The sequence below is a fragment of the Vigna umbellata genome, chromosome 4 (assembly GCF_029865625.1).
Source record: "Vigna umbellata cultivar VRB3 chromosome 4, Vumbellata_1.0, whole genome shotgun sequence".
In the NCBI taxonomy this organism is placed as follows: Eukaryota; Viridiplantae; Streptophyta; class Magnoliopsida; order Fabales; family Fabaceae; genus Vigna; species Vigna umbellata.
The window spans coordinates 64997808-65069896 of NC_142168.1; the positions used below are offsets into that span (position 1 = coordinate 64997808).

Genomic DNA, 72089 nt, shown 5'->3' on the forward strand with positions numbered 1-72089 from the left:
CCCAGAACGTCGTTCTTTGCCATGTGACCCGCCACCTAGTGCTCCCACACCTTCAACATTTTCACAATTCCGAAACGGAGAAGAGAGGTATGAGGAAGAAAACACCCACCACAATACAACAAATCAACAAAACCAATTATACTGTCTGGGGAAGTAGAAAAAGGTTGGAGGAGGAGAAGTAGAAACATTAATCAGTTCGGTCTGCCTGGGGAAGAAACAAAATTGGATTGATGTGTGGAGGGGTTCGTGTTTAAATGGAGCAAGACGTGAGAGAAGTACTGGGAATAGGTTTGGCTTTCGGATAGAAAAAGAAATTTAATTAGAAAGAAGGAGAGTTGGAGAGAGGTGCAGGCCGTAAATTGACTAGAATGCTAAAATTCTTTGTGGAGAAGAGAAATAGGAAATGATTATCTAGTATTGGGTGGGCCCCATGTGTAGATAAAGTAATTTAGGTTTTAGAAGGGTAGGATACTAGGTTGCAGTAGAAAAAGGATGGAATAATAATATTTTATAGCTTTCATATTTTTTAATACAAAATTTCTTTTTAATTCCACGTGTTATTAGCAAAAACACTTTTTGTGCCCACGTAATGCATAATTAAACGGCCGTTTGTTGAATTTGTTGGCATGTCTCTAATTGCTCCAATTTTACAAAAATAAGGATCCAATTGAGACGTCAAAAAGAAATGGGACTTAATTAAGATTCCGGACCAAAATAAGGACCTATAGAGACATTAAACCTTTAATAATTATTAAAATATAAAATTATATTAAATAATATTTAAATTTGAAATTTAATTATTATTATGGTAATGTAGAGTGTTTTTAACAAGAAATAGACGAAAATGAAACACTAGTACAATAAGAGGAAATGACACCGGTTGCTTTTGCTTATAGACACCGGTTCTACAACCGAGGCATATACAGACGAGGTAAAAAAGGTAGATTTTATGCCTCGGTTATGAACCGAGTCAAAAAGAATAGGATTATGTCTCGGTTTTGTTCGTAACCGAGGCAGTAACCCCTTTTTTTTTATTTTTTTCAGTCTGGCCAACAGCCCCTCTAGCGTCCCTCTCCATGATGGCTTCACAGTTCTTACCAATCCCTCCCTCCACATAAGGTAAGCAATCACCAGAGATGTAGACCGAGACACCCCTTGACAACAGTGCACAAACACCCTCCCACCTTGTTCCCTAAGGTCCTCAAAGTAGTCAAACACATCATACAAGATACTAGTAATGTCCTCAAAGGGACTATCTTGCAGCCACAAAGTCCTGTACACAAAATCAACCTTAAATTATACAGGACACACAAACCCCACACAATTCAACACATGAGTGAAACCATTATGGAAGACAAATCAAGTTTCAACCTTTCACCATTGCTATCATTACCTCTCCCTCCTGGGGTGGTGGCCGGTTGCGGCCACTCACCGATGTCGTCGGAGCCCGCCTTCAGCAACTCATCAAGACTCCGTCAAGCGATAGACAGCGATTGCAGCGGCAACAAGCAAGAGCGCGCCTTACAATTCTGCTGCGACCGAGGCGTAAGTGGCGGCGGAGGGAATCGCCGATTCTCTCTGAGAGGACCTTCTGCGTTGCCAGAATCCGCAAAACCCTTACCCGGTTCTCTCTATGAGGACCTTCGTCAGTCCGGGAAGATGACCACGACGCCGACCGCCAGAACATTTTTCGGGAGGCGGAGAGGTGAGCCGCGTCGTCATTCCCCACCATGCCCACTTCGTAGAGAATAAAAAAAATCGAATTTTGTGCAAAACCCACGAAAGATTGGAAGACCCCTAGGGTTACTATTTGAGAAAGAGAGATGAACCCACGAGGAGGAAAAGAGAGAGTGACGCAACGAAAGCTCGTCTGAGTCTTGAAGTGAAAAAAGGCGAGGCTTGGCGGCGAGGCAGTGACGCTGTTGCGGGAGGCAGCGACGCTGTTGCAGGAGGCAGTGACGCTATTGCGGGAATGAGAGGCTTCTTCTTGCGCGAGAACACCGGAGGCGTGGTGGCGACTGAACGGCATAGTACTGGTGACGGTGACGACCATGTTTCGAAAGGGTTGGAGAACACAGTGAGAGACGAGAGTTTGCGCGAGAAGAGAGATGGAAAGTTTTGGAAGGTTTAGTGCTGATATGAGGCTATGCTCCCTCGCTTCAAAGAATAACCGATGCCTATACTATCAAAAAATAATAAAAAATTAAAAATACAGAGGCAATTTTGAATTTATAGGACTCGGTTGACGCCAACCCGAGGCGAAGGCCTGATCTTTCTGCCTCGGTTCTGCAGATGCCCGAGGCAATATCTTTGTCAATCTGGATTTCAGCTTGTTTGCAAGGCGGCAAGAGGATACGTGGTATACGTTATGTTTCGGTTTCTGAGCCAACCGAGGTAGTAAACATATTCTGCTTCGGGCGCTTTAAAACCGAGGCATATAACTTCTCTTAAACTACGAAAATGCCATTGCGCTTTTATACGCTTCGGTTACAGTAAAACCGAAGCATATATAGCGCGTTAAAAAGATGTTTTTTTACTAGTGAAAAGATATTTATTAAAGTTAAAAATAAATTTTTTGAAAAAGTTAGAGATGTAAGATAAGGATGTGATCTTAGAAACTTAAAAATGAGATTTTTGAAGGTGCATGATGAGACATTGGAGGTGTAGGATGAAACACCTAAAATGCTTTGTGAAAGAATTGATAACTAATGATATAATACAACAAGTTGAAAAGGCTTTGGTAAACTATTTATCATATCATTCCTCTCAAGTGATTTATGGTTTTATTAAAGCCAATTAACTTTGACAAGGGTTGTAAGGACCATTAAATTCAGTAGGGAGTGGAAGCCAGGTATAGGTGTAAGGATTCAGAAATTCAGAAAGTAGAAGTCAGGTGTGTGTAGCTAAGTGACTGATCAGTTTTGACGGTAGTATATAATGAAACTTTTCAAAATTTCGTGCCACTTTACTCTTCATGCACTTCTTCTCTCTAAGTTTCTGAGTTCATATTCTCCTCCTTCTCTCTACAATTCTCTTCCTTCTTTCTACAAATTCTCACTTTCTTTTTATTTCGATCATCAATCAGGTAACGCCTAAGTCTTCCTAGTGTCAAGGGCTTCACTTTGCACCGATCAAGTTGTTGTTTTGAGCTGGTAAGTTCATCCTCTTCTTAGAAAGTTTGTTTTCCGGTACATGCAAACCAAGTTTCTGGTTGTATGCGTTTATCATATTCTTATCTTACAATTCTGATCACATTTATGGTCTTGTGGTTGGTCTATTTTCACAAATTAGTGAACCTTAGGTTTCTAAGACTTTTGGTGGTGAGCAAGTTTCTACACTGAAAGTTCTCTATCCAGTTAAGAGGTAAGGGAAGCTAGTAACTTAATTATGTTTTTCTGTGTTTGTGTTTGGAACCTCTGTTTGAACGTTTGCATGAATGAACAATTGTATGTTTGATTGAATTGTATGCAATATTCTGTGTTTGGACGAAACCTGTGAAGTGGTTGAGAAGTTCTGCAAGTTTTGTAGAAAATCGAGCGATCGGTATAGAACGACCCAGTCTGGTCATGTAATCGGGCTTAGCGGTATTCGGTTTCGTAGTGATAATCTAATTAAGTGTTGTTCGGTTTAATATTGACATTCAGTTTTAAAAGTATTCGTTTTCAATCTCGGTAGTCTTAGGGTAGGTATTATCGTTTGTTATTAGTCGTAATAGGTTTAGCGTTCGTTATTACTAGTACTATGTGTTAGCACTCGTTCTTGGTAGTACTCGGTTTGCATTGGTGCTCGGTCTTAACTGAGTTCTACTTTTGTGGATCCTTAGTTAATGACCGATCGGTCTTGTATTGATATTCAAGTGAATATAGTAGTCGGTCTAGACATAACATTTGATCGTAAATAGCGTTCGGTCTATCATAGGCTTTAATTGTTATTGACCGCTCGATCATGTACTGTCTTAGTAGTGCTCGATTCGTTACTAGCACTAGGTCTCAGAATTAGTACTCAGTCTTGTTCTTGTATCTTATTTCAATAGTGTTCGGCTTGAGCCAATAGTGTTCGGCCTAAGCCAATGACGTTTAGTCTACGAAAATAGTGTTCGTTCTAAATTTCAAGTGTTCGGTTTTAGCTTTAGAATTCGGTTGTTCTGGCGTTCAACTTCAAAGACGTTCGGCTCATGCCTGAATTTTACTCTTTACATGACCGTTCGGTCATGTTCACATATGGGGAGTGTTCTTCCGTCCGGTCTTGTTCATAGGTTATGTTTATCTTTTTCGTTCGGTCGTACTCGGAGTTGTGTTGTTGACGTTCAATTTTCTTCTATGAATGAATATTTAGTCTTTAAATGCTATTGTCGTTGTTTGACTTTGATGGGTTGAGATAGTTGTATTGATCTACTGCGTATGGGAAAATTATATTGATATTTCAACAAGGCATATGTTTCAAGTAATGTGGAAGAGAATTCCAAGGAAGAATGTCTCAGTGAAAAGTGTATTGAAGTGGTTAATGTCTTAGTGAAAAGTGTATCAAAATGGTGTTATAGTATGAATATGGATAGTGAAATTCGCGGAGTTCATCCTGATATTCTGATGATTACCAATTCTCAAGTAGAGATGGGTAAGACATTGTGTGAGAATGGCAGGAAGTCCTAGCCCATAGGTTCTTGGGTGAGTTATAACGGACTAACCTTAGGTGGCAGCTGATGGTTTTCCAGTTACTACACCACCCGAGTGCATGAACGACCTCAAGCTACATATTCATACAATCTGGATGGTCAAGTCATGTGTTCAGTTCATGCATAAAGTATAGTTTTCAGTTGTATATGCTTACCTATATTTGTTGTGGTATGTTGTAGTGTTTGGTTCTACATTGGTTATAATTGTACGAAATGTATGTATGTTTGCACAATTAAATTATATTAGCTTACCCTTATTTCCTGTTTTGTCCATTTTCCCGTTCGATTTTTCTCTTGCGATGATCGCCTTTTGGGTGTGAGCAGAGGATGTGGAGTGTTCATTGGAGCAGGAGTTGGAAGGCGAGAATCCTGCAGTTAAAATATGACCGTTCGATCATATTACTGTTTTTAGTTTTTGGATTGGACCGTTCGATTAAATTTGTAATCCTGAATTACCGATCGGTTAAGTTTATGGTTTTGAGATTGTGTAGAACTTTGGTAAAGTTTTAAATTTTATGGTTATTTTAAGATAACAATAATCTTATTATAACATTTTTAACTGTCTTACAATATTATTATATGATAACTCTTTTATATGGTTTATATGCTATATATTCTGGGATATTACAAGGGTAACTTATTACAAGGGTAACAATAACAGTGAATATCTTAATAAGTATAAGACGAAAATAAATACTTTTATAAATTAAAATTAGTTTGTGATAAAAAAAAATTCAATATAACTACTAAAAAATAATAGGCTTGTATATAAATTACTTTTAACTGACTTTTTTTTTCTTATTTTTCTATTCTATAAGTATTCTTAAAAAAGTTTCTCCTCATAAATCTCAAAAAAATCTACAGAACGAAGAAAAAAAAAGTTGCATGACAGCTTTGAAATTCATTATGGAGCCCTAAAGAACACATACCATGATACCAACTCAAATTACAGCAAGAAAATACTCATTATTTCCTATTGAATAGTCACATTTGAATAGACTAGAAAGGGAATAACACTCCCTGAGAATCAAAAACTGAATACAGGGAAACAAATCATGCTAATTATTAGGGGAACAAATCATGCTAATTATTGGCAGCAAGTCCTAGGAATTCAAATCAGAAATAATTCCCAAAATTTTGATTCTAACTCTAAACAGATTCTTTGACAAAAACAACAGCCAAAATTTCAGTACATCTATGATATATTAGGTTGGTATAACTAAGAAACAATTCAACTTTTCCTCATTTCTTGTTTTTCTTTCTTCTTTTCACTTGTTTCTCTAAACGATTTAGTCTCTGATTGACATCAGAAGATGTGTTTGTAATATGTTTTGATGGTTCAACAGGCAATGACTTTGGTGCAATTCTTGCTGCTGTAGCTTGTTTCAGGGCTGGAAATATAGAAGAGGGAGATTGTGCACCACTGGTGGCTGCTGCTTCCGGTATTATGGGGATACCCAAAGCTTTCTTTACACCAGGAGCTTTAAGAACTAGAAAACATTAAAAATAAAAAAGATAAATCAAAGGAGTTTATGGGTATTAAAAAATAAAGACTGTACATTTAACAGAAGTTCACTTTATGTTTTGTATCATAAAGTTAAAAATGGAAACCAAGACTTTTGACACAGAATAAGAAACTTAGACAGAGAGAAACAAATTTTTTATATATAAGAAATATAATATATATATATTAGCAAGAAGATATTTTACAGAGAGACCAATGACTTAGATGCAGACTGAATAATGAAGGCAATGCATTCTCAATGCAAACCAACAAAAACACGGAATGCATATTGATTTTGATGTTATGGATCATCATACATACACTTGTATGATAATATTAAATACCAAACTGCTTAGTGCACTATCCATCATCCTAGGCAAATACCATTATTAATCTCGTGTAGGAATCAAATAATTGCTGCACCTCTGAAAAAAAATCCATTTTTTGCTTGTTGAAATGGAAAATGGTGAAAAAAGACAGTAATACTAATATTGCATATGAAAAACTTAAAAATGAAATGCCTTACCGAGTCCATATCCAAGTGAAAACAAATTTGATGTAATCCAGTAACAAAATATAGCCTGTACAGTTATAAAAATACAAAAAGTTAAAACTGTATAGAATGAAAAAACAAAAGTACATAGGCCAATCCACTTTTCCATTCACAATATATATATATATATATATATATATATATATATATATATATATTTATGTATATATGTATGTGTGTATGTATATATGTATGTGTGTATGTATATATGTATGTGTGTATGTATATATGTATGTATGTATACATATATACACACATATATATACATATATACACACACACATATATATATATATATATATATATATATATATATATACACACACATATATGTATATATTGTATACGTATACGTCCTATATCAATGATTTAGGATACTTCATCAATCAATACTTTAGGATACATGGGGTCTCATTAACAGAATTAGTTTGTAAAATTTATAAACCATTTATATCCAATAAAACTACAAAAAAAAAAGAAACACATTGTTAGGTCTAAGTCTAACAGAAATGTCTCTTCATAAACCAAAGATGAAGATTTTTGTTTTAAAGTTCGACATTTCTCATATTACTAAAACAAGAAAATAAAACAAAGCCAGCAACGGGGAGGACCAAACCAAAGCCCATGTAAATCAACAAAATCTAAACTCTAGGAAACCAAACCGATTCCAAAACAATTCCTCCCTAACACCAAGCAAGACCCAACCCGACCCGAAAACAACATTCAACACTCCGTATCACTCTTTTGTTCCTCTAGGTTCCCCAACCATTGCAGAAATCAGAAACGAAGGAGACTCACTGACAACAAACTTTACTAGAACTATTAGATATCATTCTAAGTTTATAAATAAATTATTTTAAATGCTGACAAGATGAAAAGCAATGAGAACTTGTTTGTCGTCAAACAAGATAAGGAAAATCTTACCTTCGGAAATCCCATGGTAAAAGGAACTGTAAGGACAGCAAGAACCCTCGAGACTTTTTTCATGGTGCCAGCAGCTGGATTTCCTTCCATGCCTTCTTGCATGTTGCACTGGAAATAATGTGAAATCAATGAATATAAATTGGGTAAAAAAACTAACATATAACACCACTCATTCCTCTTCAATTGAGACTAGGCTTTCAGGTATTATAAGCAGCTCATTCTTTTTAGTTCTTTGGCAGGATAAATTCATAACAGAAAACTGAGGACGCACAAACATTCAGGTAAGAAACTCAGACTGTCAATAATACAAAGTGAACTGAAATGAAAGGTTCTGAAAAGATAATGGTCACCTCTACTGTTATTAAGAACGTCAATGCAGTCAGAACTGGCAAAATGTACAATGCATCTGGAGTGGTAAGATCAACAAACCAGTAGGCTCCGCCATCCTTGAATGATGGCATCTTTTCAGCCATGTTTCTTATCTATTGTTAAACAAAAAAATTATAATGAATTGAAACAATAGATAGGTTCCTCAGACTCCTAAAGTTAGAGAAAATACAAAATTAAAAGCCAGCTTACCGCAAGGAAGAAACTAATAAAGACAGGACCTTGAATAAAGAGCCCCTTCAATGGAGTAAATGGACTTGCACCATATCTAGATTATCAAACAAGTGAGGAAATTAACAGCTAGTGAAAGAAAAGATCCAAGAAGTTTAAATTAGTATCTAAAACACTGTAGTTCGTGAGACATCCAGGCCAGTTATGTCAGTTTTCAAATATTAGCAATAACTAGTCTTCTAACATATATACAATGGTTACACAGCTAAGCAATAGAAGAAATTTAAATATTTAATTTATTTGCATGTAGCTTTAGATAAAACATTCATAGATTCAATTGGATGGAAGAGAAGAGAGAAGATTGACCAAACTATGTAACAAGGATTTTTATGATACCCGTGTGAGTGTAACCTGAAGAAAATATACTCATCATCCACTCCTTCTATTTTTAGTTGTTATAATTATAGAAATAAGAAACAAATCCTATATAATCAAGAATATCTAGATTACAAATGTATTATTTAGAACATTTTTATTCATTCCCTATCATATCCCTAAAACATCTCATAAACACCGTTTCATTTCAAAGTTTCTCTCTTTCCTATAGTTTAACTTACTATTTAAAGTCTTTTTTCTAACTATGTTGGCCCAGTAGATCCACTGTCACCATAGGATTTTTTCTGTCAAAACTTTATCCCAGTTTTCGTAATTGTTCCAGCATCACTTCAGTAGTGATCATGGTCACATGGCCGAGACGATCAAAACCGTATGATCATCGGTCGAAACCAGAACTTCAGTAGTGATAGCGATAGATGACGCCGGTAGACAATGGTGCCGCTGACAACAGTAGATGGCGCTGCCACCAACAACAGCGGGTGTAGTGGCAGAGGCAACAAAAAAAAATTTCCTCAAAAGAACTTTAGGCTCTGATATGATGTTGAATATAGTGAAAATCTATGTATGAAATTAATCTCCCTTATTTTGAATATGCACATAGGGTCCTCTATTTATAATAGAAGAAATATGGGCTAAGCCCAAAATACAAATAAGAAATAATAACAAACTAACTAAATATAAAAGATAAAGATAAGATAAAGACCATATATCTAACAAAGATCAAGTTCAAAAGGATAATATTAGTGGAATGACATTATTCATTTGTGAACTCATGACTAAAACAACTTCTAAAATAGCTTAAATTTGATGGAAGTTCTCAAATGCACCTTATATATGACAAGCAAGCAACATTACACATTGCCTTTAATCCTATCTTTCATGAGAGGACCAAACATATTAAGGTTGATTGTCATGTCATAAGAGAAAAACTAGGGTTTGGAGACATCACCACAACATTTGTCAACATTAGTGAACATTTTATTGACATATTCACCAAGTCCTTAAGAGGACCAAGGATGGTTATATTTGCAACAAGTGAGAAATATATGATTTGTATGCTCCAGCATGCGAGAGAATATTATAGTTATAGAAACAAGGAGAAAATACTAAATAATCAATAATATATTGATTATATATGTATTATTGGGAACATTTATATTTATTGTCGTATCATATATTCAATAGTAGAGGAAATTTAAAATCCCACTATTTATTGTAAGATTTCTTTTTCCCAATATAAATAAAGAATTTGTGTTGTCTCCAAAACACAGTTTCAACATAATGTCTCTCTCTTTCCTACAGTCTAACAATAGTGTTGTAGTCCCTGACAACCTCTAAGCAATTATATAAGTTGGTTATTAACATTTAACTACTTTCCAGCTCTTGTGCAATGCCATCCCCTTTTTATTACTCCTAACGTATACCTATCTAACAAGTGGCATGATATAAAAAAAAAAATTCCATTTAATAAGAAAAGGGCCATTATGCTCCATATAACAAAGGGCAATTTTACTGATTTCAGTTAAGTATATCACAAGTCAAATAAAAGATTGCTCCTCTAATACATCATATCACGCCAAACAAAGTAATTACATCAATAGGAGGATCAAACATGACTAGTACCAGCTAAAGCCTGAAAAGGCCAAGAAAATTGAAAAATAACTTACTCCTTAAATAGCATCTTCATTTTTTTCTGACCTTCAGCAACAGCAATGGGATCCATAGCCTGAAAGATGAATCAATGATGTGATTATAGAAAATGTGGTTTCTGGTAGAACAATCTATAACATACACGTAAGAAAATCCAAAACTTCAAATTTCAATAAATTGGGAAAATACCAACAATATCTCAACAGGCACAACGAATTCACATCCAGCAACCAAAGTCATTGTTTTGTACAAATACAAGTAGTGTATAATTATTGAATGATAAAGTCAACCATATATTTATGCAGAACAGAAGATAATACCACACTGAAAAAAAAAATGGAAGTTAAGTTTAGGTATTAGTTTATGTAGCACAAATCATGTCATAATCTTGATGAAACCACAATTATAAAATATCTTTCAAGAATATGGTACTTAGGGGCAACAGAACCATGCATACACCATATGTAAGGAAATTTTAGGCTTAATTATATTTTCTGCCTTGATAAATTAGTCTATTTGGCTATTAGTCCATACAAAAAAAATTCCATTTGATATCCAATTTTGTTAAAATACATGGTTGTAATTTCTATCATTATTTTTTTCTCCATTAAGAGGTGACTTGGTAACCATATCAACAATGTCTAGCAGAATCTGATTCTGACACTATTACCAATTGCACATCATATATCCACTATTCCATTAGTTAAAACTGTCTTAACAAGAAAAAACAATTGACTGGAAAATGTATATCTGTATTACCTTATCTTCCATCTCTTCCTTTATTTTTTCCATGTGAGGCCTCATCAGCTGCAACACACATGAAATAGAACATAGAAAAAGTTATAATTTATTGATAACTACAAGCTTGAGGACCTTCACAAGTAAATGGGAAAGAGAGATAGGGAGAGTACAGCTGAGAACTAATTAACTAACTTGTATTAAGAATATCTTAAGTCAATGAGAGGAGAGGGGATAGAGAAGAAACAGTTCCATCCGAATGTTTAACATTTATCCCCTCCAACCAAGATATATGTGAAAGAAAGGCAAAAGGAACACACAAAAAAGTGATCGCAAATACATTAATTTAGCAAGAAAAGGTGATGAAGCTACAAGCCGCAAACATACCGTAAGCTTAGAAGTGGCCTTAAGTTGATTTATTAAGAGTGGAACTGTTGCACTTCGAATCAAGAGAGTTGTTATAACTATGGCTGCCCACCTGAAACAATCAAGTAATAGAGTGATGAGCTTTCTTGGATTTGTACCATGTGCCACCTATCTTTGTTGAAATGTGAAGACACAGATCACCAGAATTAGGCCCAGAACATGAATCCTGAATGGCACCAATCCAAGAACAACCTTGCTAGCATAATCCCAAAACCCCTTAATTATCAATAAGCTTTGAAATGTTACGAAAGAAATGTATTTCCATTTAAAATGGCATTCAGTATTTTAAGATGAAGGAACAACCTATACGTATACACATGTACTTATTATGGAAGAAAAAACTACACCATAAAGTAACTGTGTTCTCTCATAAAAGAGCACTCTTTAGGCATGTAGAGAATTTTAAAACTTAATATTTGGGGCAAATCAATTGCTTGAGTACTTATTATGCATGGTAAATCAAACTTAGTAACTAAGAAACCACAGAAGTTGATAGTTAAAATCAAAAACCTACAATCTCATAAAAGCAAACCATCCACCAATGACAGCTTGACATGCATGGCATTCTGTAATATTGTGGAAATTCCTCAGAATTAAAGCAGATTTTAGAAATGAGGATTAAATTAATGTCTCTTACTGAAACTATAGAGGTAAATAAGTATAAACTTACCAGTTCAATCCAGTGTAGGAATGCATGGCATCTATAATGTACTGCAAGGCCTTCACAGGTAAAACAGAATCAGCAGAGGCAATTGCAACTTCTTTAAGAATAGGTGCCTGAGAATTCACAGCTTCCATCGTATTGTTTTTTAGAACATCTGCTATGTCAGTCATTATTTCAATCTTATCGGAACCCTGATTAGTTGTTGACATATGTCGATATAAATTATACCCAGAGCTCGGAGAAAGGAATCTGTTCGAAGACATTCTATGTTCAGAATAGGCAAAACACCACATTGATCCATCCACTGAGTTCCCAAACATCCTTCTTTGGAAAAAATTACTAATCCCTGCTGAAGATGACCTTTCGCCAGTGCTTTCATGTTTCTCTTCATCACTGTGGAGAACATAACTGAAAGACGGGTGGCACTTTTGATTCATGAGGTTCCCTCTTATCAAGAGGCAACGCCTGTGGGCCATTTGTATTCTTTGAAATTTCTATCAAGCAACAATAAGTAACCAAATTTACAAGTGCAATCAACGAATATTATTCCATGTCAAGAAACAGCATTTCTGAGAAGTTTGGTTGGTTTACAATTCTGATACCAAGAGAAACTTGACTCATAAACAACAAGCATAACTACAATTTCCTACATCAGTGTGGACGATGAACACTCTTTCAATTGGACAAATGCACAAATGAATAGAAGATGTTAATATTCTGCCACTTGTTGTTGGAGGTTTCACACCTAACTAGTGATAAGATCAGTTTAGAGTATACAAGTGAGTGCAAATTCAATCTTTTTGTAAGATCGAATTAGGCTTAAAATTCATTTATTCAGAAATAGTACATTAGCTAGTTATAACTTTAGATTTTTAGAGTAATTCCAAATGTAAAATTTGGTAACATATACCTTCCACAGAACAAGTTGAAATATTTAGTAGTTATTGCGGCTAATGAACTTTCACTTGTTTAAGACTATAATCATGTTTGGATACGAAGCTGGATAGACAATTGAGAGCCTCTCTACTGGAAAAAAAGTTCTACATTTCTGATCGAGAATCTCTCAAAAAGCACTTGTAACTTATATCTATACAAGCCCCACATATCTCCGCAAATCATAACTTTTATTTATTAAAATACTTCCAAAGACGTCATACTCCTTCAAGAAACAAGTGGAAATTAGTGTGCATGGTGTTTTTTTAACAATTGGGTAGTGCACTGAACAAGAATTGCCTAAAACCTAAAACCCCGTTTTTTACATTTATTTTACAGAACTCTACACAACCGAACAAGGAGCTATAAAACGAATAGGTCCCCATCAACTTCGTCACATGTAAAATCAGAAAAGATAAATGAGCTAACCCCATAAAACCTAGATCAACAGAAACAACACATATGAATGCAGCAACAAGAAAAATAAAAATACACACTTTATTTTTCAGGGATCTGATTCGTGGACGAAGAAACAAAGCACAAACTCTATAAGGCAGACGACAACGTAGTAAGAAAAACCAGACAACATAAACGAGGAACCAACAGACCTGGCGACTGATGAGTTATTGATGCTTCTGCTGCATAGACTAAAAGAGAGAAAAAAAAAACGAAAACCTCTGAACTCTGTTTTGTTTGTCCAATTAGTCAAAATGCTTTTACATCCAAAGGAACTTCAGATTTATAAAAATAAAAATAAAACCACATTAAAATGTTGAATATATTTAGGATTTCATTTATATACGCTATTATTAAACTGTTATTCGGTTATAAATTATTATGCATAATAATATGTGTTAATTTAAAATCGTTGTTATATAATTTTTTCAGCTAGTAATTATTGACTATGTATATGAAAATTGTTTTATAATGGTAGTATATTGAAATTAAAATAGTTATAATAAAGACCATGATTCTAATCATATACAATACTCCATGATCAGAAATTATTTTGCGACGGTAGTATATTTAAATAATTATTTTTATAATCAATATCAATTTGTAAAAATGATTTTAAATATATTTTGATCTCCAAAAGTATTAAATATATTTTCTAAAGATTGAGAAAATTCTAAGACGAGTATTTCACTTCCAATAATATTTTTTTTTGTTTAAATTGAATTTGTTTAGTTATCTACCTAATGATTCAAATATATATAGTTAGCATGGTTGCATAACAAAGAAAAATATATATCTAATTTGCACTCAAGTTAACATAAAAAAAAAAAGTCCTGGCAAATATTCCAAATTTTATGCTACAGAAATAAAATACTTAAATTGTAGTCCGTTATTCCGGTATATTTTATTGAATTAGTAAAAATTATCATGCCTGGACGATATTAAATGGTTTTTAACATTCACTTACTCTACTGTTTGAAAATCTCGTCACCAGATTTTAATTGATTTTAATTGGGATTTTTTTTTATTTTTAAAGATGTAACGTAATTTAGTCTCTTTTTTTACTATAATACTAATAACTCATGTGTCTATGTAATTTTTTTTAATTGTTTTTCTTTAAATTATATTTTTTATTTTTCATCTTTTAAAAAAAAGAAATATTGTTAAGTATCATATCACATAACGTGATAATTACAATGTTACGTGTCTTGTCATAATTCTCAATTTAATCCTAAACAAAATTTAATTTTTATATAAATATTATAATTATTATGATGATATTTTTATTAAAATTAATATTTTTTATAAGATTAAGTTTATTTAAATTAATATTTTACATTAAATTTTATTTAATTTTTTTTTTCAAATTTTAAATATATTTATTTTAAATTGTTATAAAACTATTTTAATATTTTACATTTAAATTTATAATATTGTTATTTTCAAACAAACTCTAACATTTGTATATAAATTATTGATATATAAATATATGGACCAAAATTTAAATAAGTTTAATGTAAAATTTAAATTTAAATAAACTTAATATGGTTAAAAATATTCAATAAAAGTATCATTATAACATTTATGTAAAAGTTAAATTTGGTCTCAATTTAGAGAATGATGCAATCGCTCTAGTTTTAAAAAAAAAGTAGACTAAATTGAGACAAAATACAAATAAAGGAATTAAATTTAGATTTTGCACATGAGATTTATCCCAAGAGTGACATGTGACATTGTTATTGTCAGGTCACACTGTCTCTACTACATGGCAGGATCCTCGTTTGACATGTGACAAAAAAATTTGAAAAAATAAATAAATAAATAACTGCAAACTGACATGTGGCACATGAGTTAATGTCAGTAGTATTGTACTAATGGAAACGACCAAATTATATCAAATTTTATAAAACGAGGACCTAAATGAGACCTTTTAAAATTTAATGACCTAATTGAGAATTTTGAATAAACACGAGGACCAACCAATGATTTAAATGGTTAATATAAAGAAAGATATTTTTGCACGCTTATATAGTAAGGTTTGAGTAATTAACTTTATTTAACACTTAGGCAGTGCATGAGGTCATAAGGTGAAAAGTTATGGAAGATTTGAGATTAAAGTTGAAAAAGGTAGAGACCTTAAAGTGTATAAGGAAAACTAATATGTAGTGTGGAAGACTTATATGAAGTAGAGATTAGATGATTAATTAGGTAGGATGGTGTTTCCCAGGAAGGGAAAATAGTCTTTTTGAAGAGGATAAAGTATCGTAGGGGTTTTATGCCAAGTTCAACATCAGTAGGAAGTGGTTAGATCTTCTTAACAATAATAACATCAAAGTTGAGAGAAGGAATATTAAGGGTAAAGAGGTTCACATGAGATAAAGGTTTGTTCTTAGATTAAGGTGATATGAATAAGGTGCAAAAAGGAAAGACACAACAAAGTTTTGTCCTCAAGAGGAAGGATATGTTTTCAAATTGTATCCAAGTGAGGAAGTAGATGGATGATCTCCCGTAATGGAAAAGGTGTTTGTAACACCCCATTTTAGGATGTCATGATTACGAGTAAAAATTTAGAATTTTTAAATCTTAATACCATTGCGGAAATATAAATTCAATAAATCTTTACAATTAACCAAAAATAAAATGTTTATTATAAAATAAAAATCTAATAAATTTTTTATTCAAAACAAAACCTTAAATTCTCGAACTCTCTCAATCAACTCATCGCGCTATACAATATTCAAATTATCTGCATTATCATATGCTCCCATATAATGACACGAGTTATACGATTATCGCATACAAACAACAAACAAACAAACACAAGGATGAACTAATTGAGAATCAAACATAAGTAGAATAACATAACTCATAAGTGTTAAATATTCACTACAATATTAAACACACCAATAACCCAAACACGGTTATGCATCATTACCACAAACCAATGGTCAATCCCTCATACCCTACCATACCACCTATTCATCATAACTGACTAGTTTGAGTCGTCCTTCCATCGTAACAAGACATATTTCCCTTGCCTCTCAAGGACTTACAAGTAACAACTTCGGCGAATCTCATAATGGGAACTATACTCAGCAACGAGCATGAGCGATGATGAAACGTCTTTCTCCTTTCCATTGCATCACACAAGCAAGAAGGTATGACACATAAACTATTCTCTTCTACTTCCTCACACAAGTGAAAAGAACCTCTTTCCACTACCTTGCACAAGCGAAAGAGTCATTGTTGGATTTTCTAGGTACGACGAGACCCCCCAACAACATGTCTTATCTCCACACACATACAACCACACTATAAACTCGCATATTCTCAACTTCACACACGAAAACTTGTTGTCTTGTAACCCATTCAAAATCATTCCTCACATAGTGTCATTCACAAGACAATACCCTCTCACTTTGTAACTCAAACACACACCAGTATCTGTTGTTAAGACCTCGGCAAGTGTACCAAATCGTATCAAGTAATATAAATGGTAAGACCAAGTATCGTTTCCCAAGAGACTCACGGTACTAAACAATTGTGTAATTATTTAACTAATTAAGACGGAAAAGATATTTTGTTGGTTTTTAAATGCAAATGCAACAAAAGTAAATATGAATGCAAATTGATCAATTGAGGCTAAACACTAGAATGGATGGATGAAGTTGATAATATGAATATGTTGTTGGGGTTTAGGTTTCACCTAATCACTTTCATGCATATAAGAATTCATCTTCTTCATTAAATTGTTAACGTCACTCTCTAAATTTCTTAAAACATGATCCCTCGGCAAAGAAAATATATCCTTAATTATTAGACCACAATCTCTTGCATCCCTAATAATTAATTCTGCATTACGAACAGAAGCTTAAAACAACCAAACATCCTATCCTCATCCCTGGGCAATATTGCTTTAGGATGACATTCTCTAGATCCTGATTTCTAGGTATTTCCCAATAACAAAGAAAGCCAAATATAATTAACATTGAGCAAAGGAGAAAATCACTAACAATTAATGAAAGAAGCATAAAATAATTCAGAATATATTCAAATACATGAAAGTTTCGAGGTTACATCTTCCCCAACAACAAATGAGATTAGTTCTCCATCATCATGGAGAAACTAGGTGTACAATGGAAGAATGAGATAGAAACCCTAAAAAGAGAATAGGAGAGCTCTCGCATCCCAAATCACCCTCCAAAGGGACGAAAAATGTGTTTCTATGATGTAGCCATCAAAAGATACCAACCATAGGTCATGCAAGTCCTTAAATAGATCAAAATTGGATCATGGGCCAACGTTGTTAGCGCTCAGTGCCCTAAGTGGGGGCAAGCAGGCGAAACTGCGACAGAACTAGCGCTTAGGGCCCCTAAGGAGCGCTCAGCCTTGACTGGCGCTCATGGCCCCTAAAGGGGCGCTCAGCCTTGACTGACTGGCGCTCAACCTTGACTGGCTGGCGCTTAGGGCCTATGAGGGGGCCCTCAGCCTGACTTTTCTGCACTGTATCTTTTTCTCTTTTTCTGCATTCCAACTCCTTAGTACTTTAACTCCTCTTTCAAATCATTCCAATAACTTACAAAATCAGGAGAATTTAGTGATAAAATCATCAAATATAACATCAACTCTCTTATTCATAAAAATAAACTAAAAATAAGAGATTAAGCAAGTTTCTAAGTAAAAAAAAGTTTATTTTATATCAAAATTGCATCACAGATAACAGTATACTAAACCATTATCACCTATACCCTCTCAACATGACTCAAACACACATCAGTCCCTATACCCTCTCAACACAAGTTACTGTACTACACTGCTCTTCCCACGCATACAACTTAACTCATCCGTTTATATGACCAACTAGGAGGCATGCTCCCATGAAGAACTTACGAATGCTCAAGATCAACACACTCCCAGCAGGCCTTGTCATGTCCTTGAGACTATGTAAAAATGATGGTGAAACAACAACCCAGACTCAACCTGAAACAATAACCCTTTAGCTACAAAATTCTATTAGTATGTAAAACTTAATTACCCACCTTATAACACCCTCAAACCTAGACAAAGCAGTCCTCCAATGCTCCATAAAATACCTGCACACACCTTTACGTAACACATCTCCTTCCAACCATTTAAACTTTTCCCTTATATTCTCATACATCCTACGTAACGTAGTCCCCTTCTAGAGTAAATACAACCCCAACCCAGGAAAACCCTCACACCCAACCCTTAATCCATATTTCATCAATATAAACCCATGCAAAGACTCACGTTCCATCTTTATTTTTTTTTCCTCTCTCTATTTTAAAAATCATGCAAGATTCATGTTTACTTAAATGATTCTCTCTCTACAATCTTTCAATGGCAATTCCCTAGACCCACTCACTTACACAACAAAATAAAGCCCAAGTGAATTTTCACCTAGCAAAGTTCAAATCATGGCCCATGCAATTATCAATACAAACCCCAACCACAAGTCTACAAGCTTTTCATTTCATAATACACAAAAAAATACCCATATAAATCATACAAACCATAACTTATGTTATTAAACAATAAATCAATAAAACTATAAATTAATTTATTTATCCACTAACAATTATAATACAAAAGAAACAAATTTATATCATTTTTTTTCTTTTCTCTTTATCATATATATTATTTTATTAATTTTATTCAAGTTTTACATTCTTTCCAACTTCAAAAAATTTCGTCTCGAAAATATTTGTATTTGTAAAAAAGATACAGATACTCCTTCCTCATGTACATCTTCTAATTCCCAACTCATTTCCTGAGTCCCTTCATTCTAAAGTACCTTCACCGTGTGAATGTTCTTTCCTCTTAGTTTCTATTCCCATTATACAAAACACTCTTCTTGTTGCCTTGACTTTTCTCTAGACAACTTCTAATGTGATTGACTCCATTAAGCTATTTTCTTATATGGAAAAGGGATAGCAAAATACCCAGGCTTGTCATAATTATAACACTTCTTCTCGTCTAACTTTCCAACTGCAATCTTTAGAAAATTTCTTCTAGATGATCTCCCTTACACTCAAAACACTTTAAAGTTCTTTGACTGAACTACTGTTGTCAAGAGTAAGGTTTCTCATGTTTCCTTCCACAAAAAAAAATCGCCCTTTTGAGTTCTCATCACAGGACTCTGGTCCACCTCAAGTTGTTTTGCCATTTTTGTTTGCTCTACAATCTCTATAAGCTCTTTGATCTTTAGATGCACAATCACTCTCATTAGATTCTAGCGTAAACCCCATTCGAACTTTCTGCATTTCCATTCTTCGCTCATGTTCTGAGTAGAACCAAGTGAGATATTCAAAGCGATCAATGTATGCTTGCACCATCCTATTCCCCTATTGTAGCATTAGAAATTTAGCGTCCCTCTCATACTTCGCACTATCAGGGAAGTATTTTTTCAGAAACCTCGTTCTAAAATTGACCTAGTTGATGTCCTTTCCTCAAGCGTCCATCAACTATGTCATACCTCTCCACCAATATGCGGCTTCTCCCGTCAGCATGAAAGCAACAAACACTAGCTTTTGTTCCTCTGAATACTCAATAACTTCATAAATCTCTTGCTATTACTTATCAAATCATCAACCTCATCCATAGTAGTTTTCCCATTGAACTTATTTAGGTTATGATGTAAGAAATCATTCATACTATCGTTGTAGCACGTCCACCATCCTCTCGATGGCTCGAGCTATCTTATCAATAGCAGATGAAAGGGTTTATGGTCTACATGCCATAATCTGGCATATTCAAGCATCACAACTTTTAACACAATTGAAAGTCACACAATAGAAACTAGATGGGGTCACTCCCCAAGACCTCAGAAATTTTTGAAAATCAGGCTTTGATACCAAAATATAGTGTTGTCAAAATGAGTTAGAACCCGTTAGCCAATCCGCCCTACCATAGATGATTCGAGCTGGGTTAGGTTGAAAAAAATTGAAATTTCGATACAGGCCAATTTTCAGCCCGACTCACTAAAAACCCAGCTCATTTGGGTTGAACCTGTAGTGAGCTAGGTTGGCTCACCCACCCACTTAGTTTTCTACTAAGTACTTTTTGTTGGGTTAATCAATTACAAAATATTGAAACGAAGGCTCGTATGAAATTATTTTGTATGGATTAATTAGGCAACATTATAAATCCACAAATCTATACTTATTAGCTCAACTTTTATGCAAAAACAAATTTGAATCGATGTGAAGCCATTAAAAATTTTGTTAAGGGGATTTTGTGATATCTTTGTGTGAATGAAATCTTATGTTTGATCGATCATAAATATAATTTAAGACCATTTTCATTTATTCAGATTTGAATTAGAAATATTTTTTTTATTTATTTTGGAAATAAAAAAACTTTATAATTAAGTGAATCAATGAGCTAACCCGTTTAACATACCAACTTGTGGTGGATCGAGCCGGGAAAAATGAGTTAGGTTGGGTTATCTCACTAAGTGACAAACTCGTGGTGGATCGAGTCAGGTTGAGCCGAGTGACCCATTTTGACAACACTACCAAAATGTAACACTTCATTTTAGAATGTCATGATTATGAGTAAAAATTTAAAAATTTTAAATCATAATACCATTACGAAAATCCAAATACAATAAGTCCTTACAATTAACCAAAAAATAAACCAAAATTTCAATTTATTACAACTAAAACTCAAAGAAAATAGCTTATTCATAACAAAACCATAAAATTTTCCAATTCTCTCAATCAACTTGTTACATTATACAACATTCGAATTATCTACATTATCATCTGCTCTCGTATAGTGACACGAGTTATACGATCATCGCATACACACAACAAACAAACAAACACAAGGATGAGCTAATTGGGAATCAAACAAGGTTACACACCGATAACTCAAACAAGGTTACACACCAATAACTCAAACACGGTTAGACATCATTGCCACAAACCATTGGTCTTCTCTTTCGTACCCTACCATACTTCCTTTTCATCAGAACCAAGCAGTTCGAGCTGACTTATCATCGCATCAAGAGTTGTTTCCCTTGTCCCTCAATGACTTACCACTAAAAACTTTGGTGAATAAAACATTGGACACTATACTCAACAACTTTCATTAGATGATGTTTATTTCATCACTTAAATTTAACTTTTCTTCCATTACCATTAATATCAAATCCATGTTTCAATCCAATATCAGACCGATTTCTCTTGAATTTAGTGCATTTCCAAACATAATGGGATTAGCTTAATTTCACTTCAAACATAAAATAATATTTTAGGAACGTAAAACATTGCAGTAGAGGTGAACTTAAAACATTGCAACAAAGCTTTGGCACAAATTTTTGAATAATGTAGTGAAGCACTTTATTTTTTCAAAAATAAAATCATTTTTTTTAACAGTGCAATGCAACACTTACTATAAAATACATTTTGTGAGGCAGAGGCACAACAACTAAAACATAATGCATAGGAACACAATTTTAATGGTATAGGCACAAGAACTTACACAAGCTGAGATCGAAGCCGAGATCGACGATACGTGAGCGACAAAGACGACACGAGAATGAAGGCGATAGAATGAAAGCGTGAGAAGGAGGAACAAAGAGGCGAGGATAAAGACGAGATTGGAGGCGAGAACCACGATGCGAGCGATGATGCAAGAAACCACAAGTGAGAGCGCAAGAACGAAGATGAATCCTAAGAACGAAAACACAATTTGAGTGAATCGCAAGAGAGGAATGAAGAAGATGAGTTTCGTCATTAAACCTAAATCAGAAAACCTAATTTGGTGTGCCCTAAAAAAGACTTCATTTTATGTCTTCAAAACTTCTTTGAAGTCCATGTGTTCTCAGAAATTAACATCTACTATGTCTCTAAGACCGTTGTTTTTCATTCTTCTCGAATTGTTTCTTGATTTAGTCTATAATTATTCTCGAATTGTGTTTCCCTTCTAAAGAGTTACATGTTCTCATGACATTAAAGAAGTATTTAGTAAAATTGTCCTTCACCCTCTCCAACTCTAGAGTATAATTTTCTTTGGTTTAGGACCATTGAGGTTTAGAAGACACGAAACGAATTCTTAATAATTGTCGAAGGGGCTTTTATCCTTTGCTAACACTATCCCTGTGAAGATTTTTTATACCATCACCTTTTCTTTTATCCATCTTCATAAAAATTGACTTTTAATCAATCAAGCAATATAAAATCCGTCTTTGAGTCAATTGCATGTAATTTACCTTATTAATCTTGTACTTTATTGTGATTCTTGATATCTTAAATAATTTATTTTTACTTTTCGATAAAACAAATATACAACTTAAAAAAATCTTATTTATCCAAATCCTATATAAATAACTACTAAGACCACATAACAACCACTAAACTGAAAATGCTATGGATGTACACCATATTTCTATCTTTAGTAATTATAAATAATGCTAACAAAATAATATACATTAACTCATTTTAATAAAAATTTAGAATATATTAAAAGTATAAAAAGACCATAAAGTCTTTTATGCTTATAATATAATATCTAAAAACAAAATATGGAAAGAGAATAAACAATGCATGTAAAAGTTCAAAAATAAGATATAAAATAAAAAATGTTAAATATATTTTTAGTTTTTAAACTTTTACTCTAAATTGAAATTGATTATTGGATGAAATTATTGATATATTTTGATTCTAATTAATGGATATAATTTTTTAACCCAATTATGTCAATTGTTTTACTTATTAAACATGTTTCAAGCTAACATTTCACTTGCTTATACTATTTGACACTTTCCTTTTTCAATGTCATATAGGAAATACATTTGACACAAAAAAAAATTAACATAATTGAGTTAAAAATATTATAATTATTATTTTTAAAGTTTGGGAACAACAATGTACTAAAGTTTCCAACAAGATAAATTCTAATTTTATGTCAAAATTCAAAGACTAAAAACTTATTTAATCCAAATAAAAATAAACAGGAACTCAATTGATTAATTAATAAAATATTTAACTTTTATTATAACATAATAACTAATTCAAAATACATTAAATTATTTTTAAAAATTTATTTCATTAAATATTATCAAAAATATATTAATATACAACTTAAGTTTATTTTATCTATCACAAAATTTTCAATTTCTTTCCCTAAAATTTATTTTCTTTTCAATTCACCCAACAATTTTTCCTACTACAACTAAGGATAAGTACTACTATTAGTTGTATTTGTCCCAACGCCCGGGCATCCGTAATATTATCATAATCATTACCAAATATATATTATAATTATACAAAATCACAATAAATAAATAAATCACTTCTCATACCATACAAAATAAAATAAACATTCACACAAATTGAACTATTTAATTAATTATGAATATCGCCAAAAATAAATAGTTATTGTAATACCATCACTTAATGCATTCACCCAAATATATTTATAATGATTTAAAATTATGAAATAAAAAACCATTTAGTATAACTCTACCAACGTAATAATAAAACATTTCATATAATTTTACCAAAGTTATAAAAACAGTTTTAGTATAACTCTACCAAAATAATAAAAAACCATTTCATATAATTTTACCAAAGTTATAAAAAACATTTCATATAAATTTACCAAATTATAAAATATTATAATATCTAAAAGGAACATTAGCATTATTTTCAAATATATCATTATAACTATAAAAGTATTTAAAAAAATTAAATAAATCACATATTATATCAAATCAAAATTCGTTACAATGAAATTACTTAGTTATGATCACCCTAATTATTAAAATTACGTAATACAATATTATGCTATGAATTGAAAATATAAAAAAAATTATTATATTTAGACATAATAAAGCCAATGTCAGAAAACATTTGTCAACGTTATAGAGCATTCTTTTATAAACTAAATATAGTAAAACCAAATATGAAGTGAATTTGATTTCAAAATAAAAGACACCTAATTACAAAATATTAGTTGATTATTAACCGTCTAACTGCTTTCCAACCACTCACCTAATAAAGAAAATAGCCATGTTACCATAGGGAAATGAATGTTTACTGATTTCAGTTAAGTCTATCACAAGTCAACTCAAACTTCAAAGATTGCTCCACTAATACATTATATCACCAAACAAAGTAATTACATCAATTGGAGAATATATCCTTTACAAGCAAATTGAAAAACACTTACTCCTTGAATAGCATCTTCACTTTTTCTCTGACCTTCAGGATCAGCAATGGAATCTATAGCCTGACAAATGAAATTCATGTTGTGATTACAAAAAATGTGGTTGCTGGCACAACAATCTATAACATACATACATACAAGAACATTCAAAACTTCAAATTTCAATAAGCTGGGAAAATACCAAGAATCTCATCAGACACAAGGAAAACACATCCAGCAACCAAAGTAATTGTTTTGTACAAATACAGGTATTGTATAATCAAGGTCACCTATATATTTATGCAGAACAGAAGACAATATCACCAAATCTAAACCTTACACACTAGAAACTAAATTGTTTGTTAAGTTATGCATTAGTTCGTGTAGTACAGGTCGTGTTATAATCTTCTTGATGAAACCACAATTATGCAATATTTTTCAGGAATATGCTACTGAGGGACTACAGACCATGGATCCACCCTATGTAGGCAAGATTTTAGGCTTAATCATATTTTCTGACCCTGAAAAAATAGTCAATTTGGCTTTTAGTCCCAACTAACAAAATTCCATTTGAAACCCAATTCTGTGAAAATATATGGTTGTAATTTATATGCTTGTAAACAGATCAACAACATCTGGTATAGCCTGATTGTGCCACTATTACGAATTGCACAGCATATGTCCACTATTCCAATAGTTAAAACTAACTAGAAAGGAAAAAGAAACAGACTGGAACATATATAACTGTATTACCTTATCTTCCATCTCCTCCTCTATTTTTTTCATGTGACGCCTCATTAGCTGCAACACACATGACATATAGTTAAGTAACAAGACAGAGTATAGAAAAAAGTTCTTACTAATTAGTCACTACAACAAGCTTGAGGACCTTCACAGATAAAGGGGCGAGAGAGATAGGGAGAGTACAGCTAGGAACAAATCCACTAACTTTTGTTAGGAATATCTTAAGTCAAAGAGAGGAAAAGGGCCAGAGAAGAAACAGTTTCCTTCGAATGTTTGACATTTATCCCTTCCAGCCAATACATATGTGAATGAAAAGAAAAATAAACACGAAAAAAATTATTGCAAATACATCAATTTAGCAAGAAAAGGTGATGAAGCTACAAGCCGCAAATACACTATAGGCTCAGAAGTGGCCTAAAGTTGATTTATTAAGAATGGAATGTTGCACTTCGAGTCAAGAGAGTTATCCGAAAAATGGTCAAGAAAAAAACAACTTTCAAATTGTACAATCCGGAAGTCATTTGGCTTATCACAATCCAAAAGTCATTTTTGGCTTTCAAACTGTACAATCTGGAAGTCACTTCCAGTTCCTAGACTCGGAACGACAAACTGAGAATTTTTTAATATGGAGTGCAGGGAAAAATATATAGAGGTGCATGAAGAAGCGGCCCATGCATGGTACCAATCCAAGAAAAATCTTGCTATCATAAGCCAAAAGCCCTTAATTATCAATAAACTTTGAAATGTTATGAAAGGAGTTGACATGCCAATATCAGGCATCACTAATAGTGAAAAAAAAAAAAAGTATTTCCCTTTAAAATGGCATTCAATATTTTAAGATGAAGGATCAACCTATATGAATGTGGATACGATGGACTCATCATTGAAGAACGTTTTTTACCAAAATTATAAAGAACATTATCATATTATAAGGAACATTAACATCATTATTAAATATATTGTTATAAGTATAAAAGTATTTCAAAAAATTAAATAAATCACTAATCATATTATATAAATTAAAAATTCTATAAAATCTAATTACTTAATTGATTAAATATATTTAATTGACATTATTCTTGGCTACCTTGATCATCAACCAGAACCTTAGTCCCACAACAAGCCTTTTTGGTCTGCTCTTTAATTACTACCTTTCTACCACAGCATCCTGCATCCTTGTTACCAAGTTCGGACCTCCTCTCTAGGAACTCACTGTTCTCCTTCCAAACCTCCCCATTTGAATAGACCTCCTTTTTCCAAATAGGAACTTTGGCTTTTATCTCATCTATCAAAAATCTACATGCCTCCAGTGCATCTGCCCTGTGGACAGATGAGACTGCAATGAAGACACTTGTTTCACCCACAGGCACCGTGCCTATACGATGAGCAACAGCGATGGAATGTAGGTTCCAGGATGCTCTGGCAGATGAACAGATCATGTTGATACAACGTATTGCCATTGGAACATAAGCTTCATATCTCAACTCCAAGACTGTTTTCCCTTCAAAGGTGTCACGAGTTGTGCCAGCAAATGTTGCTATAGCACCAGCTTGTGGAGCACTAACAAAATTCATGTATTTAGCAACATCTACTGGATTCAGGTTTTCCAAGATTTCAATAAGATTTTTATCATCTTTCGCAGCCATTTTCCACAAGTCAGATACAATGATGATGGAACAAAAATCCAACGTGATTTGAACACTTTCTTCCTTCGAAAATTAAAGTAGACAAGTCCAGCAGTTCATCCTTCAAATTGATTATAGCCACTCATAGTTCCCAAAGACCTGGTGAAAAGCTTCTATAATATTAGGTTATAATCTCAACATCAAATGACCTATAAATAAACAAATCACATATATATGTAACTGGTTTCTTAGGAACTTTGAAGGCTAGAAAGAAACCTTGGTAATTACAAAATATTAATAAAGTAATAGTATTAATAGTAAAGAAAATAGCAGCAAGACTGGTTTCTAGAGTTGCTGTAGGGAATCACGACTTTTTAAGAAAACTAAGAATGATTGGTTAATTGAATATTGAAATCAGAGAGATTTGTATGCAGTTAAGGGGTGAAAGTACTTGAAATGTAAATACAGGAAGAGGAAAGTGGAAAGGTAACACATTTCATGAAGTGATTGGAGAAACTGATCTCTCTTCAACCACACTGGTTAAGATTAACGAAATTAGTAGTTCTACTTCTGCAATAACACCAATTTTATTCTGATCTAGTTTCTATAACAACCTAAAATCCAACTAGTTGTCTAACTTTCAGAGTATTGCTACACGGTCTACTAACATATGAATGGAGTGGGAAATTTTAAAAATTATATTAAAAAAGGAAAAAATTAGATTTCACGTGGGGTTCTGCTGCTTTGTGTCTAAGTGATAGTCTTGACCTACCTAGTTGCTATCTTCACATAGTGTTACTTTCTGTCACATTAAAAGACAATGATACTTCAAATAAATTTTGCTCCCTTTCAAATTAAATTAAATCGGCCAGAGGGAGGAAGGAAACATCTTTCAAAGACTTCAATACCAATATTCAAACTTATCCTATTATGACAGCATACAATCTTCATCAGAAGTCCGTGCACGTCTTTGTAATAAAATAAATAAGTTTTTCCTTTAGAACCCTGAATAACTACAGTACTACATACAATCAGAGTTAACTACAAGAATTAGAATTAGCTAATCTGCTAGCAGATATGAACTAGTTGTTTAGTAGGTAGATGTATAACGCCAATGACTCATATTTGTATTTAAGCAAGATTTGATAAGTTAGTTCACATGGTAAATGTATTTCAACTCTTATATGTTTGTTCAACTATCATATCATCCCATTACATAGAAATCATCATGACATTTAATGTATGATATGACCCCAGGGCCTTTAACGCCATTAATTATTCAGAGATGAGACAAGGGCAGGACTAATTTCATTTGACAAATTACAATTCCTAAAACTAATTCTAAAATTTTAATTGTTGAGATTAAAATGACACTGCTACAATTTCGAGGATATCCATCAACTTACCCGTTTGTCTGACGTAGGATACCCATTGCTTCTGTGGATGAAGTCCCTTTTTCATCTTCTTCCAATTTGCAACCTCGCCACCTGAAAATACATTTTATCAAACATTTTACATGAAAAGGTCAAATAATTGAAATTCATTTTGAAATTAGAGCACACATCAATGTAAAATAGACAATCACTTGCAGAGTTAAGAAACACAAGTCTAAAAAGTTAGCAAATGTTTTGGCAACCAACAATCCCTTAAAATCTAAAAATAAGAATTTCTCCCTCTTCATTTACAATTTCAATTAACAAAAAACTGATCTTTCAAGTGAATTCAGAGAAAAAGTTTCTGCACTTACTGGAGGTAAATTATATTCAATGCAACTGCTGAGCTTCGATGCTAGTTGGATTCAATTCACTGATTCAGTCGCAGAAAGAGAGAAAAAGGGGCTTTTGGTTAGGTTGAAGATGATGCTGCAGCAACGATTGGGACCAAATAAAAACTAACTGATGTCATCTGGTATGTCATTTCTTTCCTTCTGCAACCCATTAGCATAGCACCAATGGGGTAGTTAAAAGATTGGACTGTTCCTTTACTTCTTTTAAAAAATTATTTTAAATTGTTTAATAATAACAAAATTATTTGATAATAAAAAATAAAAATTTAAGTTATAATTTAAATTACTTTTTTCAATTTAATATTGTAAATATGTATTATTTTAGATGTAATAAACTAAGATAATTTAAATTGAATTTAAAACAAATATTAAAATATCATTTATAAAATAAAAAACAAATTCACAAATTCAAATTAGAAAAAACAAATAAATAATATCTACAAAGATAAATAAATTTAAAAATTTATTTATTTATAAAAGACTCATTGATTATTTAATTAATATTAATTATTTAATAGTTTATATATAATTGATTAAAATTTAATAGTTTATGTAAATTAAATTTATTACCTTTAAATTACTCTATTATAATTAATAACAAAATTTAATTTATAAGTATCAATAGTTATTTCATTTGAAATACTATTAAATATGTGCATCTTTCAAGTAATATAATACACCATTGCAGATAAAGCCCCAAGAAAAACTCAAAAGTAATGACAAGAATGTTTTACTCAAAGCATAACGATACTTTGTTATTGATAACATTTTGACACGATCACGTGTTATTATCCTATTAGTTTATGTGAAAAATGTTTTAAAAAAATTAAAATGCGGTCGAAATTGAAGGAATAGAGGGTTTTGTTTTCACGACATTCATTTGGAGGAGTTTGAAAAAAAAAAGAAAGTGATTTTCGTGAGAGAAATCTAGAATCCTCCTCCCCCACCCATCACAAGCGTCCCTCTCCCCACAAGCGTCTCCGCCATTATCGGAATTTGAAGTTCGCCAGAGTGTCGCCGTTATCGTAACGTTTGGAACAAACGAACTCCGAAACCGCCATTGGAGGTGGTTTTTGAAGCTTGTCTTTGTTCCTTTCGATAATGTGTTGTTTGTGTTCGATGGGTTTAAGTTCTTTAAAAAACAATTGGGCATTTAAGGGTTGTTGTATTATTTGGGTGTTTATTGTGGTATAGCTAAGTGTGGTCTGAAGTTTTGTTGAACATTTTGTGGTTGATGTGGTTTTTGGGTGGAAAGTTTGAATTTTTTGGGGTTTGTGGTTGTTGTTGGGTTATTTTGAGTTAGATTTTGTATTATGTTTGGTTTGACAGTAATGGATTGCATTAATGAAGAAGCTCATAACAATGTAAGTAAATGTCATATATTGAAAATGTATTAGTTTCTTTGAAAAATGTTAGTTAATGGTTGTTTATGTTAAAAATAATTTGTAGTTTCAATTGCGGCCGTGGTGCGACACCAAAGCTATAGTTGAGATTAATGGTATACTAAGAGAAAATTATTGGACATGTATCAGCGAGACTCCATTCAAGTGGTGCCTTCATATGTCTTCATATCGGTGAGAGTAACCATCTAGGAAATATAGATAAAATATTGATTTTGAAAAATTATCTGCAACTAGCACAGAGGTTTAACAATTATGAGTTAGTTGTCCTTGAAAAGCTCTTTGAGTTTATGTTCCAACAAAACAAGAATCGTCTCATTTAGAGTTCGGTAGAGAGAGTTATGACTAAAATAGTCAGCAAAGGTGAAAGCTAAAAATACATGAGTATGATTAAAATGTTGATTTTAATAATTTTACTGCAATTAGTGTTGTTGTCCAAAAATTACGAATTAGTAGTTATTGGAAAGACATTTTAGTATATTTTCTAATAAAAAAAGAATCATACAATTTTGAGGTATGTGGAAAAAGTTATAGTTAAAATATTAAGCAAATGTCATAGTTGACAATACATTATTTTCTGCATATATCTTTTTCTTTTGATTCATAGATCTAAGTGGCATGCCTTCTCTTAGACTGATTTTAAAATATGATTTTGCATTTTGATTAGACTGTGGAAAAATGATTAAAGACATGGTTAAGTTGGAATTAAAGCATGCTCAACTAATTAAAGATGATATAGTTATTGTGATACGTTGAACTTAATTATTAACTCTTATTCCTATCCAACTCTTACATATCTTGTTTGATTTTATTTTTTAATTTATATTTATTTCATTATCGTAAGAATGGAGTAAATGTGAAGGGATATTTTGTGTGGTCTTTCTTCGACAATTTTTAATGGTCTTCGAGCTATACATTACGATTCAGAATGATCTTCATAGATTACAAAAATGGTTTGAAAAGATATCCAAAACTATTAGCAATGTGGTACAAGAACTTCCTTGAGAAAGAAACCAGACTTTCTTCTCATTCTTTCATTGTAATTAAAGTCCTATATATATTTTATTGGACTTCGGTTGATAAATAAAAAATACAGATATGTTGTAGATCTGTTGATATTGTTGTCACAGTAAGAATGAAAAAGACACTATTATGATAATGAAGTTTTCATTTTCCATATCCATCATTTATATACCCAACAACGTTTGACGTAAATTGCTTTTGTGTATGAACAACATAATCGTTTGGATAATAATTTATAAGTAAATTATTATATCAATTTGAAATTTTGAATGTTGGATTAAAATAGTTAACAAAATTGAAAATTTGTACATGTGTGCATACAAGTAACTCCGTCACCATGGAACAAACATTTCTATAACTCTTCATAAAAAAAATGGGTAGGTACCAAAGGCCCAATAACTGGGGACCTAAGGCAAAAATTTTGCACAACGAGATTAATATAGGTTATGACATTAATTTATGAGTCAAGTTTTTTTTTAACAACTAATGGACATACAAGTCATGTTCAGCCAAGGATGACCACATTGATATCCCATCTATCACCATGGAACAAATATTCTATAACTCTTCATAAAAAATGGGTAGGTACCAAAGGTTAAATAACTAGGGACTTAAGGCGAAAGTTTTGCACAACGAGGTCAACACTGGCCATGACATTAATTTATGAGTAATTTTTTTTTTACAATTAATGGACATACAAGTCATGTTCAACCAATGATGACCACATATTTATACAACTCTTGGTGAAAAAATTGCATTGGTACCAAAGGCTAAATAATTGAGGACTTTAGACAAAGGTTTTGCACAGACAGATCAACTTGAAAATGATATTGATTTTGAAGTGCAAATTGTTTTTAACACTTATTTGACATATAGGTGATGTTCAGACAATTATTATAACATTTATATCGAACTTCATCCCCAATGAACCATTTTTTAAAGAGATATTGGTGCAAAAACTGCATTGGTACCAAAGGCTAAATAATTGGGAACTTTAGGGAATGATTTTGCACAGACATGTAAACTTTCAAAATGGTATTGATTTTGAAGTGCGAATTTTTTTTAACACTTATTTGACATACAAGTGATGTTCAAGCAATGATTATGACATTTATATCAAACTCCATCCCCAAATGAACCATTTTTTCTAGAGCTCTTGGAGATAAAATTGCATTGGTACCAAAGGCTAAATAATTGAGGTCTGTAGGCAAAGCTTTTGCACAGGTAGGTCAACTTTGAAAATGACATTGATTTTGAAGTGCAAAAGTTTTTTTAACACTTATTTGACATACAAGTGATGTTCAAGCAATTATTATGACATTTATATCGAACTTCATCCCCAAGGAACTATTTTTTAAAGAGAGATTGGTGCAAAAACTGCATTGGTACCAAAGGCTAAATAACTAGGAATTTTAGGCAAAAGTTTTGCACAGACATGTAAACTTTGAAAATGGTATTCATTTTGAAGTGCAATTTTTTCGTAACACTTATTTGACATACAAATGATGTTCAAGCAATGATTATGATATTTAAATCGAACTTCATCCCCAATGAACCATTTTTTCTAGACCTCTTGGAGAAAAAATTGCATTGGTACCAAAGGCTAAATAATTGAGGAGTTTAAGTAAAGGTTTTGCATTAACAGATCAACTTTAAAAATGACATTCATTTGTAAGTGCAAAATTTTTTTTAACACTTATTTCACATACAAGTAATGTTCAGTCATTGATTATGACAATTATATAGAAGTCCATCCCCAAGGAACCATTTTTTCTAGAACTCTTGCTGCAAAAACTTCATTGGTACCAAAGACTAAATAATTGGGGACTTTAGGCAAAGGTTTTGCATAGAGAGGTCAACTTTGAAAATGACATTCATTTTGAAGTGCAAAATTCTTTTTAACACTTATTTCACATACAAGTGATGTTCAGGCAATGATTATGACATTTATATTGAACTCCATCCCCAAAGAATCATTTTTTGTAGAACTCTTGGTGAAAAAAATGCATTGGTACCAAAGGGTAAATAAGTGGGGACTTTAGGCAAAGGTTTTGCACAAACAAGTTAACTTTGAAAATGACATTCATTTTGAAGTGCATAATTTTTTTAACACTTATTTCACATACAAGTGATATTCAGACAATGATTATGATATTTATATCGAACTCAATCTCCAATAAACCATAATTTGTCGAACTCTTGGTGAAAAATTTGTTCACACATGCACAAATTTTCAATTTTCAAATCGATATAATAATTTACTTATAAATTATTATTCAAACGATTATGTTGTTCATACACGAAAGCAATTAACGTCAAACATTGTTGGGTATATAAATGATGGATATGGAAAATGAAAACTTCATTATCATAACAATGTCTTTTTCATTCTTACTGAAACAACAATCTACAACATATATGTATTTTTTATTTATCGACCGATGTCCAAGAATATATATGACTTTAATTACAATGAAAGAATGAGCAGAAAGTCTGGTTTCTTTCTCGCGAAAGTTCTTGTACCACATTGCTGATAGTTTTGGATATCTTTTCAAACCATTTTTGTAATCTATGAAGATCATTCTGAATCGTGATGTATAGCCCAAAGACCATTCAAAATTATCGAAGAAAGACCACACAAAATATCCCTTCACATTTACTCCATTCTTACGATAATGAAATAAATATAAATTAAAAAAATAAAATTAAACAACATATGTAAGAGTTGGATAGGAATAGAGTTAATAATTAAGTTCAACGTATCACAATAACTATATCATCTTTAATTAATTGAGCATGCTTTAATACCAACTTAACCATGTCTTTAATAATTTTTCCACAGTGTAATCAAAATGCAAAATCATATTTTAAAATCAGTCTAAGAGAAGGCATGCCTCTTAGATCTCTGAATCAAAAGAAAAAGATACACGTATAAAATAATGTATTGTCAACTATGACATTTGCTTAATATTTTAAGTACAACTTTTTCCACATACCTCCAAATGGGATTATTCTTTTTATATTAGAAAATAGACTAAAAAGTCTTTCCAATGACTACTAATTCATAATTTTTGGACAACAACACTAACTACATTAAAATTATTAAAATGGACATCTTAATCATGCTCATGTATTTTCAGCTTTTACCTTTGCTGACTATTTTGCTCATAACTCTCTCTATCGAACTCTAAAGGAGACGATTCTTGTTTTTTTTGGAACAAAAACTCAAAGAGTTTTCCAAGGACTACTATAACTCATAATTTTTAGACCTCTCTATGCTAGTCGTAGATAATTTTTCAAGATCAACGTTTTATCTATATTTCCTAGATGGTTACTCTCACCGATATGAAGACATATGAAGACACCACTTGAATGGATTTTCGCTGACACATGTTCGATCATTTTCTCTTAGTATACCATTAATCTCAACTATGACTTTGGTATCGCACCACGACCGCAATCAAAACTACAAATTATTTTCAACATAGAAAACCATTAACTAACATTTTTCAAAGAAACTAATATATTTTCAATACATTACATTTATTTATATTGTTATGCGCTTCTTCTTTAATGCAATCCATCACTGTCAAACCAAATGTAATACAAAACCTAAGTCAAAATAACCCAAAAACAACCACAAACCCAAAAAATTCAAAATTTCCACTCCAAAACCACATCAGCGAAAAAATGTTCAACAAAACATCAAACCACACTTAACGATACCACGATAAACACCCAAATAACACAACAACCCCTAAATGTCCAAAATGTTTTTAAAAGACTTAAACCCACCAAACACAAACAATGCATTATCGAAAGGAACGAAGGCAAGCTTCAAAAACCACCTCCGATGATGGTTTCAGGGTTCGTTGGTTCCAAACGGCGGAACAACAACGCGTATAATGTTGCGGTCAATGGTAGCACTCTGACGAATTTCGAAGTTCGACAACAGCGAGGACGCTTGTAGGGAGAGGGATGCTTGTAGGTAGGTGGGTGGGTGAGAGGAAGGTTCTCTAGAATTCTCCTGAAAAAATCACCTTGTTTTTTTCAAACTCCTCCAAATGAATGTCGCGAAAACAAAACCCTCTAGCCCTTCAATTTCCATCTAATTTTTAATATTTTAAAACATTTTCCACATATACCAATTTGAAAACGACATGTGGCTGTGTCAAAATGTAGTAAAAAAATTGATGTCAAAGTATCATTATCCTTACACAAAAAGTTTGGAGTATCGAAACACTAAAGTCTGGCAATAGAGTTCGCCAATCACTACTATTCAGTTGTTAGTTTATTTCACCGTAACATAATTTTATTTTGTTGAGAAGTGTTTTAAACTCAGTTATATTTCTTTTTTAGAAAAATTTTACGTATGTTATCACTTGAAAAGGGAGTGAAATCATGGAGAGGTGTTGGTACATATTTAAAGTTTTGAAAATTATATCTGCTCTCTTGAATTTCTTTCGGATTCTATAAACATATTTCTTGCATTGCAAGTTACCTTCAAATAAAGGAAAATTAATTAAATTACATTTGTTTAAATTTTTTAACTTAGACGTGTTGTGAATGTAATAAATGTATGTTGAGATTCCTTGAAATGGAATTTTACGGAGTTGGGTGAAATGAAAAATACATATGTTGAGAACCAAAAATACATGTTGAGTGGAAATGAAAAACGAAGTGTTTTAAACTCATTTATATTTCCGAAAACATTTTTTCATTCTTCATTTTACAATCGGAATAGAGAAAATACACTTTTTCTGTAATTTTTTTAATACTCTATTTTTTTTTCATACACTTTCATAATATTTTCAATAAAAACATTCTTTGTTTTAATTTCTAGTGAAAACGAGACATATTTAACTTTGTGCCCATTCATTACATTCTTATTTTGTTCTTTTTAATAAAACTAAGCTCTCTTGAGAAGTTGTTCTGACGCAGGTGCGCACGCATACCAGTAAAAAGATAAAAAACAAGTGAAATCTTGGCGGCTCCCATGTAAACGGAAGAACACATATCCCGATTCCCAAGACAGTGCCTCCGCAATTCAAACGGAATTCTCACCGGAAAACAAGTGCCGGCCACCATGACAGGTACTCCCTTCTTCAATTTCGATTACCGCGTACCAAGTGAAGTTTTACACACCACCGAAATTCACTTTCCGAAAAATTCGCATTTGTTTTTTTTTATTAATTTTTTAGTTTTTGTAAAGTTTGATTGTTTATAGCGTTCTTTTTTTATATTTATATTTTATTCTTTTTATGCTCCTTTGAGTTTGAGTGTTCCCCTTAGTCTGAACTGAAAGCAGTTTTTCTCTCTCTCTTCTGGGTGCAGTATTTCTGGTGTTGATACAAATTGCTGTATTTTCTATAATATTTTCTCTTTATTATTATTGCTGTTGTTTGTGTGGATTTACTATAATTATTGTATGATTTAGGGACATCATATTACATGTATCAATGATGTCACTCAATTTCCATTTCCTCATAATATTTAGGAGTTTTAACAACTTTTTCTTGTAAATTCTCGGGATTTCAAGCTCCATTTAGCTGTGTTTTGTTCTGTACGTGTAAAACACTAGATTTACTACATGTGTAGTTAAAGATTAAATTTCTTAAATGGTGCTGTTTTTTAAAGCTATTTTTCAACTACTTTTATGTTGTAGGAAAGTTCGGATCAGGGAAGAGTTTAATTCCATGTAAGGTTGAAGAAGACCACCAACCTCAGCGAGGATTTATGGCCGGTATAAATGTCCGTTATAAACCAGTTGTTCTCGAAGTGAACCAAAGACCTGGGCTTGCGAGAGCAGAAGGCCTACAAGGTGAGTTAACTACCTGCTGGGCACTCAAAACCTGTTTCGGAAGCTGGAAAAACATAAGTGATTATTTACTAAGATGCCAAACTTGATTGATTACATTGTTGGTCTTGAACCTATTTGTTAGAAGAGTTGAAATTTGCAATCGTTGGTTATGTGCTCTGTTAATATGTTCCTTAATGTGATCAAATTTTCAACTAAAGAGACAAAAATTGTTATAAAGAATTTGAAAGCTCCTTTTCAATTTAATGTGCCGTGGTTTTGTGACTTGGAGCTTCACTCAGGTTAATTTATGAAGGTAACACTGGCTTCATACTTCACTGTGGCATAGCATTTGATTGTTTCATGTTGTCAAGCAGGTGAAATGTGTTGTTATCATACTCCTGCTGAGTATGATACTTGGTAAAAAATTATCAACATAAAATCCTGAAGAAAACAGTAAAATCGTGTATTATGTGGATTTTCAGGGATGCATTCTAAGGTATACCAGTCTCGTGGTTCTAGTGACAAGGAGAAATCAAAGTACATGGTTTGGACAAACGAAATGGACAAGTGCCTCACTGAGGTACTTGCTGAGCAAGTGAAAAAGGGGAACAAAATGGATAACATGTTGAAGCCAGCAGCATTTTCAGGTGCACTAAAAACACTGAACGAAAAGTATGGTATGTATGTCACCAAAGGACACATAAAAAATCGACTGAAGACATTGAGGAAACAGTTTGGGGTTTTGAAGGAACTCCTTGCTCAAAGGGGATTTATGTGGGATGACACAAAAAAGATGGTTGTTGCAGATAACTCTGTTTGGAATGACTACATCAAGGTAATTTTCTTACATGTATTACAGTATGCATTCACAAGTTTGCAGTTTTATGTTGATTGTCGATATGCTTATGTTACCTGCAGATGCACCCTGATGCAAGGATTTTTCAGGCAAAATCTATAGAAAACTATGACCAATTATGTATTATCCTTGGAAATGAACAAGTAATTGCAAGCCTTTCAGATAATGTTACAGACACAGATGTAAACTTTGGTGTTGATAAGAGGGATCCAGATCTTGCCACTGTATCTGAAGTACATCATGATGGAAACCAGACCAAAAGCCTCAGGTGGACAGTTGAAATGGACCATTGGCTTGGAAAGATTCTTGTTGATCAAGTGAAGAAAGGCCTTAAAGTAGATAAAGTTTTGCTGACAGAAGCATATGAAGCCGCTGTTTCAGTAGTAAATGCAAAATTTGGGCTTCATCTGGCAAAATTCAATATTAAAAATCGTCTTAAAACTTGGAAGAAACAGTATGAACAGTTAATGGAAATTCTGTCTCATACTGGATTTAAGTGGGATAAAAGTAAGAAAATGATCATTGCAAATGATTCTACATGGAATGACTATATCCGGGTATGTTGTCTCCTTTGGAACTGTTAGATAGCAATCACTATCTCCTCCCCGATCCCCATGTTGAGTAAACCTTTCAGATATTGCAAAGATTATTTGTTTTTTACTTTTTAATAAATTCTTCCCAAAACTCATCAACCATTGTCTTTATAGATAACATGTGGAAACACAAGCACAACAGCTGCTGTTTGTCCACATTTTTTTTTCGGAAATAATTGTTTTTTGAATACAATTAAATTTTTTGATATAACTATTATTACAATGAAAAATAATTGCCAAAACATAAAACAAAGTAAAAATTGTAATAATATATATATATAAAAAGATATAAATTTTTTTATTTTTATTAGTTATTATAATTATACAATAAAAACATTTTCAATCTTTTATCAGGACTGTTCATTATGGGTAGTTTCTCCTAAATAATGGAAACTACAAAGTTTGTTAGAAGATAGGGATAGGAAAGGTAAAAGACGTAAAACAATGTGTACACAAAAAAATAGCTACAGAAATCTTCACTATTAATTATTATAGATTAATTGTGTGTGGGTAACATTTGGGGTGCATGAGTAGCTTTGTAAACCCATCTTTTGTTAGTTGTTAAGAAAGCATCTTTATAGCATGAAATAGTTGTACTTTCTGACAGCTGCTTATTTTTAGGTGGTCTTCAGTAATTTTTTTATAAACTAATGTTAGGCATCACTATGTACCTTGATATCTAAGCTGACACCCCAGAGCACTCCAATCGTTTGCCAGCATAGTAAATTGATCTTCAAGTTATTCAAATAAATGATAGTGTTAAGAGTGAAATCATAACATCATATTGTCTAATTTAGTTATAGGCGTGAATATCTCATTTAAGGAAAACAAGACATCCTCTAATTGTGTGTAATGAATGCAATAAGCGTATATAGTCATGCATCCCCTAGTGTATTCTAACACATTGTTTTATGCTCGTTGTGCCTCTATTTTCTCTCTTGTAACACAGTTTCTAGAGCCCAAAAGACATTCTTTGAAAACCTTGTTTGCCCAGTGGATCCATTGTCCGTGAAGATATTTTTCTTTTTTAGTGAACCATGTATATATCTAGATTTCTTTGTTGGACCCCGTTTCCTAGTGATGTTTCACTTTCTGATGACTTTTTAACACTTACTCACCCAAAATGGTGCACCTTGGCCAGATCTACTCAACTCCACCAACCACCAATGATTTTACAATTTAATTTCTCTGTGTTGATGATGGGTGTCCCAGAAATAGACAAAGCAGGACATGGAACAAACCCAACTGAACAAGTGGTGGCCATTTACGATATCAGCAAGAAAGAAAAACGGGGTTCAAGGAGAGGAGAGTCACGTACAAGCCAACAACCCAAGCAAAGTCCTATAGGAGAGGAGGTTAATGCTTGGAATGAACCTAGGAAGTTCCAGTGTGAACTATGGAAGAGATGATGACATTCTGATGATGTTCAGCCTGCATAAGCAAAGGTTGATGCTTTAAACAAACCAAGGAAGCTCCAATGAGAGCTGTGGAAGAGACACAAGGGCATTCTAATTGTGGCAGGATGACATGTGAGTTGTACGTGTGTGACAGGGAGATAATGAATGGATAACTGTTGCTCTCCCATTTGATGATATTAAGTCTCATGATCAATGAATAACCAAGAAGGGAGATATTTGAGGGTGAGCAAGCTCAAGATGAATGTGATGGTGGACATGTTGACTTAGCTAAAGCAAGTTCAAGCACTTGATCTTGATAGTATAGTTGTTGATGTACATTTTTCATCTGAGGAAGAGCTTAACATGATCATGAAGATGATGATGGTTGTGGTGTACATGTGTCATTAGATTATTGGATAGAGAAACTTGAAGACATTTGTCCTTTTCTAGCTATTTAATTCCCATCACTTTAACAACTTATGTTTTGTATATGCACGAATTTATTTATTTGGTGTAGTTTGAAAACTTATATAATAGTCATGCACTGCCAAATGTAGTCATTTTAGTGTTGTTGATTTGTTGTTGTGCGATACTTTTTCATATGAAGTAGACTCTTATGAGTCTACTAGTAGAATCTACAAATTGCTGAGTTTGATAACCACGATGTATAGTCTGGCTCTACACTAATGTATATTTAGTTTTGCAAGTATGAATAATTGAAAATACGTCTCTGAGAAATCAGAGACAAAGGCTACAACCTATGACGTACTAGATACAAAAGCAACTCTATAAAAGCTATACATCAAAAGATAATCATCATTATTCAACATATGCATAGAAAATCTTGCCTAATCATCATCACAATATCTAGAAACTTGGTTGTCCCCCTTATCCTCCCTTTTCCTCATACAATAATCCTTGCTAGGAGCCTTTTTGATATATCTAAAAAATTGCATGACAACATTCCAGTGATCAATATGAGGATTATGCATGAATTGACTAAAAGTCCCAATTGGAAAAGAAAGATTGGGTTTGGTGATTGAGGTAAATGTGCTTCTGCACTAATCTCCTATATCTCAAGATCTGAGAATGATTCACCTCGATCAATTTGTAGCTTTTGATTGGTTTCCATGAGACTATCAATAGATCTCCACTCAGTCATGCCCGATTCCTCTAAAATTTTCATACCACATTTTCTCTGATACCACAATGCCTTGCTTTGATCGGACTCCTCAATACCAAGAAAGTATTTTAAACAACCAAGATCTTTGATTTAAAAGTGACAAAAATAGGTGTTTTTTCACCTTGGAAATTTTAGCAGCGTCATTTCTTATAACAACAATATCATCAACATAGACAATTAAGTAAACACATTTCTTGGGAGAAGTGTGGCAACAAAACATTGAATGACCTGTTTTAGTTCATTTCAATCCAAATTTCAACATCACATTACTAAATTTCTCAAATCAAGCTCTATGAGATTGTTTGAGACCATATAGAGATCTTCACAATTTGTAGAGTAAACCAGACTCCCACTTAGCAACAAATTCAGGAGTATGCACGGTATAGATCTCCTCATTTAGGTCACCATGATGAAAGACATTTTTAATGCCTTTTTGATGAATGATTAATAGTGAATGACAACCATAGCAAGAAAAATTTGAACTGTTGTGATTTTTGCCACATGAGAGAAGGTATCACCATATATCCAACCTATAGTGTATCTCTTAGTCACTAATTTGGCTGAGACAATTAATTTCACCATTGGCTCCAACTTTAATGGCATATACCCATCTACAACCAATTGGTTTCTTTTTACGAAAAAGAGGAACCAACTCCCATGTTTGACTATTCAAGAGCCTACATTTCAACGATCATGGTTTGTCGTCATCCAAAATGATAAGGTGCTTCTTGAACATTTTTTAGAATAGTAAATGAAGATATAGAGGAAATATATGAATAATACAAAGGGGATAGAGAATGATAACTCAAAGTTGTAAATAGGATTGGGTTCTGAGTATACCGAATACCTTTTCTAATTGTGATGGGCCAGCTTGAATTATCGTCATTAGGATCCGTGGTAGGAATATTTGACAGTGAAGGGCATTAAACTAGTTACAGGACAATAATTCAGAATGATTTATCATTCTTGAATCATATTTCAATATTTCGACTGCTTCATATCTGTCTGAATGTTTTCATTTTATTGCCTCCAACTGGTATAATTCGTGATGTTAATGAAAATGAAAATAATCTCTAGTTTTCTCTTAAACCATCTTAATCTGTTGATGGCATCTCACTTTAATGCTGTACATTAAAGTTTCTTGATGTCTAGAAATGTAATTTTCATCTTCACAACATTCATTCTTTATTTTTTGTGTATTCAGATATATATTTAGATAGTGTATTTTATATCAAGATTTGGTTTAAGAATTACATATGTATAATTATTAATTATTTTAACCTGAGATTATAATGCTTAAGAATTATTAAGTATTTTGATGTTGATGACGTCATGATATTCGGTCTTCCTATAATGCCAGATGCATCTTGATGCAAGGACTTTCCGCGGTAGAGTTTTTGAGAACTATGATCAATTCTGCATTATCTTTGGCAATGAACCTTTGCATTGGGATGAATCTGAGCCTTGTGATGCAGTTAACTATGATATCAATGTTAGAGATCCTGGAAGGCAAGTGCGGTGGACAAGTGACATGGACAGTTGTTTAAGTGCAATCCTTGTGCAGCAAATAAAAAAAGGCAACAGAAGCGAATTTGACTACAAATGGAGGCCTGCTGCATTTGAAGCATCTGTCCTGGCTATTAATGAAAAGTTTAAGCTGTATTTGACGAAAGATCATGTGAAAAATCGTCTAAAAACATGGAAAAGACAGTATGATATTCTGAAGGAACTTATGAACCACAGCGGATTTGAATGGGATGAAAAGCGAAAAATGGTCATTGCAAATGATTCTGTATGGAATGAATATGTTAAGGTACTTATAAGCTTACTTTTAGTTTCTGTATGACAGTTTTTACTGCATAAGGATATTTTTTATCCAATTTGTAACAATTGTACCTTTTTGGAACAGAATAACCCTGATGCTCGGCTCCTTAAAGGACGAGTTATCAGAAACTACAATGAATTGCGCATAATTATAGGTCATTGTGATCCACATGATAGTCCCATGAGTGGTGCTTGTGCTACTATGGGTATGACTACAGACAATGGTGTTATGGAGGTTCAAGAGACAAACTGCCGTAGAACCAACTATGCAAAAGAAAAAGGAAATAGTGTGACATGGACAGATGAGATGGATCATTACTTGACAGAGTTGCTAGTCAATCAAGTATTGTTGGGAAACAAGCTAGAGAAAAATTTCAAGACCTCAGCATATATGGCTGTTGTAACTGCTCTAAATGAGAGATTTGACCTAAATATAACCAAAGAAAACATTATAAGCCGATTGAACATATGGAAAAAACAGTATGGCCTTTTGAAAGAGATGCTCTCTCAAGGGAGTTTTGGGTGGGATGAGGAATGTAAGATGATTGTTGCAACCAACTTAGAATGGAATGAATACATTAAGGTATATTCAGTTTTGCTTAGTATTAAATTAGTGTCGAAGTTTCTTTTTTTTATTATATTTATTTGCTATTGCAATACTTAAGCTCCTAATTGGTTATCAAGTTTAGGCCATTAAATCCAGTGATATGGTGATAATCTTCAATTGTTACCCCACCTAGTCACTTGAAGCTGTTTAAATTAAACCAGAGACCCATCATAATAATAACTAACAAAATGCATCCACATTGCCTACGTGTCATGTATTGTGGTTGGTTTCATTTGCTAGCAACTACAACCACAACCTCAACTGCATATTTCACAACTTTATCCCGTTGCACTGCTGAACAATGTTTTTCTGATTCATGTTTGGCCTGTGGTTATTCAGAAACATCCGGATGCTAGGCATTTGAGAGACCAGCACATAGCGAACTACCATGAATTATGTATGATTGTTGGTAATGAGCAAGGAACTGGAAATTGGTCCGAAAACTCTGAGAGGTTTGATGTAAATATTACACCTAACTATGAAGAGCATGCAGAAACTCCAGCACTTGTGTTGCCTAATGCAGAGCTGAGCCATGATGATGATGCAAGTGATGAAGTGCACGGCTCATCTGAGCAAACAAGGGCAAGACCTTCATCATCACAATCACATTCGGAGCAACCGTCAAAACGAAGGCGCACTTGTGATGTTTTGCTACAAATGATGAGTGTTATGGCCGCAGATATAAGTCGGATAGCTGATGCATTAACTGAAACTAACAGCAGAGTGTGCTTAGAGGAAGTGGTGGAAAAGGTACAAAATATGACTGACTTTGACGATGATCTCATCATCGAAGCTTGTGAGTATTTATGTTTTGATGAGAAGAGGGCATTCATGTTTTTGAAATTAGAAGACAGATTAAGGAAAAAGTGGTTGATGAAACGATTGCGAGGTCAATAAGGTAGTTTCATAGATTTTATTTTATTTTATTTTTTTTATGTAGGTTGTTAAAAGAAAATAGTTGCTTGAAGATGATTTTATGAATTTCTTCTTGGCATGTACTTACTCTAGGTACACCCTAGTTTAGGTTGTTACTTTATGTTATAAGAAAACAAACGTTAAGGGGGAAGTGGGAAAAAGTTATGGAATGACAAGGTTCTTCAAATTTCCTTCTTCTGATGTTTGTTTATTGCCTTGTACTTTCTTGGGCAATAACTTATCATTGTTATTACCATGGGGTCTGATTTTGTGTTAAGTAAAATTCTCTTATACAGCTTTGCACTTGCCCTATGATGAATGTAAAAGTATCAATGCAAAATTTTCAACGAGAGTAAGTTTAATTCTTAAACAGGCCACCAAGTTTGTGTTTGAATGAATTTTGCACAAAAACCAGTTTGAGTCACAGAAGGTAGGTGCATATTTAGCTCATTTCATGTAAGGTTTAGTCCCATTTTACGCACGACTTCAATGTAGAAAAAAGTTGTTGATAAGTTAAAATCATTTTAAAATTAAAACTTTAAATAATTAGATTGAGAGTTAGGTGAAAAATTATAATTGATAATTAAGGTATACATGTTTTTTTACTTGATATATATAGTAGTCCAAATATTACAATTTAATTGTTACTTGACTTACCTTGTCTATACCATAAAGTAATAAATAATTATATCCTTATATTAAAGTAAATGAATGATGCCTACACATGGGTTAAAGTTAATATGGATGAACTAGAGGTAGGTAGCTGAGGACATTATGCTAGTAGTGATGGTTGAAATATGGTTCTTCCTTAATTTGTCAAGTCTTTAATAATTCTTCTATTGTGGTCCAACTTCCCAAAATTCGATGAAATAAGAAAAGTTGTATTATTATTGATTTTAAAGTTTCTTATATTTTTGGGAAGATAATAAATATGTTGATCTTATGGTTATGAATTGATAGTAAATTTAACTTTATTTTTATTATTTACTCACGCTAATGAACATCAAATTATTTAATAATTATTTTAAAATTCTAAAATTTTGATTTGTTAGCATTTTGAATTTTTTTTCTTCAGAATTTTAGTCTGATCTTCTATGCTTTTTCTTTTCTTTTATGAAAATTCATTTGATGACAAATAATTATTGAAGTTCTAGAATAGCAATTTAGTTTAGATACTAAAACTTCGTAACTATACCTCACAATATTTATATATTTTAAAATTTCAAATGTAACTAATGCCATTTTTTTGAACCGATAGTGTTACTTATTTTTTAAAATATCAAATTAATGTCATTTTTCTCAACAGATATATTAAACGCATACTAATATTCAAGTTAAAATAGTCAGCATTAATATTCCCAAAACGGAAAGACAAATTAGTGATTCAATAAAAGAAGTAAAAAAAAAATCTAAATAAATAAACTAAATTGGTAATTTAATATAAGAAGAATGATATATACACTAATTAACATTGTATTAGTAATTTTTTTTGTCTGTCTCTCTTTCCATTGTATGTTTTGCATTCTGCGTTTATATATATATATATATATATATATATATATATATATATATATATATATATATATATATATATATATGTTTCTCTTTATCTTTCTCTCGTTGGTCTCTATTAGGGTGATATGAAAGTTGTTCAACAATCATCTTCGTTTAATAATAGAGATTTTCTCTAACAAGAGAGCAAAGATTCTATGACGCAGAAGCTGATACAGATGACAGAGTGAGACATAACATTGTTGCATGATATTGTTCCATGTTCTTTGCCTTGTTGGTTGATCACTGAGGCCAACATCAAAAGTAACATTGTTCCATGATATTCCGTTCTCATGTTGTTCTCAACACACACCGTCTTCAATTCAAACACAAACCCAAACTCCCCTCATTAGCAACACTCACCAAAACCACCCATTTTTCTTCACTCGTTTCCACTTCTCTTCAAAGTTTCAACCACACAAACCTTCTCCAACTCTGCACCCTTTGCCACACCCTTTCCCAAATCAAGCAAGCCCACGCCTTTGCCGTCTTCCATGGCTTCCTTCCTCGCAGTGTCTCCCTATGTGCCTCTCTCATTCTCCGATATGCCTCCTTTGGGCACCCCACATCCTCCCATATTCTCTTCCAACACAGTGTTGTGTATTCCCGTAGTGCTTTCTTGTGGAACACCATTATCCGTGCCAATTCTGTTGCTGGTTTCTTTGATGAATTCAGCAACTATAACACCATGGTTCGTGCTGGTGTTAAGCCTGATGAGTGCACCTACCCTTTTGTTCTGAAGGTGTGTTCTGATTCTGTGGAGGTTCATAAGGGTAGGGAGGTTCATGGGGTTGTGTTTAAGCTTGGATTTGATGGGGATGTCTTTGTAGGGAATACCCTTTCGGCCTTTTACGGGAATTGTGGGCTTTTTGACGATGCAACGAAAGTGTTTGATGAAATGCCGGAAAGGGATAAGGTGTCGTGGAATACTGTTATCGGTTTGTGTTCTCTTTATGGGTTTTACAAGAAGGCACTCAGGTTTTTTAAGGAGATGGTTGTGGCCGTCCCACGGATTCAACCGGATTTGGTTACGGTTGTGAGTGTGTTGCCGGTGTGTGCGGAAACTGAGGATGAGGTGATGGCGACAAACGTGCACTGTTATGCATTGAAGGTTGGCTTGTTGGGCAATGTAAAGGTTGGAAATGCGTTGGTTGATGTATACGGGAAGTGTGGAAATGAGAAGGCTTCCAGAAAAGTTTTTGATGAAATTGATGAGAGGAATGTGATTTCCTGGAACGCTATCATTACTAGTTTTTCTTTTAGAAGGAAATATATGGATGCTTTCGATGTATTTAGGTTGATGATTGGGGCAGGTGTGACACCGAACTCTGTCACCATTTCTAGTATGCTACCTGTATTAGGAGGATTAGGACTTTTCAAGTTGGGAATGGAAGTTCATGGGTTTTGTTTAAAGATGAATATTGACTCTGATGTTTTTATTGCTAATGCGTTGATAGATTTGTACGCAAAATCAGGATCTTCAAGAATAGCATCTACTATATTCAATAAAATGGGCGGAAGAAACATTGTATCTTGGAATGTTATGATTGCCAATTTTTCTCAGAACAAGCTTGAGTATGAAGCTGTAGAATTAATGAGGAAAATGCAAGCTAAGGGAGAAATCCTCAACAATGTAACCTTCACAAATGCTCTTCCAGCCTGTGCGAGACTTGGTTTCCTGAATGTCGGAAAAGAAATTCATGCCAGGATTATTCGGGTTGGATCTGCCCTCGATTTGTTTGTCTCTAATGCTCTGACAGATATGTATTCAAAATGTGGATGCTTAAACCTTGCTCAAAATGTCTTCAATATTTCTGTCAGGGACGAAGTTTCCTACAACATACTAATTATAGGCTATTCTCGAACAAATGACTGCTCAGAGTCTTTAAGTTTGTTTTCAGAAATGATACTCTTGGGCATGGCTCCTGATATTGTTTCTTTCATGGGTGTAATATCAGCTTGCGCAAATCTAGCTTCCGTAAGACAAGGCAAAGAGATCCATGGTCTGCTGGTGAGAAAGCTTTTTCACTCTCATCTTTTTGCGGCGAATTCGCTCTTGGATTTGTATACCAGGTGTGGACGAATAGATCTGGCTACAAAGGTCTTCGACACTATTGAAAACAAGGATGTGGCCTCTTGGAATACTATGATTTTGGGGTATGGTATGAGGGGTGAGTTGGACACTGCAATGAACCTTTTTGAAGCAATGAAGGACGATGGTGTGGAATATGATTCAGTTTCATTCATTGCTGTTTTGACTGTGTGTAGCCATGGAGGGATGATTGAGAAAGGGAGACAATACTTTAAGATGATGAGTGATCTTAATATTGAACCAATGCATACACACTATGCATGTATGGTTGATCTCCTAGGTAGGGCTGGTCTAATGCAAGAAGCTTTGGACCTTATCAGAGGCCTTTCTATTGTACCAGATACTAATATATGGGGTGCACTTCTTGGAGCATGTAGGATACATGGGAACATTGAATTGGGGCACTTGGCAGCTGAACATTTGTTTAAATTAAAGCCTCAGCACTGTGGATACTATATTCTCCTTTCAAATATGTATGCAGAAGCTGAAAGATGGGAGGAGGCAAACAAGGTTAGGGAGTTGATGAGGTCAAGGGGAGCTAAGAAAAATCCTGGTTGCAGTTGGGTTCAAATTGGAGATCAGGTGCATGCATTTCTTGTTGGTGAGAAAATTGACAGCTTGGATAATGACTTTTGGATGTCAGATTTTTAATTTTTGTATATAATATTAGTTTACCTACACATTTGAATCCGCACGTTATAATCGGTAGGTAAATCATAATTTTTATGTAATGATAGTAATATATTTGAGGATTATATGGCGAATCTAGGAAATTGTTGAAGTTGCAAGACAGTAATGTTGGAGGCATTTTCTGGTTGCCGTATTGATCATTGTGTCCTTTTATGGTTTAACCTCATGAATAATTTTAATGGAATTTTATCTACCCGTTTGTAAATGTTTGTAAATGGGAGAGGGACAAATATCATATTGGCCTTCACAAATATCATATAGGCACGGTGAATAGTGTTTTTTTTAAATTATTTCGCAAAACAATGTCTAATAACTTGTAAAGGAAATGTATAAAGATTGTAAGATGTTTAAATGTTGGTTTTTATAAGATGAGTAAATGGAAAACGTTTTGAATAGGAAATCAATAAGCCACAAATTTGTATATTGGTTTACTCAACCTCAATTACGTCTTGTTCTTTCTTAAGAACTCTTGAGGGGTTGCATTAATATTTTTTAAGATCACACAAGTTTTACTTCTCCAGGTTTACAACAAATATTCTCACCACTCTTGGTTCCCTAGTAAACACGACTAGTTCGAGTTTAATCGCTCGCGATTTACAACAAATATTTTTACCATTCCTGGTTTCAAACCTAGACAACAAGTATACACAAGTGTTTTAATTCTCTTCAAAATTTACAACACAATCAATGTTAAGAACAAATGTACAAATGATAAATCTAAAGGACATGATATAAATAATATGAGGTGTTTTGTATTTTGCTAAGATTTTTCTCTCAAAAGATATTCAACTTCAGTGATATATGAGCACAACAAACTTGAGTTCACTATTCTTTTTGTATAATCCTTTTTGAATTGTTATTCTTCTTATGTTATTTTTCTTGTGTTATCATCTTCTTTTTCTCTTCAAGTTTTCTCTATATATAGCCTTCCTTGAAAGATGTTTGTTAGACAAAAAATTGACTTCAAAACAACAAGTAACCTTTAGGTTCGAAGTCAGACTTTGGTATACTTTGTAGGTGTCAAAGCTTTTTCTCATAGCCTTAAACGAAACTTGAGCTTGTACCAAAGTCAAACTTTGGTATACTTTGTAGGGGTCAATGCTTTTTCTCAAAGCCTTAATAAAAACTTGAGCTTGTACGATGTGACAGAGCAAATGACTTCAAGGAAACAATCCTAGAATGTTCTTCTTCTCTACAATGTCTTTTTCTTGGGTGTAGTGATTATGATCATATGTTTATGCTTTATTGATTTGCACGAATTTCAAAAAAGAAAGGCATATAAGATTCAAAGTACTTTACAGTACATGCAATAGATGTTTTAAACATTGATAAGCATTAGACATTGTTGAAGTACACAAGAAAACACTAGAGGGCGTGAAGTGGGACCGGGGGTGAATAATGTTTTCAAAATATTTTCACTAAGCAACATCTAATGGTTCGTGATAATAGTATGCATAAGTGAACTATCTTTGGACGATGTGTATGTAAGATCAACAAATATAAACTCTTACTGACGATGACATAGGAAACTGAACAACAATTTAAAAGAAGAAAACATTAAGGTTCAATTTTTATATTGGTTCACTTAAACTTGAGCTACATCCAGTTCTTCTTTAAGAACATTTAAAAGATTCCATTAATCATTTCAAGATTAGAATGAGTTTAACCCACTCCTAGTTGAATATTCTTACACCACTCCAGGTTCCAAGTATAATTCATTCCTGGTTGAGTATTCTAGCCACTCTTAACACTAAGTATAATGAAAGTACAGGGAAAACAGTAGAGTTTTTGGGCAACAACATGAAGTTTTTGAAATAATGTGAACAAAAGTATGTTGTCTGATGATGCAAATAAGCTGCACAAATTGATCCTTCAACTCTGGCTTTGTTTTTTACTGAACGTTTTGATTCTCCCATAAACCTTTTAAATAGATACATCCACCTATATTGCACTAGTCCATCAAACCATGCTTCGTTTGAAAAATGAATAGGAAAATGTTCTAATGAATCAAAGAATGCATGAGGAAATATTCTTTCTAATTTGTAGAGAATAAATATAATATTTTCATCCAACTTTCTTAGTGAATCTTCCTTTAGCTTCGTCGAGCTCAAATCTTTGAAGAAGTTACTGATTTCTATTAGTGGATTTAACATGTGCATTCGCAAAGAGATGAACGTTGCAAGGAGTAATGTCTCCATAAATACATGACAATCATGACTCTTCATACAGTGAATACTACCTTTTTCAATAGCACATCTCGCCAAGTTTGAGGAATAACCATCTAACATTCTAAGTTCCTTGATCCATCGACAAACTATTCTAGTGTCGACTTTTGATAAGGTGTAATTTTTTTTTGGCATCAACAACATCCTATTATCGTCCGACTTCAACTCAAATCTCTTCGGTCACAATATAAAGGTAAATCTTTTCTTGCATTTGCATTATCCTTTGTCTGTCTAGTGACATTCATCACCGTGTTGAAGATGTTGTCAAAGAAATTTTTTCTATATGCATGACATCAATATTATGTCTTAGCATGTTATCTTTCCAATACAGAATATCCATAAAATGCTTCTTTTAGTCCAATTATGCCACTTCTCATACCTTTCTATCCTAGTGAGACCACTTTTTGTCACTTTTGGAAAATGTTTGACTCTTCTCCAAACTTGTGACGGGTCAACCTCTGCGGTGGCATATTCGTTTCCACATGCCCTTTGCGAAATTCCTTTTTGTTTCGCCTAAAACGGGTGATTAGTGGGCAATAACCTACGATGACAGTCAAACCAACAACTTTTCCGGCCATAACTTAATAATAATGTCTTAGTATGCTCTATGCAATGCGAATAAGCTAATCTACCATGCGTGCTCCAACAAATAACATGCCATATGTAGGGAAGTCATTAATTGTCCACGTTAAAGCTGTCCTCATAATGAAATTTTGTTTCCTTGAAACATTATACGTCCAAATAGCACTCAAAACTTCTTTAAACCATCAACCAAAGGCTCTAAATAAACATTAGTCCCTGACTTGGGATTAGATGGACTAGTATTAGACACGTTAAAAACATGTAAGGCTTTGTCATACTCAACTCAGGTGGAAGATTTTATGGAGTGACAATTATAGGCCAACAAGATGAGGATGCCTAAATTGTCGGATTAAATCCATCCGAACATAGATCAAGTTGCACATTACGGGGATCACTAGCAAATGATGAATGTTTTTTTATCGAAGTGCTTCCAGGCTTCCCCACCAGAACGATGACGTAGCATTCCTTGAGTTTTGTTACCCTCATGCCATGTCATATGTTGTGTTATTCATTGAAGAAAACATTCTTTATAATCTTAGAATTATCGGCAAGTAGAACAAGAACTTTAATGGAATCAATTTTTTTGCCTATGACTTTCATGCACTGTGTGATACTAAAGCTTCCCATAAAATTTGCATTCAAGAAAGGATGCATCACTTTTTCCATTGTCATTGTCATTGTCATAAAAGAGCATGCAACCATTGACACAACCATCAATCTTCTTCGCTTCTCATCCCAACTTAGAAACACATCTCTTGGCTTCATAATAATTTTTTGCCAAAGAATTATTAGGTGGTGTCAAATCTAAAAAGATTCTTGAAATGAAGTCTAATGCTTGATTGAGAATGTAGACTGGCATTTTTACTTTGTTGACCATTGAAATATAGGCTCATTTTCCTCTGCCAATGAATTGTAAAACCTTTGAATGACTTCATTTGGAGACTCTTCATCACGAGTATGGTTTGTTTGTTGTTGTGCACCATGTCGACTAAGAGCATTATTGATCATCTCTTGCATATGCATAAATTGATCCATCTTAGAGGTTTCTATAAAGTTGTTTGAACCTGATGATTGCCAACATTCACAAGTCGTGGAGGTAGAAGGAATTTCTTCACCATGAAATGTCCAAATCTTGTATTTTGGCACAAAACCTTTTTGGTATAGGTGAACTTTTACCACTTCATCTTTCAAAATTCTTATACATTCCCACTTAACGCATGAACATCTAATCATTCCCTCAAAAGCATAATATTTATAACGTCGAGCGGTCTGCACAAATTCTAAAAATCCTTCGACAAAAGTTTCCTTCAATCTTCTCCTACCGCTATAACAATGGTCATACGTCCATCCACGATGGTTGAGAACTTCAACCATGTTCAAAAGCTAAAGGAGGAAAAACTTATGCATAACAATCTTGTACCTAGTAGGGGAACTTGGGGTAGAGCAAGAATGAAAGTCAAATCAATATTAAGTCACATTGTGTATATATCATCACCCCTGTTATTTAACAACAAACTTAGGATGATGAACTAAGGTGAATTTTATTCTATAGAACCAATGCCTTAAAGTGAATTCAAGGCATTTAGTACTTACAATTAAGTCACTGGCCAAATATAGCCTTCTATGACCAAATTTTCCTTTGCACCTACATTTTAGCCTGTTTTGACCTTTTATTTAGAGTTGTGAGGTGAATTAGGTTGTGTTATAGGACATTGTTGAGTTGAAGTGTGAGGAAGCTTAAGTGAGAAAGCCATATGTGACTGACTTGGTTATCAAAATAGTTTGCATATTAGTGAAAAAGAGAGAAAAACTAGAAAACAATGACAAAATTATGCTCAAGAAGAAAAATATGCAAAATATGGAAAACAGGTAGGATCTAATTAGGAATACCAAACTATCATTTTTATGGGTGAGGGAATCTAATTTATACCCAAGACATACCAAACATACTCTATTCAAACAATTCCATGAGAAGATGGACTGAACTAATATATCATGTTCCATTTTCAAGTCTAAACTTATCTTAGTCACATTTTTAGACAAATAATTTCATAATGATAATTAAACAGAATATCTACAGCTAAATTTTATCATTGCATTACTATATAAGGACAAATTTTATCATGATAAGAAACGAATAAGATCAATATAATAGTTGTATCACCAAATTATTGGGCTCTTATTAGTTACAACCAAATTTGTACTAATGACATAACTCTTATCAAACTCAAGTCATTCATGCGCTTAAATTATAATCATTACACGTGACCTTTTTTATTAGGTCAATCAATATTCATCCATTCTTAAACACATACTTATAATCACATTCTTGAAACATATGCATAAGCAATTTTACAAATATTCTTAGACAAAACATAGAGATGTAGAGGGTAGAAACTATAAAGTTGCACAAAATACCAAAACAACCCTAATCACAAGAGTTAATCAGGCCTTACAAAAACATGAAGCAAAACATATACTTCAAACCTTTTCTATATTCCCCAATTCTTAGCCAACTAGCTAAACCCCAACAATAACCAGTAACACAAATGGGACAATTACGAAAAGAAATGGAAGTACCTCAATCTTCACTCAACTAAGACCTTCACAAATGGAAGCAACTTCAAACCAAAATACAGAAATAAAACCAAATCCAGATAAAATTGATGTTGCACATTATAAAACAAGTCACAAACTTTTATACCTACTGAAAACAGCCAAAAACTAAAAAAAAAGAACATACCTAAAACAACAACTACTATAGCTCAAATTTGATAACACTAGTTAAAGACTATCAAAACACTTTCATACAACTCAAAACAACAAAAACAATGTGCAACCAACCCAAAATTGAAACTGCATAATAAAAGTAGTTGGAGAAAAAGAGCTCATAAAACCACGCTAGACAAAGCTATTGAACATCTATATGGCATTGTTTTATAGTTGTCATCTTACAATACACAATTGGAAGCCTCACCTTTGTTTAATTGGGAAATTGAACACAAACATAAGCTTTAATTTTTCACCAACACATGTTCTACTATATCATTAGGGATTCAGACTGTTTGAAAGAAATTAGGACTTTCGAAGCATTTGGAAGGCACAAAAATGCCCAACACAAGGATATAATCAACAAAAACAACAGTTGGAAAAAAAGAAACTCATGAAACCATGCTAGAGCTATCTATTGAGGAGGAATTGCAATTAGAATCAACTTATGATGCTTCATTTCATTTCCAGAACTGCATCAATATGCTTAATAGGGACACCAAACTTGCTTTCAAGCCTCACAACCATGTCTTCATTTTCATACCTGTTATGCTAGGTTGGCAGTACCTTTAACTTCATCTTGGTGCCTTAAACTCAAATAAACTAAGCTTTTAAAGTTTCAATTATTGGTATAAAACGGTCACTCCTAATCACACTTTCATTATCCTTAATTGCAACACTTTTCATTCATGTTAAGTGTTTTTCATTAGTTGAGAGTGCTAAAAATATACCTCCTAGTATATATTCATTTTCTATGATGGATGATATCACACAATGCTTGTTTTGACTTCAAGAGTTATTTCTTCTAAGCACTCTATTTACTTTCTAATTTGGGATAGGGGCTACACCTTAATCAATTCTTAAGCTAATGGATGTAAAAGATCTCATTTTAGCACATGTTAAATCTCACTTGTAGGTAATCTCAAACTTGGTCATTATACTACTTTAACATTAATCTGTGTATTGTTAATTAATCTCCTCCTTTTAATCCTGACTTCTTTTCATTATTAGTCTTTATATAGATTATTCACTTTATTTACTGTTGGCTATTAAAATGACATGGGTTAATGACACATGCACATGGGTTTGCGTTAAAAAATCTAACTAGTGAAGGGTTTTATAGGTCCACACATAATGTCGTTTTATTTGTGTAAGGAGATGGACCAAATGAGGCCCTCATGCTAACCTATTCAGTGGTACATGGCTCTTTTTCATTAACACATGCATACTAACTATGATGTTAAAAGCATAATACTCTACAATTTTTATAACACCACTACAAGAATATTGCAATTACATACGGATTATTACATACGGATAATGATCCGTATGTAATGTAATAATTACATACGGATATTACATACGGATACTAAAAAAGGATTTACATACGAATTATCCGTATGTAATAATCCTTATGTAACATCTATATATAACGTACATGCGTAATGCGCGAGAAAGTTACCTAAGGAAAGTTTTCGTATGTACTTTCTAGAATTCATATGTAACCAGAAACAATTGTTATCTACCGATATTACATACGTATCTAAAAAATCATTTTTAAAAGAAATTGAATTTAGGTTAAGCCCCTTTTACTAAAACCCTCGCTCGAGCTCTCGTCTTTCACAACCTTCATCTCTCGAAGCTTCACTTCACCTCTCCTATCTTGAGCCTAACTCCACCTCTGTGCCGTCCATCCTTCAGTCTACCTCACATCTCCCGAACCTTCACTCCACTTCTTCTCTGTCCAACCCTAACTCCACCTTTCTTCTGTCGAACCCTAGCTCCATCGTTGTTCTCTCGAGCCCTGGATCCAGCGCTGTTCTCTTGAATCGTCACTGTACCTCTCTTCTCTCAAACCCTCATCCCTGTTCCAGGGGTTTTCCCCATCTTGTCTCCAACACCAAAGAATCTTGTTGACAAAACAATCTCAGTCACCAAACAATTTCGTTCAGCCTCCATGGTTTTGTGTGAGTCTTCGTTGCGCTGTTGGCTAGGTTGATGTTGAGTGTAACACCCCTAAATTAATTTGATATCTGATATAAACAATCAAACTTTATTTCAATTCTTCCAAAGTACAATTCCAAACTTACAAACTTTAAACAATATAGTCTTCACCACTTAACATAAATTTGAAATTAAACTTATAAGTCTTACACAACATTTTTTTCCAATGCAAATTTATTCTTTTTACAAAAATCCCTGAAAGTTTTTCCCCGCATCTCTCTCATCATCTCTAATCTTTTTCAACCGCATCTGCAACATTATCTGCTCACATATAACATGAGTTATATGATCATAGCACAAACAAATAAGGGTAAGCCAACCATATCATACAATCCTTAAACTTACTTATAATATAAATGTTTCAATCAAGTATTTCTACAATTTATAAATATCATTATCCCGATGTCATTAATTCTTTTTTTTTCTTAACTTCTTCAAAATCATCTTTCTCATTTTCATAAACCTTACAAGTATACCATGCTTACTCACGAAGCCTTATGGTCAGACCACTCTCTGCCTGCTTCCTTAAGCCTTACCTGTATACTATGTCTTACTTTCTGAAGCTTTATAGTCAGACCTCTCTCTGTCTGCTTCTATAAAACTTACGAATCATATGTTTATGTCAAAGCCTTATGGTCAGACCAGTTTTTGCCTGCTTTCATAAAACTTACGAATCATATGTTTATGTTAAAGCCTTATGGTCAGACCACTTTCTGCCTACTTTCATAAACCTCGGGTGTTACTTTGCTCATATCAAGCTCTCATGGTATAAACCGAACATACTACTCCCAGTAGTAAACATCATTTCATAAGTAATGATTTCTTATATCCACTCCAACATTTCATAAAATCAACAATTCATACCCTCTTATCCACCTAACTCAATCATGTTCATTCTTTAATCATAAATTGACAATAACCCGTTTTGGTGTCAATAAATTAAACATATTGCCAGATATCATACTTCATATTATAAACTCATTTTTCCCATAACGAGTATAACTCAACATATTTTCACCAATCAAAGGTCATAGATCAGCCAAAATACATCAACATATCTTAGGAACTACATATTAAAGTTTGGGCTCAATGTAATGGTAAATGAAATATATATGAAGTTTTTACCATGATAACTTAAGAACAAAAATATAGTGTTCATCATACTTTTCAAAATTTTGAAATTTATTTCTCAACACATAGACTTCTAATTACAAATCCGAACAGTCAAATTATAGTAATATATCTTAGGAATCATATATCAAATTTTCAGGTTGATCTAACGGTCAAATAGAACAGAATCTATATTTTACCGAGAGGACTCAGTAACACAATAACAGGGGTAATTAATTTACTCAAACATGCAGAACTTATTTCTCCAAGTACAGACTCTTAATTAATGATCCGAACGATCAAAGTGAAGAAATAGGTCTTAGGATTCATATATTAAAATTTTAGCTAAATCCAACGGTAAAAACAATTAAAAGGAATGGTTTACCACAGTAACTCGAAAATAAGAAAAATTATAATCATGAAAACTAAATTTACACAAGTGAATAGATAACTACCATTATCAAAATTTTAACATGTTCATAACTCATATTCATGATCATAATATGTATAAATATCATATGTAAGAAAGAATTAGCTCCCCTACCATCAAAATAATCTTAATATAAAATTTCAGGGGAAACAAGAAGTTGAATCTGGCAGAGCCGGTTTGACAACTCCCTATCCTTCCAGAAAGATGAAATAAAAAAAATAGATAAAACAATAAAATTTCTGGGGAAACAAGAAGTTGAATCTGGCAGAGCCGGTTAGACAACTTCTCATCCTTCCAAAAATACAATATAAATAAGAAATAATAGGTCTGGGAAACAAGAGGTTGAATCTGGCAGAGCCGGTTAGACAACTTCTCATCCTTCCAAAATTGCAAAAGAAATAACTAAATGTTCTAAGTAATAATAACGTACAATGAGCATAACAAAATCAATATCACGTTTTAAAACCATCAAACTTGGGTCTCATCACAGAAGCATGTTCTCATTCAAAATCCAAGATCAAATTAGCATAACAGAATCAATATCAGGTTTTACAACCATCAAACTTGGGTCTCATCACAGAAGCATGTTCTCATTCAAAATCAAGATCATCCAGAAACAAAATACTCCATATTCAAGATTTAGGATTAGACAAAAGCAAAGTATTGTATACTCAAGATTCAAGAGTAGCTTCCCTTACCTGATTCTCGCTCCTTTTTGGATGAAGAGCACTTCTTCAGAAGCTCTCGCTACCTTCTCTACAACTCAGATTCTATTCCTAATATCTCTTTATTTTTTACAAAAGTCTTACTCAATTTCACTCTCCTCCCCTAAAACTTCATTTCTCACCCCTTTTTATAGTTGAAGTTAGGGGTTACTGTAGCAGTACTGTAGCAGTACTGTAGCTGTACAACAATTACTGTAGCAGTACTGTAGCTGTACTACTATTCACTATAGCGGTACTGTAGCTTGTACTACATTTTTCCTGTAGCAGTACTATAACAACACATGATTCACAAGGTATTTTTATTGTAGCACTATACATATTTTACTGTAGCACTATACGTATTTTACTGTAGCATTTTACTGTAGCATTTATACACAAAATTATTTTTTATTTCAAGAATATCTAGTATCTTAATTACAACAAATTTCAAGGGTCTTACATTGAGACCTTCATCTGGTAAGTGATACTTCTCATCCTTCATTTTCGTTGTAATATGTGTGGGTCAAACACTCGAACCCTAATATGTGTTATTTTATTTTAATTGGCACATTTTTGGTTCGGTTGGCAAGATGTGGTGGATTGTGACCAGGCATTGATTGAGGCTTTATCATATCAGATTAATTCTTTAGACACTATGGCATTACTTGGTGACTGTCAACGCTTTACCACCTTTGTTGATTGGCTTGGTAAAATCTTCGGTTTGATATAGTGAGTATTCACCCCATCCAATCAAACGCCATATTTATTTTTTTAGGCAAATGCTAACAGATGCAATTGCCCTTAATGATAAAGTTTTCATATAATGTGTTTATTTGCTCATGATTTATTTCAATTTTTGTTGGGCTGCAGAATAAAATTGTTTATGTGTTTGAGACCACTACCAGGGTTCTCAGAGGATTACTTTCGACTCATCTTATTGCCTCTGATTATGCTACGGTTAGTGTGTGAATTTTTGTACAATACACATGACTGCATTTACAATTCATGCTTATCTTACAATTTGTAAAATTTTAAAAGTTAATGGTATAGACACATTAGGTTGATGTTGTTCTTAGTTGGATGTCGTTGATAGGAACCTTCTATAGAAGGATCTAATGAGGTTATGCTTTGCTTTCTCATCTCTGTTAAGTTGGATATCAACTCTGATAAATATTTATTTTGCTCTTCTGATATTGGCAATTGCTTTCAGGATATTTATTTTGATAAAGATTTTTTATTAGATTGGTTTGGTAATTTTAACCTTGGATTATTAGATTCTTTTTGCTTTCTTCATGTGAAAGTAATTAATTTGTTACCTATTAAATATTAATGAATTTTATCATAGAATTTGGAAGCTTGAGGTAAAAGAAGTGTTAACGATAAGTGAAAGTGTCTGGGATTAGTGTTGGAGTCATAGGTGGTCTGTATATGTTTGGAGAAGAACTGTAGATGCTCTAATAAAAAGAGTAGATCAGATGGAAGGTATACATATACGATTAACATTGAGAGGTTTTAGAGGTCATTGGTTTGTTTATAGACATGATTCACGATTGAGAATATAGTTATAGATTTCTAAGTAGCTTACCCATTTGATGGGAACATGCTTGATTGTTGGTGTTGTAATATTATCCATTTCCTGCATTCTGATTTCGCATCTCATGTCATGACTCATTTTTCCTACTAATTCATATTATAATATATTTGCACATATTACTTTATAGTCTTCAACTATTATGTTCACATATGTTGTCTACAGGGCATGAGAGTTCCATCATATGATAATCAGTTACTAAACTTAGCTGAAGATCTTGCCAAGAGATTGTTACCTGCATTTGATACTCCTATACGTATTAGTCAATCATAGACAATTATGCTTGTCTTTTAGTAACTTTTCTCTCATAATCATCTTCCTCAATACACATCCAGAACCACCTCTTTCCTAAAACCTCATCCAGAACCAGCAGTATCATAACCAATCCCACTATTAGAGTTCTGACATCAGTTCTAACTCCACATAGTTGTAAGAAAAATGTTAGTGAAAGGGTAGTCAAATTGAGCACTTAAAAGATAATAAACAATGAAAAAACAGTACACCAATGGAACATTGCACCTTGATAAAAACATGTTATTCTTTATCTAGGTTGTCAAAACTTGCTTGCAAGTTTGCAACAATTATAATACAGGGTGGGAGGTGACAATGAGAGTGGAAATAGGAAAGGGGTGTTCCATCTTAGGGCCTGGAATCCCGTGTCAAGAACTTATAATCAAATTTCTCAACCAAGTAGTAAGCAAGGCTTATAATGTTTGTTAAATTGTAGGACCAAACATAATTTAACTCTTCTTTTAAACATCATCTTCAGAAACTACTCAGAAGACAAACATATATTTTATAATATTTGTTGAATTAAATGACACTTTCTCTACAACCTTTTCTGGCAAGAGTTAAAGTACTGAATCTAGAAAGGATGTTGAAAACATACATTAATATCAACATTAGATTTTCGTAGAAGTGACTCTACAAGGCTTCCAAGTCCTTGCACATAAACTATAATTAGTATATATATTTCTAGAGAGGTCTATATTACATCATTGTAGTGTATAATGTTTCATTACAGAATCAACATATTCCCTTTTGTATATCATTATCTTTACTCCTTTTCATCCTCTCTCTCACCTTTCCTTTCAATACTAATTGTGTATCATTTCTTGCACACAGATTCTTGATTTTCGTTTATGAACTTTTACGAAATTGATGACTTTTTTAAAATATTTAATATTGGTCTCTTTTCCACTTCTTTTTTATTTTTCTATATTAATGTATAAGTTCTACTACAGTAAAAATGTCATATTATTCTTACAATTATTCGAAAAGATAACATTGACCATTCAAAAGTTTTGAACAGTAGAGCATTGACTATATATATCGTTCATTTAATACTTTATCGTAACATGTACTGATTTAATGCACTCCTATTAATGAGGTAATTTATTGGAACATATGAATGACAACCATCATTCATGACTTGCAATCCAAAGAGAAAAGGCGATTCAACATGGACATATATTCAATTATGTTTGATGATGAAAACTTGATCATGTACATTCAACACGAACATATATTTTGTATGAGATTCTACTTCAAATAATGAATATGATTAGATATTGTATTAGATTGAAATGAATGTTTTGTACAATGATATCTGAATGTAATGTCTTTTGCTTCTTTGGCATATCAAAGTACTTTATTTCTTTTCATTTCTATACATTTGATTTAAACAATTTCAACTGCAACATTATAATCATAGAAAAAGGTGTCATGGAGGCTTGAGGATGAGCAAAGAGTTCTAAAAAATTTTCACTCCAAAGCATCTCACAGACTCTTAGAGATGTTTAAAGAGGCACGAAGAGAAGGTAAAAGGCTACATTGGATGGGAGATGCAGTATGGATCGATTTGTTGGAGAAATAGAACATGCCAACATATTGATAAAAATGTGATACATAAAAAAAAACCGTGAATCAAAAAAGGGAGGGTGTTTACAAGCTAGAGGTTCTATTAGCGTGCATGACCACGTTATTCGCTTGGTTAGATTTCTTTATATATAATATGAATTCCTTTTAAAACAAGTCATACCCTTCTTTACTTGACATATTTATTTGTTTGCAGTCACAGGAGCTCGGCCGATCCGTCCATGTTGATGAAATACTTCAACAAACACATATTCGGCGTTCAACTGGAGAATTTGTAGATAATAGATCTAGGCATACACATGTTAGTTTCTACAACTTGTATTACATTTCACCCGTTAATAATTATTTACTATATCTTATTAATGCAAACATTTATTATTTGAATAGGAAGAATTTCAAAGTAGATTTTCTCAAGCCCTGTCTAAGACTGCATCCATTTGTCTGTCAAAAACCAGCCCCTTAGATCCTATTGAGCAAGAAAAACTAAGGAATAGATGTTGGTTACAAGCAGCTGGTGGAAGGTACAAGGGACGGGTTTATAGGATTTGACATGTGGATTCTCATGCTGAATGTGTCGATAGCTACTTGCAGTAAACATAATCATCTTCTAGTCAACAAGTTAATGCAGAGGATTTTAATGAACTACAAACCAGCCTAGCCCAGAGTGAGTCGCGACTAGCAAATAGTGAGTCGCGACTAACTAGTAGTAAGAAACAAATAAGACATATCACTTCACAATTCCAAACTTTTATTGTTGCAATAATGTAGTATCTTCCACCATCGGCAACCATGGTTGCACAAAGTATCCTCCTAACAACAAACCAACAAAATCAGCCTAACACAATCATGAAGACCAGCAAGAAAATCAACTTCAAGATCTAGAAAATCCTTATAAGGATTATTAGTATTAGGAATTTCAGACATTTGATATTATTAGTAACTTGTTATATATCTTATATGATGGAAGACTATTATGTATGGATCCAACAAATTATTATGTATGAAGACTATTATTATTCCATCAATATATGAATGTATGAGAGTATTGTGCGTATTTAAAATGTTTGCATTTGTATGATTGAACTGATTTTACAATGTGGGATCTTTGCACCAGATCATATATTTAAATCTGCTAACACAGTTACATACGGATTTATCCGTATGCAATATCTGTGTGCACTTACATACGAATTTTTTTCGTATGTAATATCTGTATGTAATATTCGTATATAACATTCATATGTAATTACATACAGATTTATCTATATGTAAAGTTATATACGACCACATTATATATGAATTTTTGTCCGTATGTAATTCGTACGTAACTCATCATTACATACGAATTTTTGAGCTTACATACGAATTTTGGCCGTATGTAACATCGATTTTTCTAGTAGTATACCTACCATAGCAGTTTGGAATGCATAAGATAAAAACACAGTGATATAAATGCATGTCCCAAGTGTCGCAACCGGAATCGCGACGGGACGACGATCCAAAAAAGAAACGGGCTTTCAAAAAGAGATTTTGGAGTCGCCACCATAGTTTATTCTGGAAAACTACGGAAAAACCATAAAATGATAAGACACTGTCCACGAAAACCAGATTCTGGGTTCGGGAGTCGGTTACGCGTAGGAAAGGTGTTAGCACCCTACAACGCCTGCCCTAGGGCAGTACCTTTAACTAAATGCACGAATATGATGTGGTTTTCAAAATGTTTAACTATCCCCTAAAATAAAATTCTAAATAAACAAAAAATATTTTTTTTATTTTTTTGGGCCCGACAAGGATTGACCTTGCTCCTACGTATTCTCATTCAAAATGAGAAATCAGGGTTACGTAGTTGATGGAAGACCATCTAAGATGCACATTGGACCTCTTACTAGAGCCATGGCAAAGAGGATTCAAGAGGAAGAAGGACCACATACTATTTTGCTTCTATGGAAGGTTACTTATAAAAATCCTTCTTCTCTTAACTAAAGCATTTATACTTTGTTTTGTAGGAATTAATAAATCTTGGAGACTATGATTGAGCCATCCAAGAAGATAAATCAATAGATCAAGCAAAAGAGCCAAAAAGAGGTGCTTACGGCATGCACCAAGATTTTCCACGTGAAATGGGCTGATGTGGAAGGAAGCACACACCTTGCTTGATGAGCTGGAAAGAGGCATGGACCTTGCTTGATCAAAATAAATCTGAACCATTTGAATTTAGGAGGGAATTAGAATTAGAAATTAGGCTCCTCTTCACCTATAAATAAGAGGGCCTTTTCCTTGTATTGATTCACTTTTGAGCTTAATGATATGCTGCAGAAATTGTTTTCCAGCTTTTGTGCTCTTAAGTCACCTTTGAATTGCTACTTCTTCTCCTTTCCTCAAGCTTCCTTCCTCTGTAGGAAGGCCCTCTGAGCTGTGAGGCTTCACCCATACACCTTTCCTCCATTAAAACACATCAAACACTGCATCATTTCATCCATCCGCTGCACCAATTTTCATTACTGGTTTTCTCTGGTCTGGAACCTTTTCCTACACGTTTCCAGTTGGGAATTGGTCTCCATCAAGTGGTATCATGAGCTTAGGTCATCCACGCACCAAGAGCTAAGCTATTCCTCCATCTTTGCACTCCATTTCTACATTCTGTTGTGATCTCTGTTCCAGCTTTCCAGTTCTGTTTTAAGTACTTTTATTTGATTCTGCTGCTTGGTAAACATTTGTTTGCTGTTATTGGAAGTGGCTAAAGGTGTGGCAGAGCATTAAAAGCAAGGAAATGCATCTAGCATAGCTTGGTTGCCTTAAAAACCAGTAGCCTTTGCTGTCTAGTTTGTTTTGTTTTTTCTGTTCTAGCTTTTCACCGTGCTACCATTCTTTGCTGTCCAGTTTGAGTTTATTCATACTAAGCACTTTAATCCTAGCTTAGTTCAGTATAGTAACATTCTCTAGAGTCATTGTGTGTGCTGTCCAACCTTATATCCACAAGGTTCTTAAATCTGGTGCTGTTTTGGTGGGAATTTGCTGCATAAATAGGCTATAGCAAGGGTGAATTGTTGAGTCTTGCTATTTCTGTGCATTTACAACATTTGAGCAAGTTTAAATTGTCATTCCAAAGTTGTTTGCACTGTTCATTTGGTCATTTTTTAGCCTATATGCAGATTTGCTTTTTAAACCTTAAAATTGCCTTTAAAATGGAAGTGCACCAGTGAATTCACATTGCAATCTGTTTTCTAGCTGTTTCAATGTTTAAACATCTTTAAAATGATGATACAAAGTTGTTTGATGCATCAATTGAACTGCTGAATCACTTCCAATCAATTTTGGGTTTAAAATCACCATTTCAAGCCATTTTTTCTGGTGCAGAAATCATTTTCCAGCAACTGTTTTTGGTCATTCTTGTTCAAAATCATTTCTGGATTGTAGTAAGAGCTGGTTCATTACTTTAAATTGAAATTAAATGATCAAAATAAGTCAGAGCAAGTGTTAAAAAGCCTGTTGAATCGTGCAATCCAGTTTTTGGCAGTTAAAAACCCCAAAACACCAAATCTGGTTTTCATTGGGGCATTTTAACAAACACTTTGGTAAAATATCAAACAGTTTGGTCTGGATGAGTTTGTGATCTGCTATTTCTGTTTTTGTTGCTTTCTTAATCTGTTCTAGTACCATTATTAGGTTCCTTTTGAGTGCTTTCTGTTATTCCATCCCTGTTTCCATTTGATTTCCCATTCTTGGCTTCCAAATTGTCAAACATTCAAAACAAAATCTGGTTTGAAATTCTGGTGCAGTTTGCTAATTCTGTTTGGTGTGTTTGACTGGAATCTTGAGGTGCTGTGGTAACTATTGTGAGGCATCCAGAAGCAGAAACCTTTCCCTACTGAGGCACCATATTAGGAAGTGAAAAGGGGGCTGAAGTGGGAACAAAAAGGGAGCTTGTGAGCAGCTGCAACTCTGCTGTTCCAGCAGCTAAAAATACACCAGAAAAGCTTGAAGTGCAACCTGTTTTGGAGTAGCATTCTGCAGCAGCAAGAGAGTGAAGCTTACATTAGTTTTAGGCCTTCTTTTAAGTTTGTTTACATCACATATCACGGAACCTTTGTTGTTTAAAGTTGATTTTCATTTCTTGACTAAGTGACTTGGGAAAATGCTCTTGAAGCAATTCCAAGATCACATTTAAACATTGTAATAGTGCAATTTCGTTTTCTTAGTGTGGAAGTGTGTCAAGGGGCTCCAAGTGTCACTTGCACTTTCACTTAGGGCCGTCTAGCATTTACATTCTTGCATCTTTATTGCTTTCTTTAATTTCTTGCTTAATCTTTTTGTTTTTTAAGTCTCCGTGGTATATATAGGATTGCATAGCATTTAGTCAACCTTTCTTTGGTTATAGGTCCATTTCATAACATTTGAAAAGAATTTGAAGAATTTCTAATTAGAAACTTAGGTAAAAGATAACTCTAAGGAAACTCTGGCTAAGGAAGAACTTGGTTTTTAAGCTTGTCCATTAGTGACTCACCTCTTCTTCCTGGGGGCTACTTAGATACATCTTTCACCTCTAGAATCTCTTTAGAAATTTTTCACCAAAAAAAAAAATAAAGAAAGCTTGTGAAAATCTTTTCATTCATTACTTGTCAAATATTTTGAAAACCTTGTGAAAACCTCTTTCATTTGACAAGAATGAGTCAATCAAGTGTGCAAGGTAGCATCAAACCCAATAGTGAGAGTTCTTTAAGGGAAGAATTTCAACAAAAATTTAAACAAAAGAAATAGAGAAACAAGTTAATGACTTGTTGAACAAAGGGTGGATCCAAAAGAGTTTAAGTCCCTGTGCTGTGCCTGTGTTGTTGGTCCCTAAAAAGGATGGGTCTTGGAGAATGTGTACAGATTGTAGGGCCATCAACAACATAACTGTCAAGTATAGGCATCCCATTCCTAGGCTAGATGACATGTTGGATGAATTACATGGAGCAAATCTCTTCACCAAAATTGATCTTAAAAGTGGATACCATCAGATAAGAATTCATGAAGGAGATGAATGGAAAACTGCTTTCAAGACCAAGTTTGGTTTGTATGAATGGTTAGTCATGCCCTTTGGCTTGACCAATGCTCCAAGTACATTCATGAGATTAATGAATCATGTGCTTAGGGAATGCATAGGCAGATTTGTAGTGGTCTACTTTGATGATATCCTAGTCTATAGTCAAAGCCTTCAAGAACATCTTAACCATGTCAGAAAAGTCTTGCTTCTTCTTAGAGAACATCATCTCTTTGCCAACTTTGACAAATGTACTTTTTGTCAAGAAAGTGTGATTTTCCTTGGATTCAAAGTGGGAAAAGACGGTGTACATGTTGATCCAGAGAAGATCAAGGCTATACAAGACTGGCCAACCCCTAAAAATGTAGGAGAGGTGAGAAGTTTTCATGGGTTAGCAAGTTTTTATAGAAGATTTGTGAAAGACTTCTCCACCATAGCTGCTCCTTTAAATGAGCTAGTCAAGAAAGATATGCCTTTTATTTGGGGTGATAAGCAAGAGTTGTCTTTTGAGACTTTGAAACACAAGTTAACACATGCACCTATTCTAGTTTTGCCTGATTTTTCCAAAGCCTTTGAACTAGAATGTGATGCATCTGGGGTAGGAATAGGAGCTGTTTTAATACAAGGAGGACATCCCGTAGCTTATTTTAGTGAAAAACTTAGGGGGCCTACCTTAAACTATCCTACCTATGACAAAGAGTTGTATGCCCTCATTAGAGCTTTGAAAACTTGGGAGCATTACTTGGTAACTAGAGAATTCATAATACACACTGACCATGAATCTCTCAAGTACATTAAAGGGCAAGCAAAGCTAAACAAAAGACATGCAAAGTGGGTGGAATATCTTGAGCAATTTCCCTATGTCATCAAACACAAAAAGGGGAGTACTAATGTTGTTGCGGATGCTTTATCTAGAAGACATGCATTATTAGTAACCCTAGGATCTCAAATATTAGGATTTGATGACATAAAAGAGTTATATGAAAATGATGAAACATTTGCATCCACTTATTCATCATGTCTTAAGAAGCCTTTTGATGGATTCTATCTTTCTGAGGGGTATCTTTTTAATAAAGGAAAACTTTGTATACCCCAAGGATCCATTAGAAAACTTCTTATCAAAGAGAGTCATGGAGGAGGACTCATGGGCCATCATGGAGTTGATAAAACTCTAAACATTTTGAAAAGTAAATTTTATTGGCCACACATGAGAATAGATGTTCAAAGGCATTGTTCTAAATGTATGGCTTGTTTACAAGCTAAGTCCAAAATTATGCCTCATGGACTCTATACACCTCTTCCTATAGCTAATACCCCTTGGGAGGACATAAGCATGGACTTTGTCTTAGGATTGCCAAGAACTCAAAGGGGGTATGATTCTATATTTGTGGTAGTAGATCGTTTTAGTAAAATGGCTCATTTTATACCCTGCCACAAAGTAGATGATGCTAGCTATATCTCTAGACTCTTCTTTAAAGAGATAGTGAGATTGCATGGCTTACCCAAAACTATAGTGTCTGATAGAGATGTGAAGTTTCTAAGCCATTTTTGGAAAACTTTATGGGAAAAGCTTGGAACTAAACTTCTATTTTCTACTACATGTCACCCACAAACTGATGGGCAAACTGAAGTAGTAAATAGATCTTTATCTACATTATTAAGGGTAATATTAAGAGGAAATAACAAATCTTGGGATGAACATCTACCTCATATTGAATTTGCTTATAATAGAGTAGTCCACAAGACTACTAATCTTTCTCCTTTTGAGGTTGTTTATGGTTTTAACCCTATCACACCTCTTGATTTACTACCTCTTCCAGAATCATCTTCTTTTCTTCATAAAGAAGGTGCTTCTAAAGCGGAGTTTATCAAGAAGTTACATGAGAAAGTTAAAATTCAAATTGAAAAACAAACTCAAAAATATGCAGAACACAACAACAAAGGGAGAAAGAAAATAGTTTTTGAAAAAGGAGACCTAGTTTGGCTTCATTTGAGAAAGGAAAGATTTCCCTCTCAAAGGAAATCCAAACTTAGTCCAAGAGGAGATGGTCCATTCAAGGTGGTCAAAAGGATAAATGATAATGCATACATATTAGACCTTCCTGAAAGTTATGGTGTCAGTCCTACTTTTAACATCTGCGATTTAATTCCTTTCACAGGAGATGATCAACAGGATGAAGCAGATCTGAGGACAGATCTTTTTCAAGAGGGAGGGTCTGATGGAAGACCATCTAAGATGCACATTGGACCTCTTACTAGAGCCATGGCAAAGAGGATTCAAGAGGAAGAAGGACCACATACTATTTTGCTTCTATGGAAGGTTACTTATAAAAATCCTTCTTCTCTTAACTAAAGCATTTATACTTTGTTTTGTAGGAATTAATAAATCTTGGAGACTATGATTGAGCCATCCAAGAAGATAAATCAATAGATCAAGCAAAAGAGCCAAAAAGAGGTGCTTACGGCATGCACCAAGATTTTCCACGTGAAATGGGCTGATGTGGAAGGAAGCACACACCTTGCTTGATGAGCTGGAAAGAGGCATGGACCTTGCTTGATCAAAATAAATCTGAACCATTTGAATTTAGGAGGGAATTAGAATTAGAAATTAGGCTCCTCTTCACCTATAAATAAGAGGGCCTTTTCCTTGTATTGATTCACTTTTGAGCTTAATGATATGCTGCAGAAATTGTTTTCCAGCTTTTGTGCTCTTAAGTCACCTTTGAATTGCTACTTCTTCTCCTTTCCTCAAGCTTCCTTCCTCTGTAGGAAGGCCCTCTGAGCTGTGAGGCTTCACCCATACACCTTTCCTCCATTAAAACACATCAAACACTGCATCATTTCATCCATCCGCTGCACCAATTTTCATTACTGGTTTTCTCTGGTCTGGAACCTTTTCCTACACGTTTCCAGTTGGGAATTGGTCTCCATCAGTAGTTCTTTTGAATCTGTTTGAGAAATTTGTTTGGAAATTGTTTGAAAATTTGTTTTGAAAATGATTTTGGATTTTTGGGAAGTGAACCTGACAAGGACTAGCCTTGCTCCTACGTATCTCCACTTTTGATGGAGAATCAAGGATAACGTAGTTCTGGCTAGAAATTGTCTGTTGCTTTGAAATTGTTGATGTTTTAGTTTTTGAAAATTTTATATTTTTTTGATATTTTTATAAAATAAACGGAAAAGGTAATCAGCACAAGGACGATGCGTGCGATCACACGTGTGCTCAACCTTTAAAATATTTTTTTGTAATTTTATTTAAGAAAGAAGAAAAGGTTTTAGCACAAGGACGACGCGAGCGGTCACACGTGTGCTTAACCTATAAAACGTATTTTTTTGTAATTTTATAAGGAAGAAGAAAAGGTTTTAGCACAAGGACGACGCGAGCGGTCACACGTGTGCTTAACCTATAAAACGTATTTTTTGTAATTTTATGAGGAAGAAGAAAAGGCTATTAGCACAAGGACGACGCGAGCGGTCACACGTGTGCTTAAACCTTTAAACGTATTTTTTGTAGTTTTTATAAGAAAGAAGAAAAGGTTTTTAGCACAAGGACGACGCGAGCGGTCACACGTGTGCCTTAACCTTTAGACGTATTTTTGTAATTTTATTAAAGAAGAAGAAGAAGGGGTTTCTAGCACAAGGACAACGCGAGCGGTCACACGTGTGCTTAACCTTTAAAAATATATTTTTGTATTTTTTATAAAGGAAAGAGAAAAGAAGAAGAAAAGGTTTTAGCACAAGGACGATGCGTGCGATCACACGTGTGCCTAAACCTTTTAAAATATTTTTGTATTTGTATTTTTTTCTAGAAAAGAAGAAGAAAAGGTTTTAGCACAAGGACGATGCGTGCGATCACACATGTGCCTAAACCTTTTAAAATATGTTTGTAAATTTTGTATATATATATATAAATATTTTATTTTTTATGTATTATTAAATATGCATTTTAAAATAAATAGATATTTAGAATAAATAAATAAAATAAAAATAAAATAAAATAAAAAAAAAAAAAAAAACAATAACAACAATAAAAATAATAAAATAAAAAAAACAAATATAATAAGATGAATAAGGGAACAAAATAGAATAAACAAAGAAAAGCAAATAAATAAATAAGTAATAAAAATAAAACAAAAAGTGGGGGTGCCTAAATGAGAAACTGGGGTGTCTAAACTACCTTTTTTTATTTTTTTTGTAAATGAACTGGGCCAAAACCCAAGCTAAAAGGGGGTGTGGAAGTGAGAAACAGGGGTGTCTATACTAAAATGGTTTCTAACAACGGACTGGGCCTAAACCCAAGTCGAAAGGGGTGTGAGATACGAATAACAGGGGGTGCAGAACCAAACTGTTTGATTTTTATTTTGGGCTCGGCCCAGCACTGCGGATGTATGGGGGTGCGCGGGTGAAGAATGGGGGTTGCGCAAAGAGGGCAGGGTCAGCGACAGGCCCAAGGCCTTTTCATTCTCAGATCTTTTTTGTTTGCAGAAACGAACGGGCTTAAGCCCAAACAGGATGGGAAGTGTGAATGGAGTTGCGTGTGTGGCAATAGAAGGAAAGGGGCAGCCCATACCAGCCCCAAGGCCTCTCAACTCCAATCAGAAGGGTTCCTCCAACTTCTTCTCATTTTCGTAAGCAGTGCTGAGACTCATATCTTCTCCTCACAGAGACACTCACCTTTGCTACCCACGGCCGTGCCACTGCTTCTCCGATCCGGCCACCGCGCCGCTGCTTCTCCGCCGTCAGCCTTGGAGGCCGCCACGACGCTACCCTCTTACCTTCCCTGCGCGCATACAGCTACTTCTACCAAACCGGTTGCCGCGAAGAGGCTCCCCGCCTGGTCCGTGATGTCGCCGGTGACCCCCAAACGCCACCGGGCTCGCCGTTGGCCGCGGCGTCAGATCTCCCGTCTTGCACCCTTTCCGCGCGATAGAGGAGAACCCGCTCCGATCCGAGAACGACACCGACCGTCGCCACTGCTTGCTCGAACCAGCTGCCGCGCCGCCGCTTCTCTTTCGTCTCTCTGCAACAACGGCAACCC

At 33.6% G+C, this 72089-nt stretch overlaps 4 protein-coding genes and 1 pseudogene across 7 annotated transcripts; 2 read left to right on the forward strand and 3 right to left on the reverse strand.

Annotated features, from left to right (window-relative positions):
* The window catches only part of LOC124826376 (inositol polyphosphate multikinase beta pseudogene), a 679-nt pseudogene extending 620 nt beyond the window's left edge, over positions 1-59 (reverse strand).
* A 5559-nt stretch (positions 60-5618) lies between these two features.
* Positions 5619-13756, reverse strand: LOC148200944 (mitochondrial inner membrane protein OXA1-like). Its single transcript, XM_088113943.1, has 10 exons — positions 13627-13756; positions 12092-12579; positions 11383-11473; positions 11017-11064; positions 10275-10333; positions 8233-8308; positions 8004-8135; positions 7654-7761; positions 6703-6757; positions 5619-6162 (listed from the first exon to the last, which is right to left on the reverse strand). Exons 2-10 carry the CDS (start codon positions 12559-12561, stop codon positions 5915-5917), a joined length of 1287 nt encoding a protein of 428 aa, XP_087970069.1. The 5' UTR covers positions 12562-12579; positions 13627-13756; the 3' UTR covers positions 5619-5914.
* A 10743-nt stretch (positions 13757-24499) lies between these two features.
* Positions 24500-28966, reverse strand: LOC148200945 (molybdopterin synthase catalytic subunit-like). Of its 2 annotated transcripts, none has more exons than XM_088111732.1 (5): positions 28766-28966; positions 28425-28505; positions 26481-27177; positions 25403-25450; positions 24500-24733 (listed from the first exon to the last, which is right to left on the reverse strand). In XM_088111732.1, the coding sequence occupies exons 3-4, from the start codon at positions 27037-27039 to the stop codon at positions 25404-25406; spliced, it is 606 nt and encodes a 201-aa protein (XP_087967858.1). In that variant the 5' UTR covers positions 27040-27177; positions 28425-28505; positions 28766-28966; the 3' UTR covers positions 24500-24733; position 25403. The 2 variants fall into 2 exon arrangements, with proteins under 2 accessions (XP_087967858.1, XP_087967859.1); XM_088111733.1 differs by having other exon boundaries at positions 26481-27191.
* Positions 28967-36123: 7157 nt separating this feature from the next.
* On the forward strand, positions 36124-44772 carry LOC124826382 (uncharacterized). 3 transcript variants are annotated; one of them, XM_088113762.1, is made up of 8 exons: positions 36124-36320; positions 36893-37048; positions 37510-37862; positions 37946-38440; positions 42417-42444; positions 42532-42869; positions 42966-43463; positions 43827-44772. In XM_088113762.1, exons 1-8 carry the CDS (start codon positions 36314-36316, stop codon positions 44382-44384), a joined length of 2433 nt encoding a protein of 810 aa, XP_087969888.1. In that variant the 5' UTR covers positions 36124-36313; the 3' UTR covers positions 44385-44772. The 3 variants fall into 3 exon arrangements, with proteins under 3 accessions (XP_087969888.1, XP_087969887.1, XP_047155161.2); XM_088113761.1 differs by having other exon boundaries at positions 36898-37048; positions 42417-42869; XM_047299205.2 differs by having other exon boundaries at positions 36125-36320; positions 42417-42869.
* Positions 44773-46033: 1261 nt separating this feature from the next.
* Positions 46034-48928, forward strand: LOC124826383 (pentatricopeptide repeat-containing protein At3g16610-like). Its single transcript, XM_047299206.2, has one exon. It carries the CDS (start codon positions 46231-46233, stop codon positions 48694-48696), a length of 2466 nt encoding a protein of 821 aa, XP_047155162.2. The 5' UTR covers positions 46034-46230; the 3' UTR covers positions 48697-48928.
* The last annotated feature ends 23161 nt before the right edge of the window (positions 48929-72089 follow it).

Coding starts and splice junctions, on each gene's coding strand:
- LOC148200944 (XM_088113943.1), bottom strand. CDS start 12,561: ATGGCCCACAGGCGTTGCCTCTTGATAAGAGGGAACCTCATGAATCAA. Junction 7,762..8,003: donor CGTTCTTAATAACAGTAGAG/GTGACCATTATC, acceptor CATTATTTCCAG/TGCAACATGCAAGAAGGCAT. Junction 6,163..6,702: donor TTCACTTGGATATGGACTCG/GTAAGGCATTTC, acceptor AATGTTTTCTAG/TTCTTAAAGCTCCTGGTGTA.
- LOC148200945 (XM_088111732.1), bottom strand. CDS start 27,039: ATGGCTGCGAAAGATGATAAAAATCTTATTGAAATCTTGGAAAACCTG. Junction 25,451..26,480: donor GGTTCTGGTTGATGATCAAG/GTAGCCAAGAAT, acceptor TGTGTGTTGCAG/CTAATGAGGCGTCACATGAA.
- LOC124826382 (XM_047299205.2), top strand. Junction 42,870..42,965: donor TATGGAATGAATATGTTAAG/GTACTTATAAGC, acceptor TTTTTGGAACAG/AATAACCCTGATGCTCGGCT. Junction 43,464..43,826: donor AATGGAATGAATACATTAAG/GTATATTCAGTT, acceptor GTGGTTATTCAG/AAACATCCGGATGCTAGGCA.
- LOC124826383 (XM_047299206.2), top strand. CDS start 46,231: ATGATATTCCGTTCTCATGTTGTTCTCAACACACACCGTCTTCAATTC.